Below are 72089 nucleotides of genomic sequence, written 5' to 3'. Positions count from 1 at the left end.
GTAATTTTAGAGCAGAATTTTTCTCTGTGCCATTAGATAGCCTTGAACTCATTGTATAGCAAAAGCTGGACTTGAGGTAGGAGGGGAATTCCTGCCTCTGTCCTCCCTCGCCCAGAGTTGGTAAAACAGATATGTGCCTCTATGTCCAGCTCCAAGTTAAAAATGCTCTGATAACGTCAGGCATTTTCTGTTTTATCAACTTTTGATTGTATTCACCAGAGGTCATATATTTAAATGTTAATGGGAAAGAAAACAAATCAAACAGGAGAACACTGTCAGACTCTGTACTAGAACTAAACCATCTATTGCCATTTCCTGGATGCATTAAGACTTATGTGGACCTGACGGAAGCTAACATTCTGTATTCTCTCTATGAAGGATACATCCAAAGCCTCAACAACTCATAGTAATGATCCTTGCATTTGTCACAATAATGTTTATTAAATATCACATATGGTAAGAGGCTAACAAAATGACTAATAACAGAAATGTAGCACGGGAGTGGTTCTTTATCCATGGCTTTCCTTCACATTCTTGCTCTCTCCTGTTGCACGGTTCTTACTGCTTGAGTTAGGCTTCCATCAATGTTACAAGTATGTGAGAAAACTTATCTTGAAGTAGGAAATGCTTGTTTTGCCCCTCAGTTTTAGAGATTTCAGTCCATGATGATCCAGCTCTGTCATCTCTGGGCATAAGACAAAGAAGAACATCATGATGGAGATGTAGTCATCCCATGAGAGCCAGGAAGCAGAGATACAGCATCACACTGTCCATTTCAAGGAACACTTGAATAGCCTAACTTCCTTCCACTGGGTTTCATCTTCTGAAAGGTCCTATCAGGTCCACAAAGCACCACAGTCTGGCAACAAAGCCTTTGGGCAAGACTTAAGAACTAAACCACAATTCCTCCTGAAAATGATGTAAGGTAATGCCACAAGATGACGTGATGTGAATGACATACACAGTCTAACAAAACATTACACTATTACAGAAGAGTCATTCAACACAAGCTCTGCCCTGGAATTGAGTTTCTCATCCAGACACCAATGGGTAATGTTTACAACATGAATAAGCCAGACAAAGGGATGAGTCACGCTTTGAGTAGAAAAAATAGGATGGCTTGTGATTTTATCAAGCTACTCAGAATAGGATACAACCCAAAATGTATGAATTCTTTACTTCTGAAATATCTCATTCAATATTTCCAGAGAGCAGCAGACATGGAGTAACTGGAACCATGGAAACTGAAACCATGGATGAGTGAGGACCGTGGCACCTTCAGAGCATAAAGAACGGGAGTGAGAAATATCCCGCCAAGAATTTCATATGTACACTAGAGTTTAAAAACAAAAACTGTGTAGACACAGCTCTTGGCAGTTGAGGAATTATGAGAAAATTAAATTCTGCCTCCACTTCGCTTAGTGATTTAACTTCATGGTTCCCTCTACCCATCAAAACAACGTTAGTATGTGCACCCATTCTATGGCACCCATTGTGAGATTTCTAACCAAAATCAAGTTGCAGCGGAGAAGGCTTATAATATTTAACTTAGAGATTGTAGTTCATCACTGAGAAAAGTCAAGGCAGAGACTTAAGAAAGTCAGACGCAGGAGCTAAAGTAGAGGCTAGGGAGGTACACTGATTACGGACTTGCTCAGTTTGTTTTCTGACATAAACCAGTGTCAGAGACTCAGATTAAAGGAAACATTGGAGGAATCAGGCTTGTCAAACATGCAGGCCTATTTTCTTCAAAGGAAGGGAATGGATGGCACCTTGTCACCCAAAGGCCGGAGTGAATGTTGTTATAATAAGGCTGTTTGTTGGTTCCTGGTTGCTCGGCCCTAAAATAATCACACAGAAACTATATTAATTAGATCACTTTTTGGTCCATTAACTCTAGCTTCTTATTGGCTAACTCTTACATCTTAATTTAACCCATCTCCACTAATCTGTGTATCGCCACATGGCTGGAGCTTACTGGCTAAAGTCTTAGTGCATCTGTCTTCAGCAGCGGCTCCATGGCTTCTCTCTAACTCTTTCTTTCTCCCAACATTCAGTTTCGATTTCCCCGCCTACCTCTGTTCTATCCTATCAGGGTTCAAGACAGTTTCTTTATTAACCAATGGTATTCACAGCATACAGAGGGGAATCCCACATCAGGATGTTGTCTGACAACCCAGCGATCTTTTTATTCCTCTCAAAAATCAACTTTCCTAAATCACCACAAATCTGGGGAATTGCATAGACCTTTATTTTGAACTGAGTCTCTCAGTGAATAGAACCCACCCTTATGAAAGAAGCTCCATGTACTTTGCATCCTCCATCAATAGGATCCATCCTTATGATTATTACAAATCCTTCCTTTGGGCCCTGAGCTTTGTTTATCAACTAATAGAATTCATTCTTGTTGTAAAGGTCACAGGTGCTTCGTCACTGTCCAAGGGAATTTTGATGTAGCTGTCCCTGAAGCTTTGCTATGAGAACTGTCTTGTGAAGATTTTTTCCCCCAAAGTTTCACTGTGTTTAAATGTGTAAGAAAATCAAACCACAGGATCAGACGACCTAGAACTTTTGACCCAATCTGACTGACCAAGTATGGCCGTACAGAGTTTTCAGTCTCACCACTTCATGGCTCATTTCCCTGCCAGTTGTGATTGCGGCAGGGATGCCCCCAACAAACCAGAACCACATGCCATGGAAAGGATGGGCTGAGGGCCCTCTGAAACCAAGAAAATATCTCACAGACATGTACAGAGGTCAAGCTGATTGATAGGCCCCAGTTGGCCGTCTGTTTTCCCAGGTGACTAGTTCTTGACAAAAAGCAAGTAGTACACACATCCTAGGCCATAATACCAAACAATTGTAATAAATCCCCAGCCTAGAGCAAGGCCCGCTGGAGCCAGGTAGTGAACTCCACAGTGTAGCGACTGGCAGTGGATGTCATGAGAGCCGAAGGTGAGATTCCTGTGTTCATTAATTGTCTAGCACTAGCTGGACACTAAAGCGAGCTCTGTGTTCCATCTCCATGGAGCAAAAAGGATATGAAAAGGCTGAACAGAGGAGGGAGTTAAAGCAGAAAAAAAAATGATTAAATGGTTAAAGTGTAAAACTAAGGAGGAAAGAGCAGAGGAAATGTATTGATTAGTTCAGAAACTAGAAAATTCCACAGTAACATAGTGTCTGTCCTCCTAAGTGCTCTTCCCTGGCCCCTCGGCTGCTGTAACTATGGAGATTATAACTGAAGTAAATAAATGAAAAGTGCCTGAGGAATCTGCAGTAGGTGAGTGGAGGGTCAGCAGCTAAAAACCATGTTTCCTAGGTAAGTGGGGCTGAGTAACTGAAAACCATGTATTTTATGCATTTGCTTCTGAAGAGCTTTTTAATGAAGTCATCTATTCTAGTACAATTAGAATCAACTTCATTTTAAGTCTGGATTTTAGATTAAACTGCTAGTTGCTACTTTTTTTTTTTTTTCTCTCTCTCTCTCTTAACAAGGGTCACGGACCTCTCTGAGAATCTCAACAAAAGCTCCTGGTTGTCTCAGAAAAAAAAAATGCATAAATGTCCCCTGGATTCTGTCTTTTAGAGTCTAGATGCCCTATTCTGTTGGGACTCCAGGATGCTCGGGTGAAAGCGCTCAGCTCCCTCAGAAGACCGTCTCCAATTATCCGTAGCATCTGAGACCAGGCTGGAATCCTGGGATGTTGTTCTTCCTGCTCTACATCTCATCTGGGCCCCAGCACGCTGCGGGGTCAGCAAAATTGGGGCTGCAGTATCCTTGCCAAGGCAAACGCAAACCTTCTACTGTTTTAGCAAACGGTGTGACTCTGTTAGATTCCTAGATTAAAGGTGCAAGCTCGGAAGAGCAGGGGACCGTGGTTGCAGTCACGCTGCACATGGGCTATATCAAAAGTCATTCACATCTGCCACACTCAACACTGGCACCAGAGAGAGGGCCATTTGCTTGCCTTACATCAGCTTAGCCAAGCATACAAAGTCTGAAGCAGCTCTTAAATTGTAAATCAGGATGACACAAATTCGCCTTAACAGTTTGAATATAGAGTACCGGATCTGTAGACGGCGAAGCTGTGCGACTTCACACTTAGATTTTGTATCCTCTCTGGTGATGCAAGTCGCTCTGAGTGGTCCCTTCTGTAGCATTCATTGTAACCAACTTGAAGAAAAATTATCCGAGAATGCTGGCTTCTCCATCATCAACCATCCTTGATGAGCCTTTCATGCTGGAGTGGTATCTTTCAAAGCCGCAAGGAGATGATGCAGAAACGCAGGAAAGGGCCACGGGTACAACTTAGAAGGTGCATGCCATGCAGCAAATCGCTTCATGTTTCTCAAATTTTATTTCCTCCCATGTGAAACTAAGAAAGGGGTGAATCTCATTTTATAAAGTTCTTAAAAAGAATAAATGAAAGACAATGCAAAATGTTCCTTAAAAGGTATCCAGCACATCATAATCTCTCTACCATATCTTTATTGATTAATATTTTCTCCCAAGTGTCCTAACTTGCTTCAATGTGGTACTTTTGCTGAAACGAAGACACTGTTAGCATCATACATTTTGGAAACAAAGACACATTGAGGTTAAATAACTCTATTAGTTACTTTCTGTTTCTCTGAGAAAACACACAACAACAACAACAACACCCTGATGAAAAAAACTAATAGGAGAGTTTGTTTTAGTTTCTGATTCCTGACAGAGAGTCTATAATGGTGAAATGGGCACAGTGGTAGGTATCCAGAGGAAGAAATCACATCTTTAACCACACACCCCTACCCTGGAATATGTGAACCTGCCGTAGCTAGACTGCAGCAAAAGTCACCCCCAAAAGGTGACTCATGACAAATCAGCTCTACTTTAAATCTTTAGAGTGTATACCCACTCATCAATAGCTTTTTATTTCAGGATATTGAAGGCAAAAATGGGTACCAAAGGTGATGATTGATCCTAGCAAGAAAGGTACATCAGCTAATGATAATCAGGCTGCTTTGTTCTTGTTCCTGACCTTAATCCCTCACTCAGCCATGTGCCTTTCTAAAATTTTGGATAGTCTTTTTGGGCTTTTCATCTCAAAATTATTTGACAAAAACATCTAGTCTAACCTTACAATATTAAAACAAAGCTGAAATTTTGTTTCAGCTATGATGCTCTCTAAACCTTGTGAACACATCTCCCAACATTAAGGTTAATATATTTAAGTTAGTTGGGCTACTGGGACTCAATTGTTTTTCTTAATCATTGGCCTAAGCCACAGTCTATATGGCTTCTCAATAGAAACTCATGTGTTCTAGCTGTGTGACACTTCCTTGTTTATATTTTTATTAACAAAGCTCTATTTAAACTAACATTAAACTTAAGAAGAAATCATCTTCATAGTAATCCACAGGTTAAAATGTCCAGTAGAACAGGATGTTTCCATGAGATAAACACCTGTAATTGCATTACAGGCAGTGGGGATCTCGCCACACCCATTTACACTGTGCTGGGTACCAGAGAAAGATGGCAGCAGCAAACAAGTAAAGGCACAGCAGTAGTAAGAGACATCCTGGAGTCTGTGGTCTTGGCATCAAGCCTACCTGAGATTCACCCATCAGGGATTTGCCTCCTAGTGTGCTGATACCGTGAAGTCAAGGATCATCTGCTGCTTCTGTGCTATGGCTGCTGACCAGTCTCTCTCTCTCTCTCTCTCTCTCTCTCTCTCTCTCTCTCTCTCTCTGTGTGTGTGTGTGTTTGTTTGTGTGTGTGTTTGTGTGTGTGTGTTTGTGTGTGTGTGTTTGTGTGTGTGTGTGTAAGTAACAACTGTTGCAAAAAGAGCCACAAATTTGTAAGAGAGTAAAGAGGGGCATATGGGAGATTTTGGATGAAGAAAGGGTAAGGGGGGAATAATGAAATTATATTATAACCTCAAAAAGAAGAATTTTTGTTTTTTTTGGTTCTTCAAGACAGGGTTTCTCTGCAGCTTTGGAGCCTGTTCTGGAACTAACTCTTGTAGACCAGGCTGGTCTCAAACTCACAGAGATCTGCCTGCCTCTGCCTCTTCCATGCTGGTATTAAAGCTGTGTTCCACCACAGCCCGGCAAAAGAAGAAAATTTTTAAAACTGAAAGAATTCAAGCAATTCATTGATATCCTTGAGGTCCAATAAGTTCTTTTCTGGAAGAATTATTAACTATGATACATCTGGACCGATCTAACTCCAAACTCTGGACTACTTTGTTATTGTCACCATTTGCTTCCCACATTTCCTCATCCTTCGGTTTCATCTTTAAGTTTAGGTTATTTCTAGTTACTATTTCTCCAAATTTTCATGGGGGAACAAAGTAGGGAGATTTTGAAAAGAGATTTCATCATTCATGGAAATTTTGAGAAGATAACTTTATTATTTATTAATTGTATTAAAAAACTGTCTTCTTAGGAGGTAGCCACCAAGACAAAACTTTTATACCAAGATAATCTCTAGATAAGGATTATCCTTACCACATGCTCAAAATCATAGTTTCTTCAAAACAATTAGGACAAGGACTGAAGTACCAGGTCCTGGTGGTCAGTACCATTCCAAAATCAAGGCCTCAAATATAAAGTCCTGAAATTGAATGCAGTACCATCTGTGCAATCCTGTAAATGGCGACATGTTTACATTTTCATAGAATATTGTCTTTTAAAATCATTAAAAATTATTTAAATCATTTTTCAAAATTTTAGCTCTAGATGTTTTGTAGTGCTTACGGGAAAGTATGTCTCACTACATGTTTGCTTTCTGTGACATATCACTTATTGTATAGCAGCATTAGCGGTCTTACAATTGGTTGCCACCAGACTATTCATCAATACTTACAAACTACAGAGATATGTGAAACACACCTTTGGTCTATACACAGTAATGTATGATTTTTTGCATTTTTGTTTACTTCTCTGTCAGGAGCAGTTGCCATGAGCTATGGTGAGCCAGGACACAATTACAGCTCACAGCAATTGATAATGCAGAGGCCAACCCACCAGAGAAAGTATCCCCTGATGGGGTGCCCCATCATCAAGGCTTGCAGACCACTAACTCTGCAAACTGTTGTTTCCACTGTAATTTCAGCTGTGCAATAAAAGCTGTGATATCTCCTCATTGCCGTGCATTTTCATGTAGTGTGCATCTGTCATCTCATGACTGCATCCCAGTCTTATGGGCACATATGCCTGTGGGACCTTGGTGAGAAAGTAAGTCACCAAGTGGGGGAGAAAGTCACTCGATATACAAGTAAGCAGAAATAATTGCACCCAATAACTGATTAACAAACTTTTGAGTCCCACTAGAGAGGGGAGCACTATGGCTTCACAGCAAGAACAGCCACTTTCAAAAGGCAGTATTCACCACACCCTGCGTCTGAGCTTGTCTCCGTCAGAATGCGTATTTCTCATGGGTCATCCTTCTATATTGCCAGCTGAAATCTCACTGCATAATCCTGCAGACAGCAGCACTTTTCCTCATCTGTTTTCCACCTCTCTGTCCCTTCATGATCAGCTGGAGTGTGATGAACACATAGTTGGTATCCAGCACATATTTTAAATGATTGTTAAATAATCAAAATGCCCTATTGTTAAATAATCTAAATGCCCTCCACACTGTGAAGGATATATAAAAGACAGCAGGACAAAAGTCCTGTCGTTCCTTAGCCTTTACCAGGTTTCTTCGCTGCTGAAGCACTTACTGAGGAGATGGAAAGGAAGGTGTTATTCTTTTCCTTCCGAATACCTGTCTGCTTTTCCTTATCTCTAGTATACTGACCATCTCACAGCTACTGGCTCTATCCATCAGAGGGTCCTATGGACACGTCTTCAGAAAACTGCACCAAAAAGCAGGGCTTGATTTAATGATTCCCAGCTTATGACTCACCACAGTGCCTCCTCTCCTGCACTACAATGAGATGGTAGAATGTGCTTTCCATTGAATTCCAGCCTTGTTATGTAAACAGAATATGTTTAAACTTCCCCTTTGATATTGCATCATTCTAATAAAAAATACCAGAAGTAGAGAAAAACAAAACTATCCAATAGTAACACTGACATTGCCCTAATGCAGGATTTTCAACTTATAAATTAGGCAGCATGTTGACAATATTGTATAAAAAAACAGGCTATCAGATGAAAGTGGGTATCAGTATCAACTGTGAACAGAATTCTTCCATGATTTATTTGAGCAAAAAATAAAAATAATAAACTAGAGAAAGATTTCTTTTCTGAGAGATTTTCTCTATGGTTTCTGGTTTGGCATTTGAAATTCTAGTATTAATAAAGCGTTGAATGTGGGAACTGAAGATATTAAGTTGTCCATATCTTTTGTGGGGACATTACAAAGTGCTGTAGAATAAAAAGCATTGGTTCTATTAAAATATCACAACTGTCATGGAACACTACTGTCAAAGAAAGAGGCAGAAGGCAAGAAGGGACAGAGGCACAACCACCAAGCGCTCCTCTCCTCCTCTCCCAGGCCCTGTGTTCCAGTCTAAGCCCCTGCCATCTTCCATTGTGCTCCCTAATGAGCCCTCTGACTCAAATCTCTTCAAACTTCTAGACTTCTGATTCATTCTGCAGCTGCCAACAGAGGAATACATGTGAGATGCAAGCCCAACCTTAAAATCCATCTACAGATCCCTGTCCCTGACCTAGAAACCCTTCTTCTCCCACAGGCTCCTGGAAATCTCATTAACCACTTCCAAGTGAAACAGGGGTCACGTTCTATGAAAGCCCTGTGAAGCCCTCAGTGTTTACAGCTCAGAGAACACTATTAAGAATTACAGTTTCTAAGCTGTTGAAAATTTCAGTTTCCATGTGAAATGATTTGCAGGGACATTCATACACCCATCATTGTAGCACATAAAGTCTTTTTCCACCTTTGGGGGATATGAAACCGAAGCTTGTACTGACTCAGGAACTTTCTCATCTTGGATGTAAATGATCAAAGGAAACATTAAATTCAGACCTGCGTAAGTCTAAAGCACAGGCTGAACACCATGACATAACGGTCACTGAATGCGCAGAATCATATTTAAAAGTAAAAAGGTAAAAGTGTCCCATGTTATTCCAGAGAATCCAAGTTTGGTTCCCAGCACCCATATCAGACAACTCATAGCTACCTATAAATACAGGCTGTTTCCAGATTCTGGCTATGACAAACAATGCTGCTATAAACATCGTTGAGCACATGTCCTTGTGGTACAACTGAGCATCCTTTGGGTAAATACCCAAAAGTGGTATTGTTGGGTCTTGAGGTAGGATGTTTCTTAATTTTCTGAGAAATCTCCATACGGATTTCCAAAGCAGCTATACCAGTTTGCACCCTCACCAGCAATGCAGGAATATTCTGTTTACCCCACATCTTCTCCAGCATAAATTGTCCATCAGTGTTTTTGATCTTGGCCATTCTTACAGGTGTAAGATGGAATCTCAGAGTTGTTTTGATTTGCATTTCTCTGATGACTAAGGATGTTGATCATTTTCTTAATGTCTTTCAGTCATTTAGATTCCTCTGTTGAGAGGTCTCTGTTTAGGTCTGTATGTTGTAGGAATCTGCTTGTTTGTTCCTGGCTGCCCAGACTCAAAATAACCACAAAGAAACTGTGTTAATTAAATCACTGCTTGGCCTATTAGTTCTAGATTTTTATTGATTAGCCCATTTCTATTATTTTATATTTTACCACAAGGGTTGTGGCCTACCAGCTAGGTTCTAGCTGGCATCTGGTGTCTTTCTCCTCTGGTGGCTCCATGGCTATTTTGACTCTGCCTTCTTTCTCCCATCATTGAGTTTAGTTTTTCCTTCCTTACTACTCATTTGCCCTATATCAGACCAAGGCAGTTTCTTTATTTCCCAATGGTATTCACAGCATGCAGAGGGGAATTACAATTACAATATTTATACCTACTTTATCTTTTATAATAACTAAGGAAATCTATAATTATATTCTTCAACTCCATCAAAGACTCCAGATGGATATAATATCCCTAAGTAAACAGGAAATGCATTGTAAGCAACTTTCAAAACTCTAGAATTGACAGAAATATCTCACTGCCTGGACAGTGGCCCAAAGTTTTTTTGTAATGTTTGAGCATCCATCTTCAGCCTACAGGCCCATAGTATTTATCAGACTTTTCCATGAAGCAGGAAATTTGAAAATCTCTTTTGCCTTGTAATGGCAAAGTCCATCAGTTGCTTTCTTCTATGTCCTGCAGAATGTCTGGCAAATCTTTCCTGAAGCAAGAACCCCCAAAGGATCATCTCACCTTTAGGCAAGTTCAGCAGTCATTTCTCCATGGATCCTGCATGTCCAGCTCATAGAGCATAACATCAAGCAGTCCAGGAAAGAGCAGTTTCTTGCCCAAATGCCTAATCACCTCCATAAGGATTCTCTTCAATGCCCATTATCCTCTTGAAGTAATTGGTGCTGCTAGCAGAAGATGTGTCTCATGGACATAAAAAGTTCTAAGTTCTTAAAACCTTTTAAATGCCATATTCTGAAGGTCTTTTGAAAGATTTTGAAGAATCTCTACTAAGTAATCTCTCTCTCTCTCTCTCTCTCTCTCTCTCTTTCTCTCTCTCTCTGCATGCTGCATTCAGGCAGCTGTGGTGTTGGCTACATCTTGATCAGAAGGCAATAGGAAGTGGTGGTAGACACTGGGCAGTATCTTGAGCATAGGAACCCTCAAAGCCCACCCCCACAGTGGCATATATCCTCCAGCTAGGGCGTACCTGTACCAACAAAGTCACACCTCCTAATAGTGCCACTGGCTATGACCTTGTGGAGTCAACTACCTTCAAACTGATACAGGACCTCATGAAATTACAAACCATCTGCACCACGGAGGAAATACAAAAGCAAGTGAAGAAAAACATACAGAAGGTGAGACTGTCTTTGCTTGCTAGGCCTGCCCCTAACAGATGATCTGTATCTCAATACACACAGAATTCAGAAAAGCAAGCAAGAAGAAATTAAGCAATGTAATTAGTAAGTCAGCTAATGAACAGTTCTCAAAATCTGTAATATAAAAGGTAACAAATATAGAAAACAGTCAACCTCACTCTCTATAAGACAAATGAAAACCAGACAACATTGAGATTCTCATTCTCCTCAGAATGTCAGTTATTAAAAAAACACAAAACAACGAAGGCTGATGAGGATGTGGACACAAAGGAAGCATTGCATAGCTAGTTAGAATAAAGGTATATTAGTTAGGGTTTCTACTGCTGCACTGAAACACCATGACCAAAAAGCATGTTGGGTAGTAAAGGGTTTACTCAACTCCCACGTCCACATCACTGCTCATCATCAAAAGAAGTCAGACAGGAACTTAACCAGACAGGAACCTGGAGGTAGGAGCTGATGCAGAGGCCATGGAGGAGTGTGGCTTACTGACTTTCCTCCCATGGCTTGCTCAGCCTGCTTTCTTCTAGAACCCTGGGCTACCAACCCAGAAATATTTTCACACACAAACGGCTGGGGCCCTCCCCCACTAATCACTAATTGAGAAAATTCCTCACAGCTGGGTCTTGTGGAGGCATTTTCTCAATTGAGGTCCCGTCCTTTCAGATAACTGGAGCTTGTGTCAATTTGGTATAAGACTAGCCAGCACAGTAATTCTAACACCTATGAAAAAAATGTGGAATTTTCTCAGGAAACAAAAACTATCACCCATATAATCCAGCTGTTTCAGCATTGCGTATTGCAACCTATCACAGAGATACCTGCGCATTAATCATTATTGCAACAGTCTTCACAATAGTTAAGTTATATAATCCACCTAGGGGTCCATAAACAAAGGAATGGATAAAGAAACGTGGTATGTTGGTGTGTGTGTGTGTATTAATAAAAAATAACAAAGTTTTATGATTCACAGGGGAAAAAAGAGTTGGATATACTCATTTTAAACGAATTAAGTCAGTCTTGGGTAAATTTCATGGTAGTTCTCATTTGTGATTCACATATTTCATGCAGATACATAAAACCATCCATGTCTATGGACATGAACTTAGAAGCCAGGATACATGGTTGATTAAAGGGAAATTCAGAGTAATAGCTGGGAGGAGTAAGGTCAACACACAACATATGACTGTGTGAAAATGTTCTTATATAACACTGTATCATGGACAGAGAATACCCAATAGAAAAATATAGAAATGTATTATAGTTGATTCTGTTTATGCTCTAGACAAAACAGTGCTAACAGTTCTACCTAGTTTAAAACTACCTTTGTTTTTTTAACTATGTTTGACAACTTGCCCTCACTTTGACCCCTAGAATCACATGGGTAAAATAAAAATATCATTCCTAAGAAGGCTGCTGAAAGGGTAAAATTAATTTAACATGTCCATAGTCTGAAGAATAGTATGTAGTCCATGAGTGGTCAATAAACATTAATTCTGTGTATAACGGGTATATTTCCCCCATCCTTTCTTCTTGTGAACCCATAAATATACCTTTAATTCCCCAGGTAGAACTTGGTTAGATCAATAGGATGCAATGATCTCATTCTGGAGAACAGAGTATCTCACTAAATTATGAAGACTATTCAGTGCTGAAGTTCATGGGGCTAGGACAATTCTTGGCATACAAAACATGAAATTGTAGAATAAGAAACATTTTCCTAACTGTACTTACTCAATGTGTGATTCTATGTGTTGTCCAGGACCAGGTAGAATGATACATGGGAAAGAATGGGGATACTAAAAGGAATTAATAAAGACACTAGGTGTTCTAGGAGGGGAAAATCATTTTAAAACTCACTCCTGGGAGAGAGGGAGAGAAGGGAAAAGAAGAGGAGAGGAGAGGAGAGGAGAGGAGAGGAGAGGAGGGGAGGGGAGGGGAGGAGAGGAGAGGAGAGGAGAGGAGAGGAGAGGAGAGGGAGGAGAGGAGAGGAGAGGAGAGGAGAGGAGAGGAGAGGAGAGGAGAGGAGAGGAGAGGAGAGGAGAGGAGAGGAGAGGGGAGGGGAGGGGAGGGGAGGGGAGGGGAGGGGAGGGGAGGGGAGGAGAGGGGAGGGGAGGGGAGGAGAGAGAATAATTTTTTCCTACCTCATAATTTGGCTTGGCATGATCTGAGAGCTCCCCGTCTCATCCCCTTGGTAACATCCCTGCTTTTCTAAACCTGACTGTAACAGAATGTTTGCTATCTGTCAGGTTGGACCAAAACAAATATCCACCTAGAACAAAGACAAGACATTATGATGATTTGCCACTAACTTGTCAGAATACCATCTAGAGGATGCTTGGGGATAAATGAAATTGCAGAATAAGAAACATTTTCCTAACTGTACTTATTTTCTCTCTACTATATTCTCTCTTTTATAAAGAATACTCTAATTTCAGTAAAATACACCCACCCCCACCTTCTTCTTCTGGCTAAGGCCATTTGGTACAAGTACATGTTCCAAAGAACACTCATTTGACTTCAAATTTGAAGCAGTACCTTGGAACAAAGAGGCTGAAGAAATCAATGAGCATAATGGCCACGTTAATAAGAACAAGAACTTTAGAGATGAGAACTGTGATACTGAATGCAAGCTGTTCAAAATAAAGGGAAATGTAGGTTCCTTTAAAAGTCCCACTAAGCAGGCAAGTGAACAAATGCATGGACGGCTGGATTTGTTGGAAAACAGAAAAGCTAACCCCCCCCCCCCAGCAGTCTTCTTACCCAAGCTACATGCATGAAGCCAGAACTCCATCAAACCTCCTCTGGAGGTTTAAAGCAACAGGAATGCTGTCGTTCAGAGTAAATACTGCATTTGCTGATCTTCATGAGGGCAAAACACTGGAAGCGCATACACAAACGTCACTTTATCCAGTTAGCAAGATTTCTCACATGAGCAAAATGTAATTTTCACACTGTAATTATATAAGACATCTGAGGCGATTAGGTGTGCAGCTAAGTCTAGTCTCCAGAAAGAAGAAAAATCCTGATTTATATCATTTTCCAATTGCCTTTTTAACAAGATATTATTTAAATGTGAAGCAACAAGCTAGCAGCAGCCAACACCTGCACACCTCTCCTTGCCTCCCTCCGTGAATTAGAGCTGAAGTAGCTTCCAGATGTTGGGTCGTCTAACCATTCTACCCAACAATCAACCACAAGAAGCTGATAAAGCATTGCACCTCCAAGTCATCTTAGGGCTGGTCCAGAGCCTTGAAATGGGGGAAGTCTGCAAATCTAAAACAGGGCATGGGAAGTCTCAACAGAAAAGAGAGCAAACACAATGGCGGCGGTGGCTGCTGCTGCTGCTGCATTACACATGCATCCATGCACCACCGCCAGCTGTAGCAGACGAACAAGTAGCTGAGGAGTAGGTGCCGATTCTATCTTAGTCTCCCTCCTCCTCCTTGTTCCCATTGACCACGCTGCCAAATCCAGAACTGTCACTCCAGTGCTCTGTCATTGGAAGAAGGAGTAGGTGTCTAAAAAGACCAGTACAGTAATTTCATTCCACCTCTTCACAGTCCTGCCCCAGAATCAAGGTTATATAAAATGACCAATAGGGCCAAGGAGGATTTAAGGCAGTCATCACGAACCATATTTCAGGGAGGTGTGTTTTCCTTGTTAACATGCTTCTGCTGTCACAGTTAAGCTACACCCTACTTTGAAAACATGCTAACAACACTCAGCACTGCATGGTTTCCTGGGTAAAGATTAACTAATATTGTCTCCATTGTGACAAGCATTCTATTTGTGGCTAAAGACAGATGGACCTAGTTCTGTGTGTGCCTCCATTGCAACCACTCTGCTGTGAAATTCTTTCAGTTGTGGGGAAAACAATCCTGAGCAAGGCCAGTCCCAGCTTTATGTTTCCTGAGTTCACTTGTACCGGTATTTTTGGGCAGATGATGGGAAATTGAAGAAGTCTTATTTCTTCCTATTCTTTTATTTTTCTGAGTCTGGGTTAATCTATGGAAATCTACTTCTAGAAATAGTCTAATCGCTAACTAAAAGCATGAGGCAAGTTCCAAGTCTGGGCTGTTAAATATCTCCAGAAAATGAAGTTGCTTTTGTAATTCTGGAGCCTAAGTATCAGGCCTTCAGATAACTTCTATTGTGTAGGGGCCTCTCGAGGAATGTTTTTATTCTGGTGAGGCCCGGAAGCAATAAGAATTTCATCACAATCTAGAGACTGCTGTATAGTCATACAAAACATGGACTCATTGGTGTTCTGTCTGGTCAATCCCGCCAATGCTCTCAGCCACTTCTAAGACCCTTCACATCACATGACCTTTGCTCTTATTTGCCACTTCACTCATTTTCCTCTTTCCCTCATCTTGAGAGGGCAGTGACTATATGGAGGGTTCAAGGATGGATATCTCTATGGACCCAGAATAGGGCTAAGCACACAGAAAGTGTCTCGAGAATCAGTAGGTATTGGTACATTTTATATTTTAGTAACTTGTCTTCCTAGAAGCTTGGTGCATCTTTTACCAAGCTACTACTTCATAATGTCACCTCTATAAATTTGTAAATACTAGGTATGAGGTAGATGGTAGAGAATCCAAGCATAGAACAAGACTCTTTCAGCCCAAAACAGGGACAGACCCTGCTGTAGATTCCAGCAGGGAATCTTCTGGGCCTTGGAAGCAGTCATCATCAACAAAAAGCTTCTCCACACAGAGTGAAGGTAAACACAGCCTTTCAGAAAAAGGCAGGTGAGGAATCCAAGCCCTGAAAGTGGAAGGTCATCTGGGGAGCCTCAACAGAGTTCCCCAAAGTCTGCCTTTGACACAGTAGCAAATGATAGATCCCATTATTAGAACTGTGGGAACTGGAGGGTGATGACCCACACCTGCAGTCCTAGCACTTAAGAGATGGAAACAGGAAGTTCAGGAATTCAAGGTCCTCTTCAGCTACATAATAAGTTGAGGCCAACCAGGCTACATTAGACCCTATTCAAAAAACAAAAACAAAAAAGGAGTAGGGAGGGCTGGAGAGATGGCTCAGCCGTTAAAGGCTAGTCTCACAACCAAAAGTATAAAAAAGGAGTGGGGAGAGACATAATCAAGTCTAAGGATTATGACAAAGCCTTATAGAAGGCTACTACTTGGTAAACTACTTTAACAAAATATAATTAAAAAGAAAACAAAAGGAGTTTGAACAGAGCTATCTTGAACGAGTAGCTATTGCAGCTTGCAGAAGCTATAGGTTGGTTATTAAACAAAAGTCCCAATGATGGGCCTGGAACACCTTCCCATAGGTTGTTGTCCAGAAAACCACATAAGCCCCTAAAACAATACAGGCTATTGCCATTTCTTTTGGTTGCCCACCAGAAATAGACATTGAGACTCTATTGCTGCGGGCACACTATATTTTGGTTATAGGATATAGAGAAATCAAGCTGGAATTGAGCAAGAAGCTTCCTACCTCCTGACTAGCTTCCACAGAGCATTTGCACACAGTTTTCTTCCAAAGCACTATCTTCACCTGTCAGTCTGATCTACTCATCTGTGGGACATGGGTCTACTGTGATCAACCTCACTTTAGGACAATAAGGAGGAGCCCATGTGGAAGCTCAGACCTTTATGTATGTGGATGTATGAACTTAAATCCTGTGACTATCTGGTTCTGGTTGGGAGATGTTTTCTGAAAAAAAAAAAGTTGCTTGCTTTTTGTCTCATGGAAGCTTTCCCATATGATACTTCAATTTCCTGTCTCTACAGACAGTCAGGTCTCCAGGATCTGGGGCCCAGGTTTGAACACATGATCACAGGAGGAAAAGGTCCCAGGGTGTGCAAAGATGACCTAACAGTAATTGGCTGCTGTGATGCTTAACTCACCCTGATTTAGTTTTCTGCAGAGGAAAAATAAAAATACATGAAGTTGAGCAATGGAGCAAAGAGCATTGGAGCCTGGCATCTGGTTTCATCATAATTTAGCTCTACTGGACACATAGTAAGTTATACAAAACCACATAAAATAAATCATTCATCTAAGAACATCTGGAAATCTAAAGCTGCAGAAAGCCATAATGTCTAGAGGTCAGCAAAAGATGTGTCACTGGCCATTGCCACTGTCTCCAGGCTCCTGTTCACAGAGTCTCTGACTTACACTAGCATGTGGTGGCTTCAATGATAATGACTCACATAGGTTTATATGTTTGAATATTTGATGGAACTTTTTTGGGGAAAATAAGGAGGCATGGTCATTTTGGAACAATGTGTGTCTGGGAGCAAGCTTTGAGGTTCAAAGGACACAACTTCAGAGTGTTTTTTGCTTCCTCTCAGTGGATCAGGACGTGCACTGTCAGTGGCTGCTCCAATGTTATATCTATCTGCCACCATGATAGTGATGGATGCTTATACCTTGGGAACTGTAGGCCTCAAGTAAATCCTTCCTGCTGTACATTGCCTTGGTCATGGTGTTTCATCACATCAGAAGAAGAGTAACTAATACAGAGCATGTCTCCATAGTGGTGCTGTTGGAAGGAGAAGAGAACTCTCCTGTGAAAATGCTCTTTGCCTTTGGAGCTTTGGAAATGTATTACCCATCATTTAGCAACCCCTTCTGGAGATCAGACACTTTCCCTGGAACTTTTAGCAATTCTGTGTCCCTGTGTCTTGGGTGAATAATTTTAAATCTAAGCATTGAAAATAAAAGCTGGAGGAATACTCTCGGGAAAATACCAAATGGCAAAAGTTTATTTGAAAGCCGAGTACTACAGAAATACACAGTACTGTTGCATTTTGTTTAAAACAGGGACCTCCCAGCTCTAGGTGACATAGTGCTTTTGAATTTATGGTGAATGTGTGGGTGTTCAAAGAAGAAAAAGAAAAGAAAAATCAGCACAAGCAGAATTTTTGTGTAATCAATTTATCAGTGTAGTGACTCCTTATGGTCCTCTCCAGACCAACTGCTAATTGCCTCACACTGGAGCTCTGAAGCCCAGGGAGATGTTTATGGCCCCGGGAGCTCATAAAGTAAAACTGTGAAAATATTCCTGTTGACTCTGAAAACTAATTAGCTGTAATAGCCCTGACCAGACAAACCATATACTCCAGTTAGAAAGCATACTTCCTAATACATAAATGCCCTGGGAAATAAAGGTGTGATAATGTTCATGCTCTGGAGATAAGGTGCTGAATTTCCAGGGATTTAATGTCACCTTCCTCTGGGAAGCCCTTCTGGTTGTGTGTCACTTTTATTGGTTAATGAATAAATGGTTAGTGAATAAAGACACCTTGGCAACAATAGGGAGGAATAAATCTAGGTGGGAAAACTAAACTGAATGCTGGTAAAAGCAGGCAGAGTCAGCAAGATGCCATGTAGCTATCAAAGAAGAAAGATGCTGACCAAAGCCTGATACAACCTTGCCGGTAGGCCACAACCTCTTTGTAATGAACAGATTAATAGAGATGGATTAATTTAAAATGTAAAAGCTTAACTAGAAATACACTTATGCTATTAGCCAAACCGTATTGCAAGAACAAGTAGCCATCTGCTTAGAGAATTGTGCCCAAATGATTGGAGCTGATGCTAAACTAACATATATATTTTAAAGGTATCTTGACTTCAAAATTTGGGTCTAAGAATATGTGGCTTTGGAAAATAGGGTCTGCTTTTGTTTCTACAGAGGATGAGAACCTGCAGATTACTTCCAGACTAATGTAGTTCAATGGAACAAGACTCCCGGAAAGGTCTCCATACACCCCTTAAATTACTTTGCCTAACAAACAACAGAAAGCAATTTGGAGAGAACTATGCCCAAATTCCCAAATATTATTTATGAATATTTATTTTCATTTAGAGTAGAATATACTATAAGGATGAATACTTTACATTAGTATGGATCTTGTTTTATTGATACAAATTTAAGATCAATTTTGTTATATTATGTATATGTATATTTTTTCTCTTGATTAAGGTATTGTGGTTTGTGCAACTCATTTAAAAATGTAATGTATAATTAAGAAATACAAGTTAATAGATAGTCATTTATAATAGTCAAGCTTTAGTCATGTTAGTTAGGTTTTCTAGATATACAGAGATATATTTCAGATGGATAGGCATTCTTTAAATCTCTCAAAGACTAACAGAAGAGGGCATTTAAAATGTTTTAAGAACTTAGGACTTTTCATGACAATGAGACACATCTGCTCCTAGCAGCATCAATCTACTTCAAGAGGAAAATGAGCATCAAAGAGACTTGTTATGTAGTTGCTTAGCCATTTGGGTAACAAACTGCTCTTGCCTGGACTGCTTGATGTTATGCTTTATGAACTGAACATGGAGGACCCACAGAAAAATGACTGCTGAACTTGCCTAAAGGTGAGACGGTCCTTTGGGGGTTCCTGTTTCATGACTGAGCTTGCCAGACATTCTGTAGGACGCAGAAGAAAGTGGCTGACAAATTGCCAATATAGGTAGAACTGTTTTTGAAATTTTCTGCTTCATGGGAAAGTCTGACAGATACTATGGGCCTGTAGGCTGAATATGGATGCCCCACTGTTTCAGAAGAACTTTGGGTGACTGTCCAGGCAGCAAGATATTTCTGTCAATTCTAGAGTTTTGAAAGTTGCTGATACTGTACTTCCTGTTAGCTTAGGTAATATTATATCCTTCTGGAATCTTTGATAAATTTGAAGAATAGTTATAATTATAGTTTTTCTTAGTTATAATAAAAGATAAAATACATGTAAATATTATAACTGTAATTCTTGCTTGATACCTGTTTTGTTATATATAATTTTACTTTGTTAAAGTTAAAACCTTCCTTTTTATTTAAACAAAAAAGGGGAAATGGTGTGGGAGTTCCTTCTGTATATGTGTTGCTTTTATTGGTTAATGAATAAAGTTACTTTGGCCTATGGTAGGGCAGAATAGAGCCAGGTGGGAAAACGAAACTGAATTCTGAGAGAAAGTAGGTAGAGTCAGAGAGATGTCATGTAGCTGCCAAAGGATAAAGATGCCCGCCAGAGCCTGCTAGAACCTCGCCAATAGGACATGACTTCTTGGCCATGCACAGATTAATAGAGATGGGTTAATTTAGGATGTAAGAACTAGCTAGAAATACGCTTAAGCTATTGGCCAAACAGCTTGCAATTAATATAGATTCTGTATGATTATTTTAAGTCTGGGCAGCCAGGAAATGAATAAGCAGCCTCAGCCTACACTTCCTGATTTGATATACATCTTTGATAAATGAGATGAATCACATACATCAGTTATTTACCCTCCTTTCTGACAGAATTGGTTTGCCTTAGGACAAAAGAGGCTATAACATGAGTCATGGTGTCTGCTCATTGCATTTTGCAGTTTAGGCAACTTTATTCCATTTCTGTTAAGAACTTCATCTTTAAATTGCAGACAATGCTCTTCAAGAATGCAGATTTATTTACCCTTCTTAGTAATCCCAAGAGATTGGTGTCATCCCTAATTCAGACCTGAGGTTTCTCAGGTGTCTGCAATGGAAAGCATTGGTATTAGATAAACATGAGTCTAATCACCCTAAAGAAACTGACTCTCAATGAAGAGAGTGATACAAATCAGTAAGTGAGATGCACTCAAGGAGCCTACAAATGCCTAATATGTAGTATTTGGAGGCAGAGATGTTAAGATAACTCTGAAGGTGGGAAAAATTATAGTACAATTCGAATAACCAGGTAAAGGCAACCATGCAAACATCTGCAAAAATGCATAGCAAAGTGCATTTCAAGAAAAGTAAAAAATATAATACCTAAAACAGTAGCAAGTAGAATAATACACTGGAGGCCAGCATAAAGACTGTCCATATGAGGAGAAGAAGAAAGGAAGTAGAATCAATAGTACATTTAAAAGGCATTCTAGGCCCTGACCACACTCTAGCATGGAGCTAGGTCTAGCCCAATCGTAATAAGAAGCAGTCAGGTGAGTGGCATAGCAACAATGAAACACAGCATTTTAGAGTTCAATACACTGAACTAGGCTGCTTGCATTTAAATCCTATTTCTGTAATTACTAGTAATGCATACTTAACAAGTTCCTCATCTTCTCCATCCCTTGGGTTTCTTATCTATGGAATAGAAGCAGATTTAATAACCATCTCAATGGATGTAAACGGGCAATGGCAGACAAGCATAGGAAAAGGTGTGGTAGGTAATACCAGGTAGAGAACAACAACAAGTTAGTTAGTGTTATGGGTTTTAAGACATTGTTCCAACAGTTTTGTGAAATGGGGCTGTAATGGGCAATAGTGGAGGCAGAAGTAACAAATACGAGAGATGTTTCTGTATCTAGGTCATAAATGGTAGAGGCGTAATCTGTACCTAACATAGTAAAAATAGTGAGTGGCTGAAATCAGAGTCTATTCAGTATGCTTTGCCAGCAGGACTTACTCATACGGAAAAAGTGTGATGTGAGACAGAGTCAATTTTGACTCTCATATTACAATTGTTTTTGCCAAGAACAGTGTGTACAATGGTGCTCTTAATCCTTGCTATATACCAAGACCAGGGCACCAGTGGTTTGCTGGCTAGTGGTATCTTGCTAGATATCCAAAGGATGTAAACATTCATTCCTAAACCTTGAGAGAGAGAGCTCTACCTATGGGCAGCTAAGCTGTGGGGGTAGATGGAAACAGCAAACAAGAGAATGCTAACAAGAGAGAAAAGAGCCAAGACATATAAACTGAAAATCTTGTTTTAATGTCATGATTACAGTGGAAAATTAATCAAGTAAGAGAGAAGGAAAATGAGATAAATATCCCAGAAGCCTAGGAAAGAAATAATATCAAAACAGAGCACATGTGTCAAATATATAAGAAAGAAGGAGGAGAAAAGGAGGAGGAGAATTAAAATGTGAGCATTGACTGACTTTGGCTGTGTACAGATAATTGGTGACCTCAATAGTTAGATACAAAAGAAGAAAGTGGGATAAGTACTGATATTAATCTTAGAATTGGAAAGAATGAAGAAATTTCTGATTACACCTGAGAAGATCTTGATCTATAAAATTAGGAAATAAGAATTTAGAGAGGGAATTTGGTTTGCTTAAGGAAGTGGTCAGCAAACCATGTGGGAAGATGTCTGTGTTTCACCAGCAAATGATGCAGCCATACACGTGCTCAAAAGTGGAGACAACATTGTCATGACATACTGGGAGCCCAGACTCCTGTTGATCCTGTTTCAGTTGTGTAATGTAATTTGGATACTAGTGTGAAAGCATCTTTTTGTCATGAGGAAATGGAAAGAAAGCTTTCAAGGGAAGAAAAGGCTAACCATCTGACAGTGTACATTGCATAAGTGCCTGGGATGAAGAAAATGGAAATGAGCTGTGATGGGAAATTGTGCCGAGCTGTGAAACACAAGAGGAAACTTTCAAAGAGCATCTGATGCAGCCACGGAAGTCTAGAGAGTCGTCCCCCCACTTGTTCAAAGCAGAAAACACATGCTGTGCCTTAAAATTTTCAGGGTGGAAAACGCTTACAAAAAAGAACAAAGACAATGTGTTCAAACTTCCTCTTATTTGAAATAGGAAGTGGTGTTTTCCAAAAAGCTTAATTTTGGTTCCAGCGAGCTCTCCTTTTAGCCACCCGTAACAGCATAATTATAATCAATGTGTGCTTATATTTCACTTTTGGAAAAAGGAAACTATTTTGTCCTTTAAAGGACTTTAATGAGATACCCTTATAATTAATTTTAAAACTATCTTTATTTCCAGTTCTATCTTTAAACACTCTTGCAAAATAGATATTCTCATAACCTTGTGACCAGGTTATTTTTGAAAGGCAAAGTATTACATAAGTTGGAAGAATTTTATAGTCTAGCTAAAGAAAAAATAGCATGAATGACAGAACCCCAAAGACTATGATATAAATTGTAGCTCTAATAATTTGCTAGAAGTTATTTCCAAGAAAACTCCTAAAGATATCTCATCTCATAATGATTCAAGAAAGCTTCCCTTTAATGCCCTCCTCTCAGACCCATATGTGAATGAGCACCGAGATGAGAAGACACGGTAGTTTATGACACTCTGACCAGTTGAAGATATGGAAAGAAGTGTGTAGCTTGACTGGACAGCAATTCTACCTGGAACCTCCAAGTGCCAAGAAATGGCCATGGAGGAGACTATGGAATCATGGGCCCAAATGAGTCTGGATTTCCATCTGATTCTTCCATTTTGTTTGATTTTCTTCTGTAATACTTTCATTTCCCTACTGTATAACATAGTAGACATCTTACCAGGTTGCTAATAGACACAGCTCTTGAGGAACAAATAGTAGATCTAACAGCTATGAACAAAATAGACTAAATACGTTACCTGAAGTTTGTGGAGACAGCTAAGTCTGTAAAACCCTAACCTTGCAAGCATAAGTACCTGCATCATTGCATATGGATGGAGCTGCAGAAGGGAAATGGAGATGGATATGAAAATATTTCTATATATACATGTATGGGGGCTGGAGAGATGGCTCAGCAATTAAGAGCACTGATTGTTCTTACAAAGGTCCTGAGTTCAATTCCCAGCAACCACACAGTGACTCACAACCATCTGTAATGAGATCTGGTGTCCTCTTGAAGAAGAGACCTGGTCAATCGTCCTCATCAACTTAGACTATGAAACTCTATATGGTCAGTTCAACAGAACTGCCATGTGTGGGCTGCCCATGCATGTTTCAGCAGCAAAAAGAAAAATATACATGTATGACATTTTCAAAAATAAAACTGATAAATAGAAAAAATTAAAGGTTAAATACAACTATAGCTGTCCACAGATCTACATACACTCACGCACACACACACACACAAGCATGCACACAAACATATATCCACAGAAACAGAAACAGACTGTTTTAGATTAATTTCTGTGGCTGTCATAAAATACCCAGATAAAAAGCAATTTATGGAAGAGAGAATTTATTTGATTTATAATTTCAGGTGATAGCTCACCACTGTGGGAAGTCAGGTCGAGCTTGAAGCAACCAGCCACATCACATCCACAGCTGAGAGAAGAGAGAAATAAATGCATGCATGCTCTATATACATACATCTGCAATCCAGGATCCATCCCCTGTGGCCCACAGTGGGCTGAGTCTTCCCACATCAATTAACAGTCAAGGCAGTCCTTCATAGGCATGCCCACAGGCCAGCCTTGTCTAAACTGTTCTTCACTGAGACATTCCTTCCGGATAATTCTGGGCTGTATCAAGCTGTCAATTAAAATTAACCATCACAACTTCATGTCTTGTCAACTTGACATAGACATCACTTAAAGTCCTAACCTATTCTTTTCCCTGAAGACCCATGTTTAATCTCATAATATAATGCAATTCAACATTAAATATACCCACAGTCTTTAAAACTTCCAACAGTTTAAAGATCATAAATCTCTTTACTGTGAGCTCCTGTAAAATAAAAGTAATATTTGCAAGCTATAACGCCACAAGGCAAACACTTTTATCTCACAGTGGAAGAATCAGAGACTAGCAAGGAGCGAACAAAGGAGAAAATCTGAATCCAGAATGGAAAATCCCAACTCCTGTAGCTTTGCATCCTCTATCTGGGGCTACTGAAGCAATCTTTCCAGCTCCGTTGGATAGCCCAGTCCTCTAACTCTGCCACCTACAGCACACAGTTTTGTTATGTCTGCTCCACTCAACACTTGCAACTTTTCCTGGCAGCTGCCACATGGTCTTGGAATCGTCAAAAGTTTTGGATCCTCATCGCAACTGGAGCTTTACGTTCACAGCTTCATAAAGTCACAGGGACACTTTGCAGGAACTTTGAACGACACTGCCACACAGTATCTGACCTAAACTGATCTCTACCATCATCCTTCTTCCCCAACTCCTCCCATTTCCCCTTTCTCTAGCCATCGACTTTGTGTGCTATTTTTTAAATCCATCAAAGCTAATTGATGTTGCACATATACTTTGGGATGTATGACATTAGTGGAGCATAGTATGCTTACCAGGGGCTACACCCTTAAATAAAACTCACTCTTCCTCTCTAAGCAGCTATCAGTTGCCTAGAGGTCCTTAGCTAGGCATGGGACATGTCTATATCAGAGTAACAGGAATGAAGATAGAACACATATACAAATCACAATACGCCAGCTTATAGATTTATTTTTCTTCATCATTTTTTTTTTGAAACAGGGTTTCTCTGTGTAACAGCACTGGCTATCTTGGAACTCACTCTGTAAATCAGGTTGGACTTGAACTCACAAAGATCCTCCTACCTTTGCCTCTGAGTGCTGGGTTTAAAGACATGCACCACCACTGCCCAGCCCAGCCTATAAATTTATAAGAATATTTTGACTATAACTTGCTAAGGTATAAAATTTTGAAATTGTAGAAATATGTGTTTGTCTCGTAAATTAATCACGTTTAAACTGTTCTTCCAGAGGAAATGCTGCAAATGGAGACTGTTAGATGGTTAAACACTCCATCCCCCAGTATCCTTATGTTTCCTAATCTCTGCTACAGTTCAATAAGACTAATTTCCATGTAGTGCAATTTGAGGAGAAGCCCTGTGTTGCTGGCCCATGGGAAACTTCTCAGGAAGTTGCCTTTGTTTCCTTCATGCTCGGCTCCAGCTGGCAAGGATGGTGATACCCAAAACATACTATGCCAAAGGGGGCATTCTTACATTTGCTCCAGCACTAAATGATTTGGAAAAGCAGAATTTCCTTGCTGACTTGAGACATGACTTTATTCTGTTATATGGGGATGGAGAATAAACTTTAATTGAATTTGAGCCATTACATCTTAAGTGAATTTGCAATAGCACTTTAGCCTACTCTAGTTTGTATAAGTAGCTAATGGGACATCTTTAAATACTATTGGTCAATAAGTAACTAATGTCTAGGAGGTAACTTTGGGTTAAAGATGCAGATTTGCATGTTTGGTGAATCCCAGTCAGTGAGTTTGTCTCAGTGACACTAAAAATAACCAAGTCTTTGAGCTCCAAGAAAACACTTTAATCCTCACTTATATGCTATGAAGCTCCATCAACCAGCAGCACTGTTATACACACCACTGAGGAATACAGAGGCTAGCTGTGGATACAGAAGCCAGTGGTACAGATTCTGAACTTGGGGCAAATAACATGGTAGGTGCTGACATGCTATTTCCTTTGACTTAAAACTTTTCAGTTAAAACTTAACAGTTGCCATAGTCAGGTTGTCTCTTCATAGAAATAGAAACACTTACTCAGACACTGAAGTTTACCTGCACAAGATAAAATAAGTCAATAATGAGTAGTGTAGTGCTGTGGAATAGAATACTTGTTTAACTATGTGAAGATGTGTTGGAACTGCTTGTGTTGCAGAATAATTGTTTAACTGTGTAAAGATGTGTGTTGCATTTGTTTATGCTTCATTGGTTTAACAATGCAAAAATGTGTTGCTCTTTCACCTTGCCTGCCTAAGGCACCTGACTGATCTAATAAAAACCTGAACAGCCAATAGCTGGGCAGAGGAGGAGGAGAGATTGATTGTAGGGCAGAGAGAAAAGGGGCGGGGCCAACCTGCCAGGGCTGAGTTAGGTGAGGACCAGTCAGCCAGTCACAGAGGAAGCAGGAAAGTAGAATGGACCATGTGCAGATGAGGTAAACAAGCCTCGGGACAACACATAGATTAATAGAAATGGGTTAATTTACATTAAAGAAAAAAGGTTAACTAGAAATAAGGCTGAGCAGTCATAATTAATAAGTCTCTGTGTCATGATTTGTGGGCTGGCAGTCCAAGAAAACCTACTATAGTGTAAGGGCTTATGAGGCCCTATTTCTATCTGAGAAGCTATTGGCAGTTGATAGCTTCTAAGATAGAGAGTAATTTCCTTAAGGATGAGGCCATGGGTAGCATCATGAAGGCGACACTGGATTCCTTGGTTTATAAAAAGTAAGGAAACATGAAATTGGAAGGAACACATGTTGAAAAATAAGGGTAAGAGGAAAGAATTAGAGGTAGATGTGATCAAAATATGTTATATACATGCATGAAATGGTCAAAGAAAACATTTTAAGAGACTATAACTTTTAATGGCAATATTCAGGTATCTTAGTATCATGAAGACACCATCCATACCCAGTATCACCATGACAACTGAACAGAGAAGCATACCTATAAGATAAGGCTGCTTCTGGAAAGCTGGAATGCAAGGCAGTGTCAATGAGGCAGAGGCTACATTGTGGCAACTTATCCACAAACACTAGATCAATACAGTCATGGGCATTCAACTCAGACTCCAGGGACACCCATATGACTTAGAATCATTCTGTAGATGAATTATTTATCATGTGATAAGTCTGGATGCTATCTTCTGCTGAATCATCAGCCTATTATAATGACATACCACTCTTCTCAGCATACAGGCTAAGACTATATAAGATGCTAACATTACTCCAGAAACAATAGAGCAAACAGGATAAGACTGAAGCTCCTTGGGTCAAACAAGGTTGGTTTTAAGTCCTAAGTTCTCTTCCTATTTTATTTAGGGACCTTGCTCACCTCCTCTTAATAAACATGAGCTGGTCAAGAAGACTAATTGAAATAATGCAGCATAGCAGGCAAATGGCTGCAGAGGCTGCTATAGTTAGAAGTCAGTTAATGAGGTACACAGTCATGGGCATTCAACTACAGACTCCAGGAACACCCATATGGCTTAAAATTATATCAAAACTCTTTATTCAAAAGACACAGATAAATGATATGGCTTGGACAGGGGATACTTTTAACACATCACAAATATAAGGCAATCACAGAGCTGTATATATAGTATTTGACACCTAAATGCTATGTTTCTCTTTACCCGGGATGGTGGGGTACCATTTTTGTTTAAGGAACTTGATTGTCTGTTGATGGTCCCAGACGTTTCAGATGAATATACCTTGGCCAGGTGAGAATCAGACAAAAATAAGACCTTCTCAACCTCTGACTGCCTTCAAGTCTCTTGTAAGGATCTATAATTATTCTCCAGATCAGAACCTGACATCAAACATTGGTTTCCAATGACTCTTGTCAGCTTCCTCTGATTACAGGTTTGCTCCCCTGCCTCAGCCTTCTCAATTACACTTGGCTTGCTGCCATATACGCTACCACGATCACCACCAAGATCTAAACGGTACCTCTCCAGACATGCTGAATGCTACGGTATGTCCATATTTACAAATGGAAGCTATAATCACACCTCTTGTGGGAACAGCCAGTTTTGTATTCATTTCACAAATGCAGAAATTGTCCCACCAAACTATCAAAATAACAGGTTACGTGTTTTTGACCCAGTTTAGCAAATATTAATTAAAATCTATGGTGTCATGTATTATGCTATGACTAGGAAAAGGAAAAATGGATCAGCACAGGAGTTGTTTTGCTCATGAGAAGGAGCTTTGTACATCATATCTTAGCCACAGAACAGCCTCTATTGTAAGGGAGCAAGCCACAGGAGCTCTGTGAGCCCACAAATGCATGGCTCACATTCAGGTTCAGCGTTCCTTGCTGGGTATGACTGGAGAAATGTATGGCACACAATTAAAACAGCAACTATGCCTTCCTGTACCCTATACTCACTCACAACTGGAATGACACCTATAATTTAAAGTGATCCTGACTACAGTCTCCTCACAGAAGCTATAATTTTATATTTTGTGAATACATACTTACTTGGTGATCATTTTCAGTGTGGGGCATCACGGCTGTCCCTACATAAGTTAGCAGTATGTTTTGACAGAATGGGAGACACCCAAAGAATAAATTCAAAGGGCCTTAATTCACTTAAAATTCCTTTACCTTCTTCAATATGAAGCTTCTTAACAGAAGACAGTGCTTTCCAGTGCACCATTAGAGGTCAAGTTTACAGCTAAGGTTTCCTGTAGCTCAGTGGTTAATAGCTCTTGAAGGGGACCACAGTTAGGTCCCAGCACCCAGTCGGGCTGCTCACAACAGACTTCAGGTCCACAAAATGTGCAAACACTTCCTGACATCTGTGGGCACGTGTGCTCATGCGCCCGTGTCGGCACGCAGATACACACAATACATTAAAATAAGCCCTCGCAGTACGCTACTAATAAAACAAAACGCAACTGGCCTAGACCGTGACAGTCATGCTGCTGACCATTTTCATGTGGTTGTTCCTGCAGTCCTCACAGTGGTGTGAGATCAGTACAAAAACTCCTCCCCTTCACTGATGAGAAACATAACAGAGGCTCCAGGCGGTGGAAGGACATCCCAGGGTGCCACAGCTTCAGCCAGGATGCCAGTCCAAAACGAATCAACTTCACAAGAACCAGGTCCACCTGGCGTGTGTAAAGAAAGGCTGAAAATCATGACTGCAAGAAATTTCCTAAGGGAAAGTAAAAGAGAAGCCCAAGCAGGGAGATTAAGGAAGAGCACAAGTATTTCAGAGGTGCTCAACAAAGCTCTATCGATTCTGTAATCTTGACAGGGATGAGTCTTATCCAAACACTTACCTGTGTGTAACCTTCCTGCCATTCCTCCTAATCCCAACACACTCTTCCCATAGACTTTATTCTTCCATTTGAGAAACTCCAGGATACATTACAGGCCAAGGTCCAATTCTCCCGGCTCACACAGCAGGCACATGTGGGGCGCTAAATTGCAGGAAATGATTATCTTTATTATTTACATCAAAGAACTATCTTTGAAAGATAATCCCAGGGTGAACAATTACTGAAGAACGGCCAAGGGTGGACCCTCTGCCAAGTACTTGCCCACAGAGCATGTTTCTAGGACATAAAGACAATGGTTCTGGGGAGTTTGGAACTGCTCTATAGATATTTTATGCATCCTGATAACTTCCATCCCTACTCCAGGACCAAACACACTTTCCTGCAAAGCAAAAACCTCTCAATGTGCTCTAAACAGTGAATGGGGTCATCGGCATTCAGCTAACTAGTATGACACCTTCAGAAACCCAATCCTATCTAACATCCATTGCCTTTATGAGAGGAGCCAGCATGTAGACAGGTACTGTGGGATGAGGTGAGGAACACAAACATGAATGAATGATGCTCCATGTCTCCAAGGAGTCATCTTGGAAGCTGTTAGGGATATTAAAATAATAAAATTTTAACACATCAACCAGTATTTTATTATGATGTCATACTTTCTCCAAAAGCATTAAAACAGAAGCTAAGCAGGACAATGCATATAGGTAATTGTAGCACTCAGAAGACTAGAAAGAGTGGGATCTTTACACACACAGGTAAACACACAGCGGGAGTAGAATGCCCGCTGAGGATGTATAAGACCTGAGCTTTATTATCAGCACCTAATGCTAAAAATAAAGAAATATACCTCTTCAGTGGCATAAACTCAAATACTTGTAGTATATGTGTATGTGATCACATGTATCTCACATCATAAAGTTATGGGATCTAAGAGAATAAATAGGGATGGAGAGATGGCTCAGTACTTAAGAGCAATTATTGCTCTAACATGAAGATCCAAGTTCACATTCCAACACCACTCGGTGGCTCACAAATGCCTGTAACTTCAAGAGATTCAACACTCTATTTGGTCTCCTTATCAACACATGCATATTTACATATCCACATACATACACTCCCTCACACACACATGAAAAATAAAAAGTAAGCTTTCAATGAATAAATATAAAAATGAAATTTCCTAGAAAATAGTGAACTTTAAGTAATCATATATTAAAACCGTTTCAGACACAGACATTTTCAGTACATTATCATTTCATGTTATTTAAGGCTAATGAAAGTCCTTGGACATAGGTGTTCTTGGACTTGTTTTATTAATAAGAAATGAAGTTTGGAAATAACATACTTGGCAAAGTTCACACCAATCATTTGAGTTCATTTCTGTTAGATTCCAATTTCATTTAACAAGTAAGACTACGGCTTTCCGCCTCTGTTCCCCTGTCTACACCCATCTTCTCTTTCCCATCCATACACTAGCATGGCCTCTGCTTTTCAGCTGACTTTTGCATCAGAATACCTGGGTGTCCGTCACTGCCTGTTCGTGTTGTTACACAGAGATGGAGACTTTCAGCTCAATCCTTGCTGTTTCCATTTAGATCTTCCCCCAAACACACATCATCTGCTCTGTTTTCCAGACTGCAGACTTTCCCACTGAGATAGGAAAAACAGCTACAGATTGCTTTAGATTCTCAAAAGTCTTGAGTGGTTGGCAGAGAAATTTATAGCCACAGGTAAAGTGACCTGGAAAGTCACTCACTCTGCTCATTCCTAGACCATGATAGTGTTATAACAGACTACTCTGTTGGATCCCATTGGAATCCTGGTGCCAGTGCATATAATCCCTACCCTTTAGGGACCCATTACTACCTTATTTTATATATATTGCCTCTGTGTCAGTCTTGGCATGGGTCTGTTCACATGAATATGGGTATCTGTGGAATCCAAAAAATAAAAAAAGATATAGGATTCCCTGAATCTAAAGTTATAGGCTATTGTGAGTCACTCAATATGGGTGCTGTGAACAAACTCCAGTTTTTTGAAAGAGGCAGTACATGCTCTTAACTGCTAAGCAATCTCTCCAGCCTCCTGTTATTACCTTAAAATTTTGTTCTATGTGTGTGGAGATGCTTGCATGTGGTCGTATGCATATGTGCTGTATGGAAGCCATAGTCAATATAAGGTATCTTTTTCAATAGATGGCCACATTAATTTTTTGAGACAGGATGTGTGATTGAACTTGGAGCTCACTCATTTGTTTGGACTGGCTAGCTAGCAAGCTTCGGAGATCTGCCTCTGCCTCCACCACACTGAGATTACAGGTGTGCTCCACTGCACCTAGCTTTATATGGGGGTGTGAGAGGCCCAAACTGAGATCCTCACACTTGTGTGAAAAGCATGTTTGTTGGGAGAGGATGCTTCTTGTTCATTCCTGGCCACCCAGACTCCCAAAATAATCACACAGAAACTGTATTAAGTAAGTCAATGCTTGACCAATCACTTAGGCATATTGCTAGCTAGGTTTTGTATCTTTGGTCAACCCATTTCTATTAATCTGTGTATAGCCATGTGGCTGTGGCTTACTGGCAAGGTTCTGGCAAGTCTGTCTCTGGTGGTGGCTACCTGGTGTCTCATGACTCCGCCTACTCTCTCTATAATCTTTTCCATCCTGGCTATATTCAGTTACGCCATTGGCCAAAAGCAGCTTCTTTGTTCATTAACCAATAAAAGCAACATAAACAGAAGGACTTCCCACACCACACGTTACTAACTCTGCAGCCATTTCTCTGTTTATGACATAATTCTGTCAAAATCTTCATTCATCGTCGTTACTAAAGCAACAAGTAGTTAATGAGCAGTTGTCTCTCTGTGGCAGTTGGCAGGCATCACTTGTTCAGAAGTTTGCATGATGCCGCTCCTACGGTATGCCCACAGTGCTAATCCCTTCTCCATCTCCTATATTCATTTAAAATTTTGTTCTCTGACCTTAGTCCAATAGCACCCACCTTCATCTTTGATTTACTCCACAGCACATGGCTTGCCTCCTCTTAGGTGTCCCTTTTGACATGTCTCTCTTTTTTTTTAATTTCTTGCTGTTCCAATAGGATCCTGTCACAGCCCCTCTCCTTTATGGCCATACCAAGCTCATTCTAAAGTGTTCATTCCAGCACTGCCACTTCAGGATTGAAGGGTGCATCTTCACTCTCGCTCTGTCCACCTCGATTATCTTTTTGCAGAGCTGACCTACTTCCCTGTCTGTAAAGAAATGCTAGGCTGTTGACATGTTTATTACGGTGTTTTAGCCTGAGATTTAGATGTGGGTTTCCAGCACTCTGAAAACACTCTGAATTTGGGGGAAAATGTGTGCATATGTGTGCTTTTCTAAGGAAAGCATTTGTGACGTTCATGAGATCAGGAAAAATCAGAGATCATAGAGATAGATGTAAAATAGAATCCCAGAGTGCTGAACTTAGAAGACAATTTTTTATTGATTTTATTGAGCTCTACATTTTTCTCTGCTCCCCTTCCTTCCTTTCCCCTTCCCTTCAACCCTCTCCCAAGGCTCCCTTGCTCCCAATTTACTCAGGAGATCTTGTCTTTTTTTACTTCCCAGGTATATTAGATCCACATCTCTCTTAGGGTCCTCTTTGTTGTCTAGGTTCTCTGGGATTGTGAATTGTAGGTTGTTTTTTCTTTGCTTTGTATCTAAAAGAGTGAGTACATATGACATTTGTCATTCTGGGTCTCGGTTATCTCATTCAATATGATGCTTTCTAGATCCATCCATTTGCATGCAAATTTCAAGATGTCATTATTCTTTTTTGTGACCTCAACATAAAGCTAACCACACTGAACCTTACAGAAGAGAAAGTGGGAAGTACACTTGAATGCATTGGCACAGGGAACCGCTTCCTAAATATAACCCCAGCAGCACAGACACTAAGAGAAACAATTAATAAATGGGACCTCCTGAAACTGAAAACCTCCTGTAAAGCATAGGATATGGTCAACAAGACAAAACAACAGCCTACAGAATGGGAAAAGATCTTCACCAACCCCACATCAGACAGAGGGCTGATCTCCAAAATATACAAAGAACTCAAAGAATTAGAAGACATTTTAAAAGGGGACGTTGGTTTTCTGCTCTGAAATTAGAGACACGTAGGATTCTGTTGTAAAAGCAGTCTGATTACTTATATATTTCAAATATTTCAAAAGCACAATTGAAATTAGATCTTTACTTACAAGGCTTTTTGAGTATAATGGACATTTCTTGTTATTTTAATTTTTACTAAGTCGAACCAGCATTGATTATAGAAAAATGTTTATTGAATACTCACAAAATTGCTGAGAACTTTCTATATATTATATTTAATATTCGAATAACAAATTCCTTATTCCTTATGACAAAACCAAAAAACAAACAAAAAACAAGACAAACAAAAGCAAAAACCTTCAAAAGAACTCCTAACAGCACTCATGGTCAACATATTAGAAACCAAGAACTGTGTGATGGGCTGTGGAGTCAAGAAACCCTACCTTCTCGTGTTCTGGTCGCCAGTTATTTATGTTTGTGTTAATAAAAGAAGGAAATATACTATTACCTAATCAATATGCCTTGCTTGGGTTTTGATCTTCTTTTTCAACTGGGACGATTTTACCTCCTGGGGACATCTGACTGTGCCTACATAATATTTGGTTGTTGCTAATGAGAGGAGGCTAATGGCATCGAGTGGGTAGAGGCCTGCGAGCCTGCTAAAGCCCTACTACAAACAGGATCGCCTCCCATGACAAATTATCTGGCACCAGCTGTCTGCAGTGCCCTGCTGAGACATCCTGCTCTAGATAGGAGAGTGGGAAGAACGAAACAGCTCCGTGATGAAAATGCCGAGGCCCATTGGTCACGCGTAAACATGAGAGAAAAAACAGTTAACAGCTGAAACATAAGCCCCTGGTGTAGCAAAACAACAACAATAACAACAGAAGCTTGCTTTCCCTTTGACCTCACCTCATTTTTCTAACGTTGTCCATGTAGCCCCTAACTCTGTGTTCTCATACTTCTAAAGCAGCGGAGTTAATGAGAGGGTTTCAAAAACATGATCTCTAAAAGCCAACTCCAGAGCTAGATTCGTTAGGTCTGAGGTCCAGATGATGCTGTCACAGGCCTACAGCTACTCAAGCAGCAACACAGATCACCTGTCCTTCTGGAGGCTTCTGCGCCTCTGCCTCAAGACACAACTCCATGAGCCGCCTCCCCCGCCCCTCATTAACGTGGCATCCTCGTGTATGCTTGGGAGAGAGCAGCTGTAGATTCACTGTGTAGCCAGCACATTAACAAGACTGAGAACCACTCTTTGAAACTTTTAACTCTTCTGAGGAGAACTGAAATCTAACATCACATTTCTCTGAGGGGGGAATAAAAGGTTATCTTCTGTTAATTTTTCCAAAACCTTTTAACACTTTTTCCTTTTTCTTTAACAGCTTAGAAGATACAAACTAGTTTTTAAAAAGAAAAACAAGAAAAAGACGATGCCTGCAAGTCATACTCCTGAAACAGTCATTGTGTATCATATAAAATTCTACAATGTGTGTGAGGATGTGTTTGAATGTGTGTATGTGTGTTGTGCATAAGTGTGTGCATTTGTACACATGTGCATGTGTGTGCACGTGTGTGCATACGCGTGTGTATGTGGTTTCCATTTCCTTTTCTGTCATGAGGCCCCTCCCTGCCACCCTCTGCAGCCCTCCCTCTGTTCCTCTGAGTACATACTTGTTGCTAATGTATTTAACTTCCTCTTTCCTTCCAAGCCCCTAAAGACCTCGACCAACTATCTCCTTTTATTAAAATTAAGTCTTGGGTAATTTGCATAAAATTTCCTCTCTTGCCACACATCTTGAATTAAATTCATTTTTTATTGGGATGTAAATTGTCTTCTTCCAGCTACACTCAAATTTGTTCTTCAGTGCCACAGTAATTGTGTGGGTGATTTCTCTAAGTGCAGTTAGTTTGTCTTGAGATATAACTGGTTATAACTCATCTTTGCCTCTGAAGGAATTGGGGCTTCATCTCTCTCTCTCAAACACTGTGGTTGGCAGGTTGCTTTGCTGATGCCTCCCGATGTCCACGGCCTTTTAGCTACTGCCAGACCAAGGCTGGGCTTCGCCAGTTGACTGTTGGCCATGGGTATGGTGAGTAGAAGCTGACTGAAAACATTTAACACAAGCATCACTAATGAGTTGGCTGCAGGTTCTGCCTGAGTAGAAATAGTGGATGGACAGGCAGCCCCTCAAACCGCCAGCTCTAGCAGCTTTGGCTTCCTCCTCCGGATTTGGCAGTGTGAGCGGCAAGAGTAATTAGGTAAAAACAGTGGGCTTCTGCACCCATAGTGCTATAGTCTTCATGCAGCCTCAGGTATCGGGACCCTTGGCCCTTCTCAGAGCCCAGTATTGCAGTCTTCGGGGTCAAGGGTCTCAGAAACGAGGCAGAGAGCTGCAACCACTCTCTGGAGGGAGCTACAAGTTCTTCCCTTCGGCTCCTGTAGCTTTCCGTCTGTTCTCCACTCTCTCTCATTTTTCATCTACTTCCATGAACCTTCTTTTTGTTCTGGCTGCTCTAGGGCTGCTTAGCTGCTCCTTCAGTTGTCAGCGCTGTCAGTCAGGAAAACTGCGGGCGCCTGCCTCTGTCAAGACAGCATTCAGGAGCTGGAACCGGCAGCTGAATAAAGTCGCTGCTGTGACCCTTCAAATAACAGACTTCTCCCACCGGAGGCCGGATCTTGGTAGGTGGATGGGCTCTCTGGGTAAAATCAGTAGGTGGTCAGAGGCAGCAGGTGCCAGACTAGTGCCGCCAAGTGGATTTACGTCCGTGGGTGCAGCTCTGGTCTGGCCTGAGGCCCGTGCTGACTACAGCTTCTTCATCAGTCAAGAGGAGATTGACAGTGCTCTGCACTGGGTAGGGAGTGACAGGGGTGCACGAAGACCCAGATGCCAGTCACTGGGTATGCTCTCAAGGCAACCAAACCCAATTTGTCAAGAAGCAGTCTCAGATATTCTGTACTCAGAAGCCAGGACCCAGGACTGACAAATGAACACTTAAGCTTTTCCGGAGTCCAGCATCAGAGATCGGAAACAGGGAAATATCAGGCCTTCAGGGACACCAAAGAAGCATCTGGATCTGAGTCCCTCATATGATGTCCATGGGATCTTCAGCTGTTAAACCACTAGGCGGTACATGGGGCACCCTCTGGATTGGGTCTGCTGTGCTCTCTGGGTCTTCAGCTTCAAGCCTATCAGAGGTCACTGGATTTTCTTTAGTGGTCCAGAGTCATCTAGACGTTGGGAGGCACTCACTCTGGTTGTGTACTGCAATCAACAGCAGCTCCAGGCCAGTTGCTTGGACTCCCGCACACAAGTTTCTTCCATCCCCATCTCTCCTGCTGCCCTTTTTCAGCCCAGTGCAGCCTGCACTACTGAAAGTAAACAAGGAAAGACCACCCACCGGAGAGAAGGTTTTGTTGGATCTGTAGTTTCAACACTAGGAGAATTAGCACTGATAGCATCTCCCAGCCAGTTCAGGGATGGAACCGGCCCAGCCTAAGGGTGTTTGGACAAACCAATCACAGCCATTTGTTCTAGATCAACCATTGTCATCAAGGCTTGCATCCTTGACCAATCACACCCTCTGCTCCTAAGACTAATCCCTATAGATGTTCCATGGGGGAGTGCTCCCCTTCTGACCCAGGTGGAGAGCATTCACTGTGGCCTGTGCTGCGTTTGGGACTTGGAGATGATGAGGCTACATCCATCTCCATCATCCTCTTTCTCACAGCTGCAGTGAAGGAAATAACAAGCGCCCTAATGAGACTCTGTCTGTGAATCTGTGCCCTTTTAACAGACTCTATTGCCCGGATCCCAAGAGAACATCAGGCTTCATTCTCACTTCCTCGGTGAAAGTTACAAGATCAAAGCAGCACACGGCAAGGACAGCAGAGGACTGACTGCCTTAATAGTGCAAACACCCTAACTAGATGAGCCCCTTCTTTTCCGCTTCCCCCACATATTATTCAGAGACGCCTTTCTTTTCTTCTCCTACCCCTAGAGAATCAGAGACCACCTAACTGCAGGCCCCTGCTGTGGGCTAGTCACTAACTAATGGGCATGAAATTTCACCTTCCTCTGAGAGTTGCAAGAAGGGCACCACAGTTGGAGAGAAGACTCAGAGCTAAGAGCACTTCTAAAGAACTCACAAGTAGACTCCCAGCACCCACATCAGCTGCTCAACACTGCCTGTGATGCCAGCTCCAAGGGTACCAACTAATGGTCTCTGAGAGAGATCTACACACATGTGCAAGTACTCACGCAGACACACACACTCACACACACACACACTTTAAATAAAAAGGGCATCAACTCTGTCTTTTCAAAGTCTCCTGGGCCACGCTGCTGTCTGTCTGTAGGTCCATATGCTACTGTCTGTCTGTAGGTCCATATGCTACTGACTGTCTGTAGGTCCATGGTATTAATAGTTCTCCTAATAAACCTCTTATCCGAAAGTACAATCTGCTTCAATGCACCACACCTTGAATCCCAAATATAAAACCTTTTTGGCTTAAGATTCCAACATTCTGGTACAAACTGTATCAAACAGCCTTGGCTGGAGCTGTAACTTCAGCAGCCAGAGCAATCAGCGGCAATCTCTCGCATGGATGTCTCGAAGCATTCATGGAGGGTTCCAGACCAATGTGCTGGCGTAGAGGTAACCAGGCAGGCTGTTACACTGATGGTCCTTTTGTTCAAGGCACTGTCGGGAGCAAGAGAGCATCCAATAGCTACTAATTGGGAACACAAATCACCTGATCCTCAGCATCACTGCTTAGTTACAGGAAGATGACCTCTAGAAGGAGGGCTTCTGATGTAAAGCTACAGAAATCAGCAATAATCATGATTTTAATAGATGCTAACCAAATCTGAACAATTCTTTATCGCGCCCAGTGCCCAGGCAGAGATGGACAGTCCTAGCAAACTCTCAAGAGGAAGATTAAAAGATATTTAAGCATTGGATTCTCACTCTGCTTTTTTTGGACCTCAGTGACTGCTCAGAGGACAAGCCCAGTTCACAGGGATTAGCACATGGACCCTGAAGAAAGACTTCTAACCGCCCATCTGTGAGCCAATCAGGCCTGGCCAGCCCGATGAGCCTCAGACAGAATTAGTTAAACGACGTTGAGCCGATGTGAGCCCAGACAAAGTTTCCTTGACTCAAACTTTGAGTGATAAACCAGTGGTCACTGTTCAGGGCCTTTAGTACTTGGGATGTTTTCTTCGACGTCAAAAGCTAACTATTAAACATACTTTAACCAGTGGTCTCTGTCTGTATGGACACTGCTTTATTTCAGGGAGGTTGTTGAAAGGACTTTCTCCTGGTCCACTTGACCACTTCTTTCAAAATAAAAAATCTTAGTCGAAATCAAATGTTCTGTGCTATGTTTCTTTTTAATATAAATCAAAAGCAAATCCTTGAATATACAACCGAATCAATAAGAAATAGAAGAACAAGAACTATCTCATCGCCGGGCGGTGGTGGCGCACGCCTTTAATCCCAGCACTTGGGAGGCAGAGACAGGCGGATCTCTGTGAGTTCGAGACCAGCCTGGTCTACAAGAGCTAGTTCCAGGACAGGCTCCAAAACCACAGAGAAACCCTGTCTCGAAAAACCAAAAAAAAAAAAAAAAAAAAAAAAAAAAAAAAGAAGAACTATCTTATCTATTGAAAAATTGTGTTGATAATAAAGAGTAAACTTCCCCCCCCAGGCCCCCCAAAATGGAGATTTCCCTGGTGACTTCTTTCAATGCTTTAGGAAGAAATCAGTCTTTCAGAAGCTGACCCCAGAAAACACGACAGAGGAAGGTGTCCTAACATGTTTTAACAGGTTGCCATGAACATGATGCTGGAAAGCAATCCACATATTATAGTATAGCAAAATTATAAGTCAATTGCTCCTCTTGGCATAGAAATAGTTCAGTGTGAAATACAAGGAAAATGGGTTTCTCCCCTTCCACAGTGTGGGTCCCAGGGATGGAGCTCGGGCTTGGGGCTCAATGGCATTGCTCACTGTGCAGTTTCCCCGGCCTGAAAGTTAGTTTAGCTATCAAACTGATTGTAACATCACGAATGAAAAGAAACCTCGTGATTAGTAAGCTACAGATAAGACTTTGTAAACTAGAGTAGCCAATCACATTAAAACTCCAAGCAAAGTAAAAACAGAAAGTTCTAGGCTCCAAAACAAACCGTCTACAAATATTTGAAAAAGAGGCACCGTGAATTTCAAGCTTAATCGCAAATAGTGGAAATTTTCTCTGAATCAAGGTGAAGACTAGACTAGAAACGGGAAGGACTCAGCAGCTTCCTCCGTGTTACCCTAGAGGACAGAGCTGGGATGCTAAAACAAGAAGTGAGATGAGAATAAAAGTCCCTCCCCTAAGCATAAATAAAGTCTTCACTGACATATTTATACATCTGGAATCTACAATACAATATCATAAACCATCTGAATATTGTGAATCTGGGTCCCTACATAAAAGATCACTTTATAAAACCATTTTATATGCCAAAAATATTGTTTAAAAAACATCCCTTATGTAGCATTTGCAAGATATTTTTAAAAGACATGCCACCTTCATTGATGGAGGACTCGAGATTGCATATATTGAGAGCTCCCAAAATTGAACTCTAGGGTAAACACAATTTCAACTAAAGTCTTAGCAGCCTTGTTTGTGTCAGTTCTCCAGCTGATTCTGAAAGGATGTAGGAATCAGAGGACTAAGAATCACCACGGCAACTAAACCACAAGTGTTTAAGGGTGATGCTACCAGACGCCAAGAGTAGTTATAAAGCTGAAAGATAAAAGCAACACAGTCGTGCAAAAACTTCAGCAGAATTAGAGAAAATACCTGCGGATGACTCTGCACAGACATAGTTCAGCCTAAGTGAAGCTGAGATGGCTCTTCAAGTGAAGCCAACTCCTCAGAGTAAACGGCACCCAGTAGATTCTCCACCTGGAAAGTCAGGGCTATAGCCTGCCCCATACAGCCCTCACAGCTCACACTAGGTGACTCAGAACTTAATATAAAGGTGAATGGTACAGCTTCAAGAAAATAACATGCAAACAATTTTGTGACCCTGTAGTGTAGACAGACTTATTTAAAAAATAACTCTGAAAAATGCTTAATTTTGAAGGAAAAGATTGGTAAATTTGGTGGCATTAAAATTAAGATACTGTTAGAAAAAAAATACTTGAAAGTATTTGTGGTGTGTCTGTCAGAGAGCACTTGTCTGAAAAAACATAACAAGTTCTCACAATTTAAGAAAGCAGCAAACTATGTAAAAAATGAGACTAAAGACTGATAACATCTCTCTATCTCTATCTGTCTATCTCGCACACACACGGGTGGGGTATCTCAATTTTCAGACTGTGTAGCCACCATATATTACTTCTAATGAAGAGTCAATGATCACCAGTGAGCAACACTCCCAGGAGTGACTGACTTGGAAAAGATCCCCAGCAGTCTTGGCTGCCTTCAGCCTGGCTCCGTCCTGGAAACCTGACTCGGGCTCTGAGGAAATAAAACAAACACACAGAGCCATGCACAGGAAAGCTGCCGTCAGGTGGGGTGCGCTCACCCTGATGGGGGGGGTGCACCAATTGCACAAAAGGAGGCGCTCAGCAAGTTTGTCCTGTACAGCACAGGGAAGGGGGTTGACTAGCCTAGGTAGAGGGCCTCTGTCAGGAGCAGCCGCGGGCTTCAGGCAGATAAGAGGAGGAGGCAGCAGTCGCTACTTGTTGCACACACTGCCAACTGTTCGCACACTGTCGCCATTTCACACTCAGCAGAGGAAGATTTTGCCTCCCCTCTGAGCTGCTTCAGGGAGAAGCTTTGCCATGCTCTTGTTGACAGTGAACACTGACATATATGATTTTCTCAACTCCCACGGGTGCTACCGGATGTCCTGTTTCCGCTAGAATTCTCAAACATGGCTGATTGTAAGTACACACTGGTCAAATACTCAAGAAAATGTACTGAAAATTCCATAAAGAATTGCCTCTGATCCGTTGTTTCACACCTAGATAATAAACCAAAACATATGCTAATGTGTGCATACCAAGTAACTTACAAAAATTTTGTAAACTATAACTCTTAAAATATTGTTTTATTATTTTTATGCGTATGATTTACTGCCCATGTGTTTGTATGTGCACCACACACCTTTCTAGTGACTGTGAAGGCCAGAAGAGTGTCAAATACCCTGAAATTTAGATAGATGTGAGCTTCCTGATGTGGGTTCTGGGATTAAACTCAGGTCCTCTGCAAGAGAATCGGTGCACTTAACCAACAGGCCATCTCTTCAGTCACTAGAAAAAAATTAATACTCTAAAGATAAAACATCTAAGTTTATTTAACATAAAAAATATATTGTGATGTATTTGTGCAACTGTTTATTGCTAGATACAAGAACATGCACAAACTACAGACAATTAAAATGAAAGGAAAGAGTAAAAAAAAATATGATTCTAATTGTATTTATAGAGCTCACAAGAGCAAGAAAGCCAGAGGGTGACAGCAACATGCAGAAAGTTCAGGCTAGTGGGTCACAAGTTCAAGGCTCACTTCAGCCTCACAGTAAAACAATACATCAAAAACAAAAACAAAACAAAAAAAAAAACAAAAAAAAAAGGAAAATGAAGGAATGAAAGAAGGGAGCCTAAAAACAAGCAACACTAATATTTATGATGATCAAGTTACATTTAAAGGTTTATAATAATTAGAAAGAGCAAAGAAAGCTTCAAGAATACTCAAAATACCCCTCCTGCTGCAGCTGTGTGCAAAAGCTCACAGCTCTCACGAAGACCCTTCTCTGTATTTTATGGTGGTCTGTTGTTTTTTGTTTTTAAAATTGTATTTAATTACAACACTTCTCCTTCCCTCTACAGTCTCTCATTGCCCCTCCCACTCTCAAATTCAAGACCTCTTCCTACACCAATGGTTACTGCATGCTGTGTTTATGTTTTATTAAAGAAATAAGAAAATGTATAGTCCAGACTGGCCTCGAACTCCAGATCCACCTGCCTCTGCCTCCCTCAGCAAATCCTACCGGTCCCCAAAAAGAGGAACATGGGATGTACTCACTCATATTTGGTTTCTAGCCATAAATAAAGGACATTGAGCCTATAATTCGTGATCCTAGAGAAGCTAAATAAGAAGGTAAACCCAAAGAAAAACATACAGGCATCCTCCTGAGTATTAAACTTCATCAGGCGATGAAAGGAGACAGAGACCCACACTGGAGCACCAGACTGAAATCTCAAGGTCCAAATCAGGAGCAGAAGGAGAGAGAGCACGGGCAAGAAACTCAGGACCGCGAGGGGTGCACCCACACACTGAGACAATGGGGATGTTTTATCGGGAACTCACCAAGGCCAGCTGGCCCGGGTCTGAAAAAGCATGGGATAAAACCGGATTCGCTGAACATAGCAGACAATGAGGACTGCTGAGAAGTCAAGAACAATGACACTGGGTTTTGATCCTACTGCACGTACTGACTTTGTGGGAGCCTAGGCAGTTTGGATGCTCACCTTACTAGACCTGGATGGAGGTGGGTGGTCCTTGGACTTCCCACAGGGCAGGGAACCCTGATTGCTCTTCTGGCTGAAAAAGGAGGGGGACTTGATTGGGGGAGGGGGAGAGAAATGGGAGGTGGTGGTGGGGAGGAGGCAGAAATCTTTAATAAATAAATAAGTTAATTATTTAAAAAAAAATAAGAAAATGGACCGAAACAAAACAGACCTGATGAGAGGTGTATTTTCATTCTCTTCTAGCCAGCTGGTATCTTTCTCACCTTCTTTGTTTCCTCAATCTAGTCCTCTTCTTAAAAACATTCAAATGTCCAAAGGAGCATCCTCCAAACAACCCTGCTTTCTAGATTTCTACCTTCTTGCCATGCAAACTTCTTCAGGCTGTTACTTCTTACAACACCTAATTTGAAGTCTCAAGTTTCAATGACATAGAAAGAAAATTTTGTTCGCCTAATGCAGCTTTTACCTGCTCTGCCTATTGATATCATGGGGTGTGACTACCTGCGCAGGTGTCTGTCTCCCACTTAGGTGTGAATACCTGCAGATGAGGGCAGAGATCTATTCTTGTGACCCTGTCACTACCTCAATCTGAGCCACACAGTAGAACTTAGTAACTTGTTGTTGACCTCAAAGCCATATAATCCATTTTGAATCTTTCCGAGTAGCCAGGAGACAGAATTGGAAGAAGCTGAGATAAATCCTATTTCCTGAGGGCAGAAACACTAGACTTCATGACCTCTTGAGAACTCTTCTCTCTCTGAGCCCACACTTGAGCGACTTGCTGGTAACTTCATGGCTTTATTTAGTTACTCACGCACCAGTTAATACAGCACCAAGGTTTTCGTTCTTTATTAATTTTTCCTTACTTTTTATTTTCTAAAAAATAATTAATATATTTTTATTATATTTATATAATAAATATATATTTGTTACATATTTATTATATATAATAAATTACATTGTTTAATATATTATATATTATAATTAATATATAATTAATAATTAACATGTTGTAGGTCTCTTCCAAGTTATGGTTACATGAACTACCTTAATTAAAGCACACAATTTTTAACTCTTAAGCTTGGAGTTCAGTCTTCTTAATTTTATGTCAGTGCCAACATTGGAGCACTGGACTGAAGTCTCACGATCCAAAGGAGGAGCAGAAGGAGAGTGAGCACGAGCAAGGAACTCAGGACGGCGAGGGGTGCACCCACACACTGAGGCAATGGGGATGTTCTATCGGGAACTCACCAAGGCCAGCTGGCCGGGGACTGAAAAAGCATGGGACAAAACCGGTCTCGCTGAACATAATGGACAATGAGGACTACTGAGAACTGAAGAACAATGGCAATGGGTTCTTGATCCTATTGCATGTAATGGCTTTGTGGGAGCCCAGGTAGTTTGGATGCTCACCTTAATAGACCTGGATGGAGGTGGGTGGTCCTTGGACCTCCCACAGGGCAGAGAAACCTGCTTGCTCTTTGGGCTGAGGAGGAAGGAAGACTTGATTGGGGGAGGGGGAGGGAATGGGAGGTGGTGGCGGGGAAGAGGCAGAAATCTTTAATAATTAAATTAATTAATTAATAAAAAAAATCAGCAAGAAAAAAAAATTTTATGTCAGTGAAGGAGAGACATTTTCAAACATAAAATTAATAATCTGAGTAATAACTCAGCTGGTACAACTTGCTTCTTTTGTATGTGACTTTTGGTAATGAAAATACACAGTGCTTCATTGTAGAATCACAAGTAGAAACAACAGAAACTACTAATTATGAAACAGATTAACTTGGTCTTCTGGGATTCAATCAGACAGAGCTGGTGGAGGAACTGACCTTAGGAGAGGAAAGATTTTAAAGCCGAGAAGAGAGGAAACTGGCCGGTGCCTCCCTAGACAACTGATCAAGTTTAGCTGTCTTTCTTCCACATTCTAGTGTTCTAATCTCCAAAAATATTTATTTGTTACTAAATAGAATATGAATGTCAATAAATTCACTTGGTAACATTTCATGTTTTAACTGAAATTTAGGCTATACTCAAATGCTCTGTTTTCTAAAGTATATTAAAATCTTAAAAATTTTCTCATAACGTAAAATGTATTCCCCTAGTTATAATGCTTCTATAAACAAAGAAAAGGCTGCATCTGTTCAACAGAAATGTATTTGACTTCGAGTTTCTTACAGCCCTCATTTCTCATTACAGCTCTGTTTACAGTTTGAATGGGAATGGTCCCCATCGGTTCATATATTTGAACACTTGGTTCCAAGTTGGTTGAACTGTTTGCGAAGGATTAGGAGGTGTGACCAGGTAGGAGGAGGTGTGTCACTGAGGGTGGGCTTGGAGGTTTCAAAAGCCCAAGCCATTTCCAATGTCTCTCTCATCCTCTACTTCAGGCTTGTGGTGGAGATATGAGCTCTCGGGTATGTTCCTGCACCATGCCTGCAGGACTGTTGCCATGCTCCCCACTGTGACAGTCATGGACTCTAATCCTCTGGACGTAGAAGGTCCCTAGAAACTGTTCTTTCTGTAAGTTGTCTTGATGGTGGTGTCTCTTCACAGTAACAGAACAGCAACTAAGAAACTCAAATACAAAGTTTTCTTCCACTTATGTTACCTTTAAAAAGTACACAGTGTTTGGTTTCTCCCCTCAATTCTGAGTATAAGAGACAAATTTCCATTCTTTTTTGTTTCTGACTAATTGATCAAGTCTCCTTTCACATCCCTCAAGATTGATTCACAATTCCATCACTGGCTTCTTAGTTGGGCAAGGTTACATGCCAAGGGAGGGACGGCAGTCCCTTCCCCACACCTTGCCCTTGTACATCTCCTCATTTGTATCCTTTGTAACATCCTTACCACGAACTGGTAAAGTCAGTCTCCCTGATTCTGTGACCCATTCGGGGAAATTAACCCGAGAAAGGCATTGTGAGACCACTTATTAATAGGTGATTGATCAGAAGCACATGGATAACCCGCACACCTATAACTGACAGCTAAAGTCTAAAGAGCTCAGCCCTCAACCTGTGGGATCTAACGCTTCCTGAGCCCATCGCATCACAATTGAAGTGTCAATGGATATTTGATAGACACTCATTGCTGAATCGTGTTTGTTTGCTTAGTGCCTTGCTTGGTGTATGAGCAAAACAACCCAGAGCTCTGTCATCAGATATCCTTCATTTTGATTGTGGTATAGGAGCAGAAAAATGCAAGATGCAGATTTGATGACAATAGGACAGCAAAAGTAATTACGAGATTGCGTAAGAGTCAACCTTGAATGCAGCTCCTCAAGACTATGCTGTTCCATCTTTATTCCCACATGGTGATTATTTCTACAAATAAAACTATGACAGAAAACCAAATAGCGTTGCTCAAAATTGTGGTCTTCTTGGAGTATGTTAGCCATGGCTACAGAAAAGGGAGAGTTATTCTTGATGTAGCCCCATGTAGGCAGGAGTTGGCAGAGCCAGCCTTTGACATAAGCTGAGGAGGCAGTGGACCGTTGTGGCTTGAAGAGTTTGAAGTGTTTTCTCCTGTTTCTTCCCAGGCACCTGTAGTTCCCACATTGCTCACTCGTCTGAGTTAAAATGAAAATATTTTCTGCAAAGTATAACACGCCACACAAAATAACTTTGTAAAACAAGTTACCCAAAAGGGTATGTGTTGGACAAACAGAAAAGAAAGAATCTACTGACCAGGAACAAAGCAGAGCTGGGACAGAGGGATCAGTTTACACAAGACAGAAGGTGGGGTCACAAACCACACCTGAGAGAGGGGCACACAGGACAAAGCAGATTTTTAGCGGTTGTAAACGTTGGTCTAAAAAGTGGAATGACATTGTATGTTTTCATTGAAGTAAGACAATCCAATTGGGAAGAAACCTGACAAAGTTTCCTGCCAAAATGCAAATTTTGAAAAAAATTAACAAGAACAATTTGGGTGATTCTGAAAAGCTTTCCGACACAAAGGAGATGCGCCATTGCAAACAGCAGAAGAAGAAAGGTCTATGCAAAAGCTGTCGGGGAAGGAGCCACCCCAAGTGGAGTGACTCCCCAAGTGGAGTGACTCCCCAAGTGGAGTGACTCCCCAAGTGGAGTGACTCCGGGAGCTTCCACAGCCCCTGGCCTGCAGGACTTTCAGACTCTCTAGAAGCAGGGACTCCAACTGTCCTCATGTTTGCTTCCATCTTAGATGAATTGAGTCAAAAATGGGTTCCCTGCTTCTCTGGGCAACAAAGAAAGAGGAAAAATAGCAAATTTATTAAGATAATCCTTTAATTCTGACACTTTGGGGGGGCAAAAGATACATGAATATTAATCTCTCACATAAAAGAAAAAGCTAGGACTAAAGCCCTTCTCATTTCTTCTTACATTAGAGAGGACCTGAGAAACAGGAAGAAGAAAGAGCAGCCTACGGGAAGCAGCTGGGGAAAAATATAAACTGTACTGTTCTTATCGCTAGAAAAAACTTTAAAAGCTCAGCAGGAGCCTTGTACAGAAGCACTGGGAAGGAGTCAAGTTGCAAGGCAGAGAAGGTCAATTTACAGTAACTCCAGCACAGGTCTTTCCTGCTCTCCCCTCCCAGCCCAGACTAGGAAAGGCAAAAAACTTTGATTAGAAGGATGGATGAGAAGGAGAAAGAGAGCTCTTGGGTTGTTATGGTAGATTCTATCTTAGCTAAGTTTCTAGTAGTCAATAGTGCATGTGTCTGCTTAGAATGTAAAATGTCTAAGTGGAACGTCCCTCCATTTGCCCACTTCTCAGGCCAAGCGCTGCTGGTCTGCAGCACACCCCGACAAGGAGGAGAAAAGAAAAAATGCTTAAAGTTAAGTCAAGTTCAAAGTTTGACTATTTCATGACCTGAGAAACTTTAAATTGTTGATGTATTTTTTTAACTTAAAGCGAACCCAGCTGTTTGTCATCACTAATGGTGAGCAGGCTCATAGGAGCTCCGGTTCTCAAAGAGAAGTTGGCTGAATTAAAGGGGCAGTGGAGAGCAATGGGAAAGTTGTTTCTCATTAAACGCCACAAATTTTGCTTATTCCACATCCCTGTTAAATATTGTTAGTAATAATAGTAACGATAGTAACAGTAAATGCCTTCATTTAAGACTTTCTATATGTCCTGGGCACTTATCTTGTCTAATTGTCACAATAATCCTATAATTGTGCAATTCCCACTTTTATGAGGAGCAAACTGAGATGTTGACTGTTAAACAATTAGCCTCTGTTACACAGACCAAAAGAGAGGACGTATGACCAAGAAAGGATTTCAAAGTGATATATTTCATTTAATCAGATCATAGTAGACTGAGGCCAAACTGCGGAATTTATTTAATCCAACAGACACTAAGGAGACTACATTCATAAAAGAAAAGGAGTGAGGAGAAGGTAAGGGGAGGGCCCTGCTAGGAACAGCCTTGGTTTGTCGCTCTACATCTTACTGCCTTGACCACCATGGTGCAGCAACAGCATTGAGTCAGCCACTGTTGAACTTTGGCCACTCAGGGAGCTGGCTCAGAACCCACATGTCCTGCTCTTCCCGAAACACCTCAGATTGACTTGGAAATTACACACCATGAGTAGGCACAAGACATCATTCCCCTGTCACTAGCAATCCACGTTGAGAAAGTAAGCTGAGAAGAACAGTGTTCTACAGAAAGCCAAGAGCAGGTCTCAGGGCACTGGCCTCCATCCTTCCTCTCTTTTTCACCCTCTTTTTCCTTTCAAATTCTTTTCAAAGACTCCAGACCTGCAGGCGAATGACAGCAATGCCCATTCTTACCAGTCAGCTAAAGTAACTCAGATAATCAAAATTTGACCTATGGGCTATTTATGATCCAGTAACTACCCAGAGTTCAGGAACCAGACACAAGCCATAAAGAAAGCTTTCCAGTGTGTCCCTTTTCTCCAAGATTGTGCACCAAAATATACAGAAACTAGAAATTTTAGGTTGAGATGTCTTAAATACCACAGCAAATATAAATATTTCACAAAATCTTTAAAAGAAATTTAAAACTTCAACCTGTCTTAACTCCAGCTGAAAAAGTAGTACAGTCAGAATTTTATGGTCTATTTTGTATTTCTCATATTGCTGTTCACAATAACTCTCAAAATTGAGAATGCGATTTCTACATTAGTTAGCATTGCCCTTCACCAGAAACATGCCTGTGAGTTGTGTGAGGTTGTGTCAATTAATTGGGTATCTAAAATGTTTCTTATTCAACATAGTCATAATCATAGCATTTTCAACGACAATGAAAAGATGTATGAATTAATAAAAGGTTATTATATTTTGCCTTTTAGAACACCAAAAGGCGCATTTCTCTTTTTAAAAATGTGCATGGTCTAGGAAACCTTAAGAAAATTTAGAAAGTAGGCATTATTCCAACTGAGTTTTCTGAAACAATCTAGTACCCTTTTCAAAAAATAAAACTGTCTACCTGTAGACAGCCCAGATGCCGGCTGTCCACAAGAGAAGTAATTCAGTCTTCTGGAGAAGAAGTAGCCCCAGGAACATTAAGTCAAGGTGAACCTGAGATGACTATGTAACATTGAAACTGAAACCTCATTGATGGGTATCTGTCATTGATGGGTCCCTGTCACTGGAGACAGGGACCTGCCTCTTGGCTCGTTTTACTTCTTGGAAGCTCTATAAGAGCATTGCACCCAAGAGTGCATTAGTTTATTGGAAATCTGAGAAAACACAAAAGATAAACTCCTGAAAATGTTAGTGTTTACTAATAAAGAAGTATAATATGTTTGCAAAAGGCTTCAGAGGATGTTAGCGAAAGGAACCAAGAAATTATAAACATTATTAATGCTTTTCTCTGGTTCCTTCATCCCAGAAGTGGCAGGTCATAAATTCCATGATGTATACTAGGAAAATGGAGGGAGAAACAGTACTTATGGTCCTCCTCTTGGGATTAATCAGCAAATAATAAATATAGAGTGTTTTGGTCATCAATCAAAAATGGAGAAGGGAAAATAGTAAGCAAGTAGATTACTGCAGTTTCTGGGGGTTCACACTGGCTGGTTTCTTCATATTTATTAACTAATAAAGCAACATTGAGGTCCAAGTTTATTTGTGTTCAACATTTTCATCAGAAAAATTATCAAACTTCTTGGCCAGGAATCAATCATATGATTCTAAAGTAATCCCTGCCCCCAGATTAAATCTTTTCCACTCATACAATGATAATAATAACAAATCCTGTGTAGCTCTCATGGATGCAATAAGGAGGATTCCCATTCAATAATTTACAAGACTTTCTGGATAAATGATTCTTTATAAGTACAAACATCAGTGAAGAGCCCAATAATAAAGCACAGGTTATTTGACACCAAAATCAGTGTTTGAGTTATCACAATACCACTGTTTTAAATGTATATTTAGTCTCTCTGAGTTCTCTTTTCTGCCTCTTCTCACCTACATTCTACATGATTTCCCATTTTGGATCAAAGATATTCTCTTCCCACTACAACACATAAACAGAGTGTACATTTTCCCCTTAGAAACCATAAGAGAGTTGCTCATCGGTTCATTGATCTCTTACTCGGTTATAAAATACCATTTCCAAGCAACAGCATTTTTATCCTTCTGGTTATACTCAACAGGATAATCCAAGGGTCTTTACTAAGTAAGTAATTTTCCTGAGTGACAATAAGAGTATGCATCTATTAGCTGGCTCATAACCTCCAGTTTGCTCCCTAAGCTAGTATCCGTGATGATTTAGAAGTGAAAGACTGAATTATGAACCGTGTAAATTAATATTTTGATTCACATATGATTCTATACTGCATTGTATTTATATGCATTAGGAACACCTATAATTTAAAGGAAATTAGTATCTCACTGTGTTCCTCTAGATTCTAAACAATAACTGATACAAATATTTCCTAGATGCCATAATCACAATATATATATAATGACATTGTGCAGCAAATCCACATTGTGAACGTAACAAAGAATTCTGCTCCACTGTTTGAGCATATTGGATGCACAGGCAACAAAGAATCACTAGGCAGTGTTTGTCTGATGACATCACGGGAGGGGATATCACAAGAGCAGGAAGCAGGTCAAACTTCAGTGCAGGAGACATGACTGCTGAGAGACTCAGGAAAACGCCCTCAGTCAACAAGCACCCTCCCTCAGAAAAGATGATGTCCCATTTGACCAAAGAGTCACACGAGAAGCTGGGAATGAGCAATCGACCCTTGCAAAGTAATTTCTCACAATAGTAATGATTGCCTCAAATCACCTAGATTTCAGGACAACTAGAAAACTTACCAGTTTGTTTCTGGCAAATGAGCATGAATAAGAAGGGGTTTGGTTATTAACCTGTGCATAGATAGATAATAGAAATAATATCATTAGAGAGAAAAGGAGCAATTGGACCAGGGAGCTGGCTCAGTGGGTAAAAGCGCTTGCTGGGTGAGCCAAACCAGCTGAGTTCAAGCCTGGGACTCACGGGGACGTGTCCTCCTATGGCACACGTTCCATGGCCTGTACACATCCACACTCACACATACTCATGTGCACACATTGCATGCACACACAATAATAAAATCATCATTTTTAAAAGAAAAGGAATAATTATTTGGTCATTAAAATGAAACCACTACTAATAAGAGCAAGTTTCCATGAAATATAATAAAATCATAGCAAAAAAAATATCAGTAAGGGTAACTGAAACAGTATGTCATTTCAACCACCGATTAAGTGCTGAGAGAACAATTAAATATTTTTAAATAATGATGACTCTTTAATAGTGAAATATTGTGTAGAGTCTGTCATTGTGGAGGAGACAAAAACTCATTGCAAGCAACTTACTCAGACACGAATGGCTTGTTTCACTTATTTCTCTGTAGTCATCACTATAATTGTTTGGTTATCTATGGCTTCTCAGCAAATGACATTACCCATTAACTTCGGGACTTAAAATATTATGTTCCATCATTTAGCAAGCAATTTGCTTTATGGATTTCTTGTGGGGCTGCAGTGAGATGGTGACTGGGGATAGGGGGCTCGGTGGGATAAGACTCCACTAAAACATCTTCATGCGGATGACCGCATGAGAGGTAACATGCTTGTGACCAGAGAAATAGATATACTCTTATTCTCTTATTATTCTCTTATTCTCTTATGCTCTTATTGTGACCAGAGAAATAGATATACTCTTATTCTCTCCCTCAGAAGCTGTGTATTGTCACGGTCACACATATTGTCTAGTGCATATGCCACAGGAGAAAGAATCCAAAGGACATAAGCTCCCTGAGAAACCATCTATAAAGACAAGTCACCACAGGGATTAAGAGAAGACAGTTATATCAATAAAAATTTTTACTGCTTTTGCTATCATTACTAATAATGCAACTATTAATTATTAATCTACCTCTTCAAAAGGAATCAAGTAGTGTAGAAAAGATCAAAACTGGTTAAAGGTTTTGCATTTTGGTAACAAGAAACTGAACGGAAAACTGAAAATAATGGATTCTGAGGCTTGAATAAGCTGACTTTGCTATTGATTTCGAATTGTCATTTTAGTTGACAAGGCTCTGAATCCATAACCTTGGAATTGGTATCATTATCTGATGAAAGTACTACCTTTAGATACAAAGAAATAGCAACAGCTATTCTCAAAAGAGAAAAATCCAGGACAATATATTTGAACAGCATGAAAATTCAGAATATTTAATTTTAGGGCTTTTTTTTTCCAAAAAGTATGAAAAGCTTTGTTCTAAAGGGGAAGGATATCTAAAGAAATTATGTTGGATTAAATTGTATATCTAAACAGTACAATAAAATTGTTCTGTCTCACAGCATAACAAAACTCTTGAGCGTACCGTTCTAAATGTGAAGGTTAAGTTAATTGGCACTTCCACGTCCAATCCCAGGGAATTAATTTAACCAAGTCAGCACAGCCACGATAAACCAGACTAAAAGCAAAACAACAAAAACGTAGGAGTTGATACTTTTCAATTTTTAAACAAAACCAAGGACAAACCCATGATCCTTGAGATAAGCCAACACATAAAAGAAACCATAAGATCTGCCCAGTGCTTTGAGGGTATTTTCTGGATTTTAGCTTAGAGATGTAAAAATGTAATAAGGACAAAAAAAATACCTGAAGACAATAAGAATATTGGGTGACTGAGTTGGTTGACTGAAGTTTACAGAGCAAACTACTCAAAGATTAAAACTACACGAAGTAGTCCCTGGGGTAAGCACCAGATCTCTAATCTTTGAGCTCTCCAGTGCTAAGTGACGATCAAAGACATGGTGAGTGAACTCCCTCCAGGGAGACCAGGGTGGACTCCCAGAGTTCGAGTGCACAGTTATACTACCGAGATGCAGTAATGTAAACAGCATGGCATTGAAACAAAAACAGACACACACATCAGTGCAATAGAAGAAGCAATAACTTGCTCACTTCCTGTTGCTGCTCCAGAAAGGATTACAAATTTCATCTTATTACTCTATTTTCTCTAAAGCCATAAATGCTTGATTAGATGTAAAATTAATTAAAGTTCCTAGTGAACAATACAATGGAAGCTTTATAATGGAGAATTATTGAATATAATAGTAAAATTAATTTTAGAAGAACTGACAAATGAACTTGAATAAATTTAAAGAAAATATTATACTACAGGGTTGGTTTGGAGCCCTCCAAACTTTGATGGAAGCATTTTGTTGTTATTGTTGTTAGTTTTACACGTTTTGTCTGCCTTTTATTGAAAATAGATTCTTTTCTCACACAATATATTCTGATTATAGTTTCCTCTCCTTCTATTCCTCCCTCTTCCTTCCCATCTTCCTGCCCCGGCCGCACTGGGCCCGCTCCCTTTCAGTCTTTTATTAGAAAAGAACAGGCTTCTAAGAGATAAAAAACAAACATGACAAAATGAAAATATAATAATGAAACAAAACCATCCCATCGAGGCTGGGCAAGTCAAACCAACAAAAGGAAGAGAGCCCCAAGAGAAGAGACAAGAATCAAAGACCCACTCGATTACATATTCAGAAATTCCATAAAAACACTGAACTAAAAGCCATAATACATACGTGGAGTCCCTGGCGCAGAGCCGCGGCCGCCCTGTGCTTGTTGCGTCCGTCTCAGTGAGTTCACGTGAGCTTTGCTCAGCTGACTCAGAGGACCTTGCTCTACTGGGGTCCTCCATCCCTCTGGCTCTTACGTTCTCTCCGCCTCCTCTTCAACGGGGTTCCTTGAACTCTGACGGGAGGGGGTTGATAAAGACATCCCATTTAGAGTTGTGCCTTCCACGGTCTCTCGCTTTCTGTGTAATGTCCGACTGTGCGTCTCTGCATCTGTTCCACAGAGGTATTCTCTAAAAACACACATCTCTGTACCATAGACTTGCATCCCAATATACTCGTCCAAGGAGACAGATTATAGAAGAGGAGGGCTAGAGATTTCTTCAGTGATGGAGTTCGGCCTGCATCCCTAAGGCCCTGGGTTCTACCTTCAACAAGCAAGAAGAATAAAAATCCTTCAGAAGGGTGAAGCATAAAATCAGAGTGTGAGAAAATGCTTAATTGCTACCAAGGTATAGTCACATAGAGGTAAAACTTGGTAAGAATTTTTATCAATAGGAAAATTTATTCTTTCACCCGTCTGGCTTGAATGCAGTAGACCTTCCTGTTATGTGCTATTCATTTTCAAATGCCAAAACATCCACCGGAGATTGCCAGGGTCTGAATAGGGGATCATCCTTTTTAAAATTTATGTGGAAATGCGATTGCTTTCATAATGGTGTTGGGAAACAGCATTTTAAGCAGTGATTGTGTAGTCAAGAGGATTAAAATCCTTCTCTTGAGAGTGGATTTTTGTTCATCTTCATCCTGGGTTGTGTGGTTTTTACCTACCTGCTCCCATTGTACTTCCCGCCAGGAGCTGAAGCAACTTAAGAATCTCGCTGGGAGCCAAGACGTTAGCACCACGATCCAAGAACCATGAACCAAAATAAACCTCCCTACATTTTTCTTCCATTTCTCTCTCTCTCTCTCTCTCTCTCTCTCTCTCTCTCTCTCTCTCTCTCTGTGTGTGTGTGTGTGTGTGTGTGTGTGTTTATAAACATGTATGTACATGTTTCTCCTGTGTTCAGGTGCCCATGTAGGGAGAATGTGTACATGTCTCTTCTGCGCCAGCGTGCTCCGGTTACACCCTGTCTCCACCATCTGAGACTTGACTTTCCGGTGGTTACCATGCCTAGCCAGTATTTATGATGCTCGATTTATAAATCATCCATTCTCAAGGATTCTTGCAGGCAATAGGACAGAGAATGTGAGCTATCCCCAAACAACCTGGCCTGTAACCACGTTTGTCACACACAGTTAACAGCCCCTTCTTTACAAGAGCACCCAGCCTTTCGCTCGCTAAATGTGGCGGTCCTGCCTTCTCCTTGACCTCCACGCTTCCCAGCCGTCCACAGCTCTCTCTCCTGCCCATCGTCGTGAAGCTCTACCTTCACCTCTGCCTTCTGCTTTCACGTCCAAAATCCTGTTAGCTCCCCTCGTCACGTGAGAAGTGGGAGTCCTCAGACACAGTTAGGGGACAGTGCAGTAAGCCTTGGGGCCTGGGATGGTCAGTGATGCAAAGGCATAAGCAAACAGATCGGGCTAATTTCTACACTGCTGCAATTAACCCTCACCAAAAACAAATTAATTACTTAAATTACATTAAAAAGAACAACATTCACTTCATTATTTATCAAAGTCTGATAACGGCATGTTTATCTGTCTTCAAAATAAATAGACATCTTCCAAATAAGGACCGTATTATCCTCATTGACCATAAATTCCAGATCGGCACCATGCAGCCCTTTTTCCTTAAATGTATGAAGGCTGAAACAGCTATGGAGCAAAATCAATGGTGAGTGTTCACAAGCAGAGGGGGAATAGACATACCCTAAAAAGCACGGTACCCACCCAGAAACATCATACCACACAGAGACGCTATTTTCACATTTAAAATTTTCAGTAGCATAAAACGGCTCCTTACTGACAGACCTAGTTAAAGTATGCACTTCTTCAAGATTTTATAACAAAGAAATTTAATCGCAAAAAAAAAAAAAAAAGAAGAAGAAGAGGAACAAAAGAAGGAATCAAACTCAGGCCTACTCAATCAAACCAACTCAGGCCTAGTCCTAGGAAATATACTTTTAAGCATAGTGAATTAAATTTTTAAATGGGAAAAACCTAAAGTTATATTGTGACTAAAATCAAATTTAAAATATTTACAAGCAAAAACTACACAAAGAGCCTTCTGATGCTTCTCATTCCCTGGGAATGCAGCATCTGTCCGCCACAGCCAGGGACCTACTCCCAAATAAAAGCAACCCCTGTAAGGGACTGACTCCTGTCTTGATTTTAACTCACTGGCAATTGCATATTCAAGAATCCTCAACTCAGCTTCCTGAGAAACTGACTGCACACACCACATTGTTTATGGGACTTAATTTCACTATCGTCTAAACTATCAAGCAGCTTCCAAGATAGCAATGCCCAAATTACAGAGAGTGGAAGGTGAATGTTTCTGAGTTATCGCAAGCATCAGCTGAGACTCCAGTTACAGGATCTGTTCCATCTTGCTGATCCAGTACAAAGCTGCAGGATACAATGTCTCTAGTACAGTCTCCGGGGAAGGAATGGGGCAGAAACATTCCCCTAGGTAGGGCATAGCCTTCTGTCTACCTAAGGCTTGCCTGAGGTGCTGTGTAAGTGCTTCGAGGGGCTTTATCTGCATCCTTTAAAAAGCAAACTCAGGCGGCCTCTAGAATTCAGTGTAACAGTATCCTTGTATAAGAATTAGAAGAACTTGGGGGTTGTCTATCAGAAACAGTGCCTAGGTCATTGCAAGCAAATCTATTCTGAAACCCCATAGTGTCAACTGAGTACTTACACTTCAAGCAAGACGACGCAGGGGACAAGTAATGACATTTACCAACATGTTAGTGCTTACTGATACATCTTAATACTACATGAGACTCTATCGCTGATCTCTTTTTTTATTTAGCAGAATTGAAAGTCTTGGTGAAATCAGACTTCAGATTTGGTCTCGAGCTTCCATTCTGTTTCATCGGTCTCTCACACTGTGCTTAGTCAACTCTTCATCGGTGTAAAGAAATTCCTAACACAGGCAACTTAGAAAGTGAACAAAATTACTTAGCTTGTAGTTTAGTACACTTGTGTAGGAGGGTCTACTGCTCATGTGTTGCTTTCATTGGTTAATGAATAAAGAAACTGCCTTGGCCTAGCTGATAGGGGCAGAACTTAGGTAGGTGGAGAAGACAGAACTGAATTCTGGGAGAAAGAAGGGCAGAGTCAGAGAAACCATGGATCCTCCACTGGAGATGGACACCAGTTAGAATCTCCGGTAAACCACTGCCATGTGGCGATACACAGATTAGTGGAGATAGGTTAAACTAATATGTAAGAGTTAGCCAATAAGAATTTAGAGCTAATGACCAAGTAGTGTTTTAATTAATACAGATTCTGTGTGGTTATTTTGGGTGTAAGGTAGCTGGACAGGCAGGACAAAACAAGAAGCCCATTTCTTGTAACAGTACACCGAAGGTCAAATGTTAAACATGGCTCAGGTTCGGCAAGGGCTGCCCTTGGCCACATCACCACATGGGGTAGTCAGCAGGCAGAGGGTATATAAGAACAATCACATGATAACCTCTTCACCTAGGAGCAGGAAGGATGAGGTGAGCCAGGCTTCCTCCTATATTAGCAGTCTCCTCAAGGAACTTCAAAGGGGTACACCAGGATTGCAAACAGCCCCCCTTCAGTCTTCTAATTTTTTTATAAATTTTCTTTATTCTTGAGAACTGCATACATGTATTGAATGAAACATGTTCATATCTACCCCCATTTCTCTCTCTGACTCCCTTCATGTTCTCCCCCGAATATTGACAACCCACTACTTCCAACTACTGCTGCCCATATATGCAAGCATATGGAGCCTGTTGTGCCCAAATCCGTGAAGACCCCACAAAAGCCAACAAGGAAACTGAGCCCCATATGTAAAAGCAAAGAGCCTTTATTTTAAGCAAGTTTGCAAACTCAGTCTCTCCACATGTCCAACATATCGGAATAAACGGAGAGTCCCAAGCTCAGTTAGAATTGGGTTTATATAGTAGTAAATGTGGGGGTGAGGGCTTTCTGACGTTCAGGACCCCTGATTGGCTGACTTTTGTCTAGCGATGTCCTGATGAGTGTGTTCTGGCAGGTGATCCTATCTACAGGGGTTGGAACGTTAGGCATTTCCTATGGATGGTCTGGTTTTGGGTGGGGCTCGGTAATCTCAGTTTGTGGCTCTTATTGCAGCCAGCTGTTGTTTCAGGGTAAACTGCCGGGACTCAGGCCTCTATTAAATTTATCAATGGCTGAGTCCTTCTCTAGCAGGTGATAATGGTTGGAAGTAAAGAGCTTCCTTTGGGTGACCTGCCCATACTTAGCTTATCATGGCTTGCTCCTACAGAGCCACCCACTGAAGCAGGAGAACACACCAGTATAGATCCCACTTCTTAGAGTCCTGTAACACATCCCAATACACTACCCTGGAGACCAAACTTTCAGTCACTGGAACCTTCAGGCAAAACAAAATTGGCTCAGAGCCAGCCATAATAGCTGCCTTCTTCGGCTTTGTCTTTACAAATGCATCAGGGGTTTCATTATTGCACGCATCATAAAACTTCAGCCTTGTAAGTATTTGGTTTTACGTTATTTTTAAATTATCCTACAATGTCTGATTTGATTTTATCCCTATAAGGAATTCTCTAATAAAATAATGTGCGGCTTCATTTCTCCTCTTCTTGCTTTGAGCAAGTATTTTTCTCATTTGTCCCAAATTTTACTCTGAGAAAAATCAAAACAGGAAAGCTACCTGGCTCAAAGCAAGCCACAAGATGGGAGTGTGTTGTCATGGGCAACACACTGCTCACAGTTATTTCTTTGTGACCCAGAAGACGGAAGAAACAGAACTGAAGTCTTGCCGGGAGCATTAACCCTTTGGATGAAATGAAAGTCTTACCCGTTTAGTATGCTGACGGCGAAACAATTGTTAGACAATAAATGATTGAAGAAGCGAAATGTATTTCTGCAGTTATGTACTACAAGACCTCAGCAAAGCCACTGCTCTGATGGGAAGAGCTACGCAGGAACAGAGCCTCCAACTTCACCTTCAGTTCAGCCAGAGATTGTTACTGTTGTGTATGACAATTAACTTTAATAAAGATTTACTGAAATAAAGCTATAATATACATTTATATGTTCTTTTTAACAGAATTCGCAGCTGTATGAGTTGACCTTTTGGAGCACACTCCCTACAATGTATGCCTTGCTCAGCCTTGATGCAGAGTGGAGGGGCTTGGTCCTGCCTCAACTTAATGTGCAGGGCTTTCTTGGCTCCCCAGGGGAGACCTTACCCTTTCTGAGGAGTGGATGTGAATGGGGGAAGTTGGAGGAGAGGAGGAAGGAGGAACTATGGTTGGTATGCAAAATTAATTAAAAAAATTTTAAAATAAAAAACAAGCAAAAAAGAATTTGCAGTTGTAAACTATGCCTTAGACCCTGTTTCCTTGTCTGTCAAGTTAATCCTAGGAGAAGCTTTTGAATTTACTCATCATGTTAATTACGTACCTTGGTTCATCTCCCCTTCCTTTGACTTCCCAAGGGAAGAATGCCTCACAGGGATCTGCCAGTGCCACCATGACGCCCAGTAAATTCTGCTCACATCACCTTTACAACGTCTCCTTCCACAGAGAGAGCTGCCTGAATCCTGGTGGTCATGTCATCCTTGTTAAGAAACTGATTTTTAAGCTAACATACAAACTAATGGGCATCGTGGTGTGTGTGTGTCTTTATACCTTGTTCTTCCTCATGATGACCTCCTTCTGGACACTTGTTCATCTTCGCTAACCCTGCTCTTCCAGCATTTTCTATTGCAATCTATGGCATCACAACTTAACTATGTGTCCAAATTGGCATCATAAAATTATGTTAACTCCTCAGTATTGAGAACACTTCCAGCATGCTATGCCCACTCTGATCCTGATGGATCTTCTAAGCAGAGCTTTGTCTCTGGACTGCCTTAGAGCCAACCACTTTCATGTTTCATCTCCATCACTGAGTGCTTAAATAGTGAGATGCCTGAAGAAATAAGTGACTATTGATTGGATCTTGAAACCTGAATTATAACACTTGAGCACTTTGAAGTCTAAGGCAGGAAGATTAAGGGTTTAAAGGCCATCATGGGCTATACAGTAAGTTCTTGGCCAACCTGGGCTAAAGTAGGCAAAATTGAGATGCTGACTAAGTCTGAGTAAAAGTGTATTTTCTCATGCCTGCAATCCCAACATTCAGAAGGTTGAGGAAACAGGACCGTATGTTCAAGGCCAACCTGAACTGCATAGCAAATTTCAGGCCAACCTAGAATGCATAGCAAAACCCTGCCTTAAAAAAGAAAAGTCACCAAAATAAATGAGGGAACATGTCTTTATTTCCTCCTCTTTCACACTGATGCCCAAGTTTGAAAATATTTTAAAAATATTTTCCTATAAAGTATTAGGTAATCCCCTATGTCATCCAGGATACAGACATCATTGAGAGTACCTATTACATAAAAGCATCAAAATGTGTCCATATACAGAGGTAAGACAGACAGAATTCTTTACTTTCAAGAACATCTAATAGGGAAAAAATAGTGTACTACAGTAATGTAACGAGTGCTATAATGCCATCACAATATGCAATGGAGTAGCGGTAGCACAGCATGCAAAAGGCAGAGTGACCAATTCTATGTAGTGGAGCTGAAGAATAGATACTTATTGACTATTTGTTGTAGAATAGATACTTTTTTTTTCAGGTAAACAAATGAGAGAAGACTTTCCCTGCACAGGAAAATATATCCAAGCTTTGATGCCTGAATAACCATTGCTTCTGGAGAGACTTTAAGTTATTGAACACTCACTAGGGACACATAAAAGTATTGTGTTATATATGTGTCAGTTTTTCAACCCTTAGCACTATCTTAACTTCTCAATACACATTTGTTAGGCAAATGATTCTGTTCCTCAATTACATCTAAAGGGTTATGGGGTTGGAGAGTATGGAAATAGGCATGAAAATATTATCTATAATAACTTGCCTGTGCCCACACAAGAAATTCTGATTAGAAGTAGAAATCTCAGAAACTCCCATGTCCTCATGCAAACATGGGAAATGAGAACATGGTAGTACCTCAATTAATGGTAGAAGTTTCTCTTTAAGAAGGGAAACCCCTTGACGAGTCAATGCTAGAATGTCTAGGTCTAGGAATATGTGACTCTACCCTTGAAAAAGAGGGACCAGGGTCCCAGGACCACATGGAGGATAACATAAGCCTGTTTCACAGAATAAGTGAAGTGTTTGCAATTGGGTCCCAGGATCAACATGGAGGATAACATAAGCCTGTTTCACAGAATAAGTGAAGTGTTTGCAATTGGAAATATATTCTGGAGGCACTAATTTCCGAGCAGAAAAGCGCCCTGCCTTAAATAAAAACAGTTTAGCTATCAGAAGAGAGAGAGAGAGAGAGAGAGAGAGAGAGAGAGAGAGAAAACAAAAATTAAATATAGAAACTTTTATCACTTTGTGAGTTTCCAGGAATCCTAATAGCCTGCCTGTGGTATTCCTAGAAAATAAGTTTATTTTCATTTTTAGAAATCTGTATGAAGTACCTAAGAACTATTCCGGAAGCTACATCCGGCAATCTCAGGTAACAGTTACTGGTTTCACTACCATGTTGTGACAAAAATGCTATCATCTGTCGAATATTCTATTTGTTCTCCACACTGCCACCTCTTTGCACCTAGAAAAAGACTAATCTGCATCAGAAAATGAATTCAGAAAGCTCCACGCACGACCGTCCGGTCTCTCTGACGCTAAGTGTGAATGGACAACCCCATTCTGGATGCTGCCACTATAAAGCATGATGCCTCCATTAGCCCAGTCCGGGATGATCACATGACAAAGCAGCCAGCAAGAAATAAACATCTATGTGTAAGATCACTAAGATTTGTCAACAACTCAACCCACTCTAGCCTGATTACTACATGCGACTTAATCACTGGATTTCATTTCAGATATTCTCAAAATATTATCTCAAAAGACACTTAGTGAGTAGCTACACTCTACTTAGTAAATCAATAAATCATTTAGAACAGGTGCCATGATGGAGTTTATAACAAAATTAGGAAAGTCACAATATTGTCAATATAATAGCAAGTACAATAAAGTTTGACATATATAGCAGACCTGACAATATATGCAATAGACAAGACACATATATACCATGACAATCCTAAGGACATTGACAAGATTGGAGTATGTTCATCTTAGCTAGGAATAAATCATTTATTTGCATTTATGTCTTCTTGCTTCTGGTTACTTAGAATGTGCAGCATTGTGGAAAAGTACACCCACAACTTAAGCAATTCTAAGGTAAAGTGAATGAAGAAGCAAGCAGTCACAGCCCAGTCACCAGCCACTGTCATGGCAAATACAGAAGTCAGGCCACACCCATCTGGAGAAGTCAGGTAACATCAGCTCTGGTCCTGATTTTAATGGCATTTGGAGGGCACAGCCAAATGCCTTCTTGCCATTTCCTCAGGCAAACACTGAGGCCCCTTGAAATTATTTTCTAGTGACTCAAACTGACACATAAAATATTGAGTCATAATGAGCTTTATTTAAGGTCCTCAAACTCATCTGTAATTTAACATAGAAATATAGAGAATAAATATGACTCAGAGAATAAAACTCAAAAGAAAGACCACATAATGAAGCTTAGAGAACAAAAGGTAAGTAAAAAAAAAAAACTAAAGAGGGTAGAATATAATAACTATTTCAGAAAGACAGATGAGATTAGATGGTACACACATGCATACACACACAAACACAGAGACTCATGTTTGGAAGTCATATTTCCTCCTAGCTAACAACATTATGTCTTAAGTTCATAACACATCATATATCATTAAGCTCAAGTCTCAAGAGAAGCACAGTGTTGTGGGGTAATGACTGATCAAATGTCATCTCATATAATACTATCCTGGGTTCTACTGAGAGGCATCAGAGAAATGCATGGAACCTCCTTAAATTGTATTCAAATTTTTAATGTTTTCTAATATCAAAACATCATTTCCACAATACCCAATTAGTTTGAAAGTATTTCAAGAAATGAACTTGGGGCTGGAAAAGTAGATCATCTGATAAAGTCCTTGCCTTGTGTACATGAAGCCCTGGTTTCTGTACCTAGCACCATATTAAATAAGTATGGTGGTTCACATCTACAAGCTCAGCATCTGGTTGAAGCAGGAGAATCAGAATGTAAAGGTCATCTTTGGCTACACAATGAATATGATGTTAACTTTCATTAGAAGTGAGAGAGAAGGGAGAGAAGGGGGCAGTGGAGGGGATGAAGGAAGAAACAAATGAATGTAATTAGTATTTCTGACTGGAAATCTAAAATAACAAGACATTATTAAAAAGTAATTATATTCAAGCAAGCTCTTAGTAATTGTTTCGCCAGGTTCTCATTAAGTATGCAGTAAGGAGTTACAGTTATTCAATAAAATCATTACAAAGTTTTTGTGATTGGTAGGAAAACTTATGGATTTAGGAAACAGACAGATCTATGTGTCCTAAGACCTGTGACTAGTTAACTGCCCAGAAAGAAGGAAGTAAACATTCTAAGATCATTTCTCCTCTACTGCTAAAGATAATTAAGAGTTATGAACTCACAGTAACTGTCAATCAGGGTTTCAGAGATGGTCAGATGATCCAGTCATGCCTTGTACCTAGTACAAACTCAGTGAGTTTCCTTCCTTCTTCTCTACCAAATAAATGTTCCTCTAAGAGCCTAAGATATCCATACGATTCTTTCCTGGAAACTGTGAAGGCCAAAGGCAAGATGTCTCAGCAATAATCATTAAAATAAGAAGACCCCAGAGTTCTTTCAGCTGTGCTAAAACCAACAAGAGATGCCCTTTATGTGGTAAATATGAAATATGTTTTAAAAGAAAATAAAAGTCTGACTGAAGCTCACACAAACACAAGTCACAGGGAAGGAGAGGGGACAACTTGGAGGGTAGTGTTATATTAATGCCATTAATGGAATCATGAAGTCAAGAGAGGACTTGTCTATGACACACTAATATGGAGTCTTCAGGGTAAATATTGTGGAGTCATATAACTGGCCATATAGTGGGACTAGCTTTCCTATCTCGGATCCTTGTTACTGATTTGCACTGTGCTTGGGCTAATAACACTTCCACCAGCAATGAATAAGGGCTCCTTTTGTCCACCTCTTCAGCAGCTTTTGTTTTCATTTGTGTGTGTGTTTTATTTGTGGCTATCATTCCTGGAATGGTTAGTGATGCTGAAGATCTTTTCACTTGTTGATTGGCCATTCGGCCTTCATCTTTTGGTAATCATTTCATTAGACCATGTGTTGACTGGGTTGATGTTTAGCTTTTTGAATTATGTGTACATTCTAAATGTTAGTCCTATGTCAAGTGTGTGGCTAGCAAAAATTTCCTTACGTTCTTTAATAGCAGGCTCTTCCCTTGGTTGTTTCCTGTGCTGTGTAGAAGCTTCTAGTTTCATGAATCCTACATGTCCGTGGCAGAGCTGTTTCCTGAGTGCTGTAGCACTGTTTACATTGTCAAGCTATGGAGCATACTGTGGTGTTCCCTAAGAGAGGCGTGCATAAGAAAATGGGGATTGTGTTCGCAGTGAAACTTTCTTTGGCCATAAAGAAGAACTAAGTTACATTGTTTGCAAAAACGACGATACAAATAGACACAATTGCATTAACAAATTAAGTCAGTCTCAGAAAAGCAAATACCACAATTCTCACTTGTGTGTGTCCTAGACTTTACAGAAGCCTAACACCACATCTTTGAGAAGGGGAAGGAGAAGTTCCTGGAAAGCAGCTGCCATCTTCAGACTAGAACCTTCTACGAAGCTAACTGATTAAAACATGCATTTAAAAAGCTGCAGGTCCAGAACCTGCTACAATTTATCTCTGAAAGGCACTAGGGCCAGATAACAGGTGTACTGCTATCACCAGTACCCAGGGCCCTTTCATGTGTGACACAGGCAATGAAGCTGAGCATTGCCGCCTAGACCATCCACAAATAAACAGCTACACATGGTGTTTCAGCTCGGTGTTTTTTAAAAACCAAAATTTCAGACAGTAAAACATTTTTACTTTGTTGAACAGATCAAATCACTTCTCAGAAAATGACTGGTACAATAAAAAGTTGTTCTTACAAAGTCGCTTCTCAAACCAAAACCCAGAGTGCCTGTGGCCAGCAGGGAAGTCAGCCTGCAGTTAGTATTTGCATAAAGTAATAAACATGTGTTTGAGAGTGAAAGGCAGAGGTTGTGCAAACTTTACTGGGTTTAGTACTTGCTTTTTGTTTTGTTCTGCTCTATAAAAATGATAAGTTTTAGAAAACAAAATCTCAATATTGAATAAAATAATAAAAACGGATCGAAACCATGAACATAGGATTTTTCACATATTTCCCTCTGAATCTGATACAAAATGGAGAGACATCATGGACTCCAACACATGAGCAGGACACAGAAAACTTGATACCATGACTTTGCAGAGGAGACTCGTACCACAGAGGTCTTTCCGGCATCCATGCACACTGAAGACTTCAGGACAATTCACAGAAGGAAGCAAACACTGAAGGGGAGCAGCCCAATTCAGTGTTCTTAAAATAAGGCCAATGTTATTCCTAGAGATAAGCCAAAGAACCATATAAAATCTCTGCAAAGAAACTGGGAAAGTTTGCTGAAGGCCTCAAAGGACTTCCTAACTGAAGTGTGTAGCATGCCTGATTCTTTTCTCTTTTTCTGTTTATTTTTAAGATTGTTTTTCTTTTTTTATTAAATCCTTCTCATTTCAAGTGTTTGGATAGGAATGTGCTATACATTTTTTCCCACTACCCTTCCACCCTCCCCCTTGCCCTTACTCAGGAGTTCTTGTCTGTTTTGCCCCTTCCTAGGTGGATCTATGTATGTCTCTCAACAGAAAAATCTTAAATGGCCAAAAGACACTTAAGGAAATGCTCAACATCCTTAATCATCAAAGAAATGCAAATCAAAACAACTCTGAGATATCATCTTACACCAGTCAGAATAGCCAAGATTAAAAACTCTGATTACAGCTCATGCTGGAGAGGATGTGGAACAAGAAAACACTCCTCCATTGCTGGTGGGAGTGCAAACTTGTACAGCTGCTATGAAAATCAGTATGATTGTTTCTCAGAAAATTGGGAATCCATCTATCTCAAGACCCAGCATTTCCACTGTTTGGCATATACCCAAAGGATGCACAATCATATTACAAAGACATTTGCTCAACCAGGTTTGTCGTAACATTATTTGTAATAGCCAGATCTCCTCAACTGAAGAATAGATAAGGAAAATATGGTACATTTACACAATGGAGTACTACTCAGTGGGGAAAAAAATTACATCTTGAAATTTGCAGGCAAATGGAAGGGAGTAGAAAAAGTCATCCTGAATGAGGTAACCCAGACCCAGAAAGACAATATAATATGTGCTGACTCATAAGTAGATGATAGACATAAAGCAAAGAACAACCAGTCTACAGGACATACCCCCAGAGAACCTAGGCAACAAAGATTAGGATTGCATCGTCATTCTATTTCTCCTTTCCCTCTCCTCCCCCAGACCCTGCTATCTCCCTCTCTAATCTCCTTCAAGTAAGTTAGGTCAGAATTCTTGAAAGTCACACTCAACGTAGTGTAAGATATCAGATTTACATGCACACACACGCACACACACACGCACACATGCATGCAGAACCTTCTAAAATACATGTTAAAAATATTGAAAACAAAGGAAAAATGTGAGATGACCAAGAAAAGAAACAGTAAGGGGAACTTTGTTCTAGTGGACAGCAAGATTGATCACAGGTTACAGTGATTCAAAATGCATGTCACTGGTATAGATAAAATAAGATAAAAACCCATAAATATAAATATAAAAAATTCCTGTTATAAACATAGCATTTCAAGGCAATGGGGAAAGAATAGGTTAACCATAACAGCTTAAACATAACTAGCTCATCATTTAGAAGAAACAAGTTTGTGTACCGTGCCCAAAATCAGATATATTAATACTTACAGTTCCAACATAAAAATCATATTTATAAGGAACACTACAACTTTTATACTGCAAAGAGCCAAGTGACTATTTCTTAGATAAAAATAAATCAGCAAACTATAATCAGAAAATAGACAAAGGTAAAGAACAATTTATGAAATAAAAATGTGTTCACTGATTGTTATAAAACTAAAGTAAGACAGTTATTCTATTATCTATCAATTGTCAAAGTTTTTAAAAGTTGTTTGGGATGCGCTATTTTATTTTGGTTTGGTTTTTGAGAAAGGATCTTCTATATCCCAGGTTGTCCTTCTACTTGATAGTAGCTAAAGATGACCTTGAACTTCTGGTCTTCCTTCGCCCTCTGAGTTCAGGGATCACTGGAGAGCATCAACGCACCTGCGCCTTGTTTGTATGATGCTGAGGCTGAGTCCAAGGCCTTGTGAATCCCAGGCAAGCAGTCTATCAACTGAGCTATATCCGCAGCCCAGTTTAGAAATTTTAAGAAGTAACCTGCTAATAAAGATGCAAGAAAATATGCTTTTAAAAAATAAAGTTTGAAAATTCTCAGGAATGTCTTTTAGACTTACAGAGTGTCAAGGCCAGTGATTTTTTTTCTAAAAACACACTTAATAAAATAATGGTACACACACACAAAGACGTTTACTGAAGCATCCCAGCACGGAATATTAATATGTGGAAAACCACTGCATTTCATCTCAGAAGATCAAGCACTGGTGTTATATGCCCTAAATGCTCTTCAGTCATAATTACTAGCATGTTAACTGCACACAAGAAGGTGTTCCCCAGTGGCATTTCTGAAATATGCAAATCATGGTCTAACCGCATCCATTCTGCCTTCTCTCCTCTCTCACCTTTCATTTTCTTCCCCCTACCTAGTTCTTTCCTGCTGTTCTAGTAGCAAACTTCTATTCCTTTCTTTCTATTCTTTGTTTTTATTTTTGGTTTTCAAGACAGAGTTTCTCTGTAGCTTTGGAGCCTGTCCTGGAACTCGTTCTGTAGACCAGACTGTCCTGGAACTCAGAGAGATCCTCCTGTCTCTGCTTCCCGAGTTCTGGGATTAAAGGCGTGCGACACCATTGCCAGTCTATTTCATTTTTTTTTAGTGAGAGTACATACTATAATGGTCATTCCGAGTGTGGTTTATTTTACTAACTATAATCTGCGGTTTCATCCATTTTCATGCAAACAATCTAATCTCATTCCGTTTATGAATAAATAATATCCCATTCGGTTTGTCTACCATATTTTCTTTACTCCTTTACCAGTTGGCTGTCATCTAGGCTGATTCCATGACTTAGCTCTTATGAATATCAAGTATAACACTGAAGATGGGCATATTTCTTTTGCGTACAAACTTTATTTCCTTGAGATAAACCCAGAAGTAATACAGCTAGCACACTTCTGCATTACCATGCGAAGAGATTCTCAAACTAAGTAAAATACACATCTGTATTCAAACTACAATTAAATGTACATTCATAAACAGAATTTCAAAATCAAGATAAACACTATAAAACAATAAGAGTAAAGAGCCTATGGGGTGAAATTAGAGTAAACTTTAAATTTGGGGTTTAAATTTTTATTGACTTGAATTATCCAGAAACTATCTTCCATTTGAAACAAAAAATGGGTAAGAAATCTCAAGTTTGAGCATTTGGGAAAAAGTTGTTTTGACTTCTATTTTTAGTTTATTTTGTGGTAAAATCATTGGTCTTGATAAATTCTCATATTATCCACAAGCAGCCATACAGTAGGAGAGGGTTTGCTTTGTTTTTGTAGGGTTTTGTTTTTGTTTCTTGTTTTCTGCTTTTTTCTTACACAAAGCAATTTCTTGACAGGAAATAACTGGAGAAATCCTGTTCACAGACCGCGGCGACCACGGTGACTCGCCCCACATTTGAGTGTTGTCACGGGGGATGGAGGTGACATCCTCAATCTGCCCAATCTTTCTTTGAGTGAACAAGAGCTCTGAGTGCTGGCTGGCCTCCCGGTCCAGGGGTCTTGGTCCTGTTTCCTCCTGTGGCCCCGAGTTTGACATGCTGGGCCGTCCCTTGCATCTTTTCTGGGCTGCTGCATTCTGGGTAGCCAACATGGCGGCATATGGAGAGGTCTCTTCTCGGTCAGCCTTTCTTTCTCCTTCCACAGTCATTCTTAGATGGGTTCCTTGCCAGAAAGATGGGTTGCATGGACAAAGGTGTCACTGAAGGATGCAAGGCTGTGGCAGGCGCCAAATGAGGTCCGAGGCTGATGACTTGCTCATCCATCTTCTCCTTCCAAGTGACATTTCTGAATGTTATCCCAGTCTCCACCGCCGGAGGAGGCTTATCTTTTAGACTTCAGGAATACAGTTGTTACTTGAAGGAGTAAAGTACATTTTTTTGTATTAAAGTTTTAATGACTTTTGAGAAACAATGCCACTCACAGAACAATGCCAAAACTCCAAGATCCCTAGCAAAGCTTAGCAAAGAAACTACATACACAGAATTTTTAAAAGTCAAGGTTATTTTTCTTTCCTTTTTAAAGGTTGATGAAGAAGAAAACTCAGAAGAAATTAAAATAAGATTGGTGATCGTGTCTTGTACAGTGTTAAACATTTCAACTAATTTAGATGCACCAATTTGTTTGCTTATTTATACTTTCTAGCTAGTTAAGGGGGTCATTTATAAGCTCAAGGCGAGTTTTCATCACATTGACAAAAGGTGGTAGGTGTCTTCTTTCTCTAAAAGATACTCACTAGCTTGAGTAAAAAGAACATGATTTTTTATTTTATTATATTATTATTATTATTGTGGTTTTTCAAGATTTTTTTTGTAGCTTTGGAGCTTATCCTGGAACTAACTCTTATAGATTAGACTGGCCTCGAACTCACAGAGATCTGCCTGCCTCTGCCTCCCAAGTGCTGGGATTAAAGGTGTGGACCACCACCACCACCTGGCAAGAACACAGTGTTTACCAACTGGATATGTCGTCTTTGAAAGTCTGCTGAAAACTACCATTATCAAAACACTAAACCATTTTCACTGCACTCCACAGTTGCATATGGTGAGATTATAGCTAAACAAAGCACGTAGAATATCTTTGAGACATAAAGGGACATGGGAGACATTGTTTGTCTTACCCAAGACACAGCATGAGCCTAGGAAGTCCAATTAACCAAGTGAATCTTTCAAATGGGTGTCCTCTGCCTAGCAGTGAAAGTCCATTTTATGTTCCGAACATGTACTTGTTCCTCTAAGTGCAGTTGTTCTGTAAGTATGTAGTATGTACAGTCTGAAAAGTTTATAGTTGTGTAATTACCATTGAAATAAATCACAAGTTTCATCGCAGTGGGCTCACAAACAAGGTTTGTGTGAAAAATATAGAGAATGTTTATTCAAAACAGATTCTCCAACAGCTAATATACAGGATAGTATATTTTATGTAGAAGCTGTAGGACCACAAATTCATTTTATATGATAAACAAGTTGCATAAACAAATTATTGATTTATGCCTTCCCTCTGTTTAGTAAACTAATTTGGAAAAGAGAACCAAAGTTTTAATATAAGTTTTATCAGTGATATTCCAAACACCTACCTCTGCTGCATACCCATAGTGCCTACTTATCATTCTGCTCTAACAGAGCAGTGGAAGCCAATTGAATTACATCAGAGGTTAAACAAGTGATTTGGTTTTAAAAAGTGATCGAGCACCTGAGTGTACCTTTGCTGTCAAATCCTTAGCTTGGGTTGGTGTCTACTCACCTCACAGGGCACAGTTGCGTTGTGTGTGTTGAGAGCTGTTGCACAGGGCTAGAATGCCCAGTAAACCTTAGGTTAGTCATTAATGGCAAAGGTGACAGTGTAACCAGGAAGGAATGCCAACTGGAGCACATGCTCCTTCCAATTTAAGTCATGCAGCAGCTAAGTTAAACCCTACTTCCCTAGCATTACAAGTGAGGTCACAAGCATAAAAAAACTGGCGTCATTTTTCCAAAGTCACAAAGGTAATAAACATTGACCAGGACATTAAGTCAGCTTCTAGCCCCGAGCCAGGCTTCATCCCTCCTTACCATCCTTTCCCCCACAATATCCAGCCTGTCCCTTAAGCATAGATACTTTAGGCAATATGGATTTGCTTTATCTTTGAGCCCATTTTGATGTTCCATATGAATAACTCTATTTTAAATACTAGACAGTGGAACCCAGATTCCTTGTTAATTAGAAGCAGACCAGAATCTAAAATATGAATGCAACGTATCTTTTTAATTCTCTATGGTGACAAAAGAAACCCCACTTTTGATGTCAAGTAGTTATTTCAGATTCCGAATAGTGAGGGTGAGCTGGGCAGGACTGCCTGGCAGCAACAGACCACTTCCTCAGCAGGAAAGAGCACTCACTGTACAATGCACATTTAACTCTCATCTCTGCCTTTCCTAAGGAACTAAAAGGAAGACTGAACTAATTTTGACCTTTGGGAGCATCCATAACTTCTTAAATAAAGTCTCTCCATATTGAGTTGGTTATCACTTTGTTTTGGTTTTCACTGCTCAATGTGTAAAGGAGAGGAGTTTGAATGACTGGTTTAACCACATGGATCTCTTCTGGATCCCAATCGGTTCCATCTACCCAGGCCCTCGGTGCCCTGGTAGTATTTCTGAACCTGGTCACAAGGAACATTTCCTCTACCTGGGGTGGAATCATCACACTGGCTGTTTTTGAATTTGAAAGAAGACACAGTATTCCATGCTACCCCAGCTTCATGTGGTCTCCAGTATTCTCCCTGGTATTCAACAGTGAAAGCAATCTCAGTTTTCCCACATCTACAAAATCTCAGGTTGAGACAACC

The 72089-nt window shown here is 40.4% G+C and overlaps 1 pseudogene; it reads right to left on the bottom strand.

Annotated features, from left to right (window-relative positions):
• Nucleotides 1–37104: 37104 nt before the first annotated feature.
• Nucleotides 37105–70855, bottom strand: LOC130888236 (40S ribosomal protein S14-like; annotated as a pseudogene).
• Between the last annotated feature and the right edge of the window lie 1234 nt (nucleotides 70856–72089).

The sequence above is a fragment of the Chionomys nivalis genome, chromosome 16, assembly GCF_950005125.1.
Source record: "Chionomys nivalis chromosome 16, mChiNiv1.1, whole genome shotgun sequence".
Taxonomy (NCBI): Eukaryota; Metazoa; Chordata; class Mammalia; order Rodentia; family Cricetidae; genus Chionomys; species Chionomys nivalis.
The sequence above is the reverse complement of the archived record's forward strand: the minus strand, read 5'-3'. Positions and strand labels throughout refer to the sequence as shown.